General features: G+C 35.4%; 4 protein-coding genes across 6 annotated transcripts; 3 read left to right on the top strand and 1 right to left on the bottom strand.

Annotated features, from left to right (window-relative positions):
• Positions 1-21254: 21254 nt before the first annotated feature.
• LOC141679349 (uncharacterized) lies at positions 21255-21869 on the bottom strand. The gene has a single exon (XM_074485851.1). It carries the CDS (start codon positions 21867-21869, stop codon positions 21255-21257), a length of 615 nt encoding a protein of 204 aa, XP_074341952.1.
• An 11364-nt stretch (positions 21870-33233) lies between these two features.
• Positions 33234-33873, top strand: LOC141676639 (protein EARLY FLOWERING 4-like). The gene has a single exon (XM_074482331.1). It carries the CDS (start codon positions 33303-33305, stop codon positions 33699-33701), a length of 399 nt encoding a protein of 132 aa, XP_074338432.1. The 5' UTR covers positions 33234-33302; the 3' UTR covers positions 33702-33873.
• A 9173-nt stretch (positions 33874-43046) lies between these two features.
• Positions 43047-43931, top strand: LOC141679348 (uncharacterized). Its single transcript, XM_074485850.1, has one exon. The coding sequence runs from the start codon at positions 43047-43049 to the stop codon at positions 43929-43931; it is 885 nt and encodes a 294-aa protein (XP_074341951.1).
• Positions 43932-48366: 4435 nt separating this feature from the next.
• On the top strand, positions 48367-54165 carry LOC141676529 (phosphoinositide phospholipase C 6-like). Of its 3 annotated transcripts, none has more exons than XM_074482194.1 (13): positions 48367-49125; positions 50099-50295; positions 50823-50958; positions 51050-51319; positions 51399-51464; positions 51576-51677; positions 51769-52182; positions 52268-52360; positions 52440-52657; positions 52750-52867; positions 53127-53276; positions 53386-53472; positions 53650-54165. In XM_074482194.1, the coding sequence occupies exons 1-13, from the start codon at positions 48802-48804 to the stop codon at positions 53941-53943; spliced, it is 2469 nt and encodes an 822-aa protein (XP_074338295.1). In that variant the 5' UTR covers positions 48367-48801; the 3' UTR covers positions 53944-54165. The 3 variants fall into 3 exon arrangements, with proteins under 3 accessions (XP_074338295.1, XP_074338297.1, XP_074338296.1); XM_074482195.1 differs by having other exon boundaries at positions 48368-49125; positions 51399-51440; XM_074482196.1 differs by lacking the exon at positions 52268-52360.
• The last annotated feature ends 17924 nt before the right edge of the window (positions 54166-72089 follow it).

Below are 72089 nucleotides of genomic sequence, written 5' to 3'. Positions count from 1 at the left end.
TTATATAAATTCAGTTTTAACATTACCGATAAGTGAAATCATTTAGACTCTTTCAACTCGAAAGTCATTCTTAAGTCCAATTTAAGAATTTAAAGAAATTGAATAAATCGAGAATAAGCAGGGATCATAAGCTAAAGATATTGATCAAACGTTGAACAAGTGTATATGTTCTCAATAAGGATAGTTCCAAAGAATGATACGTAACGGGGAACAAAGGATATCAGGGGATCTCGGTTAACAAGATATAATATGTGAAAAGTTCAAAGGCTCTCTTTAAAATCAAAGGATCATAAGTTAACAGAATGTAAGGATAGGGTATACGTACTTGAAACAAAGGGTTTACTATTAGGGTTCATCACAAGGATTGATAATAGGTTTATCGCAAGGGACAGTAACAGGGTTTTTATAAGAATCAATAACAATTTTCACAAGAGTCCTTTACTCTATCATGGCATCAACAATAATCTTTCTGTAATCAATTCATAATAGAAGGCAGAGTTATTTGCCTAAAAAATCTTTTCTGCTAAATGGAACCTGAGCTACTGCCACATAAGATTTCCTTCCCTTTACTAGCCTGAATGTCTCTGCTATCCAAATCTACAATGCAAATCAGAACCCTAATGTAATAACTCAAATTTTTGAGACCTTGTAAAACATTTAAATGAATAGTAACCCTGACGGACGGGAAAAACATTTGAGCCCACACTATGTAGTGCATGAGAAAATGAGTTTCAGAGTTGATATTACGACTATACGTATCAAATGAGTGTATGTAAACGCTATTAGTTTTCGAAGAAAACGAACTTTGAAAAACGACAGTATTTACGACTCATCGAGGATTACGGGAATCACAATATAATTACGAGATTAAAACCCTACGGATTTATATTCAAGTAGGATAATTAAAAATATAAGGAATGAATATGAAAGGAATTACGTCGCGAACCATTTACGAGTAAGTATTACGAAAATGTTTAAGCAACCGAGCGAGCGCATAAACGATTAAATAAACGTAACACACTAACTAAACCATGGTAAGGAAGTAACCATGGTTACTTCATCAAATAGTGAGCTAACCATAGGATGACCAAGCTAGCTAGCAAAATAGTGTGCTTAGGAAGCTAAACCATGTAGTTAGCTTGTAAGCTAGAAAGCTACAAAGATTTGTCCCTAAGATTTGCAACCAAGAATCAACCTAGAATGCTATAATAGGAAGAATAAAATCAAGTGCAAGATATCAACCCATCTTCCTAGAAGCAACCTAGCAAATCAACGAAGCTAAGCAACCAAGAGGAGTATAAATACCCCCTTGATGCTTCCATTCGGCCCTAAAGAAAAAGGAGAAGAATTCAAATTCAAAATTCCAAGTTCTAGCTCTTGTAAAATCATCCAATTAATTCTCAAGCCTCCTAGAAATTAAACTAAGGTAATCAAATTCTTTCATCTCTTTTTATCAAGGTTTGATGGGTGAAATAAAATCAAGAAACTCACTAGTGAATAGTATGAATAGTAACCTCTCTTTGGTTTCTTGATTTCAATTGTGGTTTTAGGTTCTAAAAATCATACCAAGCACTTCCAAGCCTCCACCATCCTCAAGAACAATCTCAAGCTTTCAAGAAAGGTAAAAATATTTGGCCCAACTTTATTTAAGATTCATTTTTAAGATCCATTTAGTATGAGGTAGTGAACCTAGTGTAATGAGTGTTATTGATGAAATCTTGATGATTAAGTTAAGTAGATTTAAGGTTGGTTGTTGTTGCCTCAAGAACATGATGTTCTTGAGAGGAGTTTGTTTGTTGATGATAGAATGATGATTGTTGGTGGTTGTGTTAAGAGTTAGGGCGTAAACGAAACCCCGATCGTAAACGTAACTTCATTAAAACCAACAAATCGTAACTTTAAGTTTCTGCAGAAAGTCCCGAAGTTGTAAACTGTAGTTACTTGAAAACTAACCCTTGATTATGATATACAATATTATAAGGATCGTTTAGGCGCTTGAATCGCTTGATTCCGATTCACGGATCAAAAGTTATGACCGTTTTAGTAAAAGTGATTTACGCGACAAAAACTCTTACGAATTACGAACTTTGAAAATATAAAGGATCGACTTAAAAGTGTTCATAAATCATAAAATTTTTTACGTTCGATTGATTCAATATCGATGAATCTCGAAAAGTTGTGGAAAAAAAAGGATTTGCTGAGACGAAAATAAAGATATCAAGTTACAGAGAGTAACATAGAGAGTTTCCTAACTGCCATAAAAATTTCAAGTGAAAATAATGATTTCTCAATTTTATAAAAATATTGGAGCCGAGACCGCGCGAGTAGAAACCGTAAGAATCCATAAGCGGAGCCAACGGCGATAATAAGAACGAACCTAAGATAATTAGGAAAATGAAGCGACCATAATATGAATATGACTTAAAGGAATGATAAGGGTAGTATAAGTTGAGAGGGTGCATAATAAGTAGCGCATGAGTGCGAGTTGCCGTAAATTAGAATGGAACCTAACGAAATGAAATGTGTTTATGGTTATAGATTTCCGAGCGGAACCTAGAGCATCCTCCACCTCGAGATACCCAGGCAAGTTTACGAACCCAACTCCATTTTACTGTTGTGTTATGAAAGGATTGTTTTACTATTATTGCATAATTACAATGCTTGCCATGATACGTAGTTGTTGAAATTTCACATAATGTAGCGATGTTGTACGATAAAGTATATATCGTGAAATGTTATTTCGCTTTAAGCGTGACGTATTATATAAGACCGAGAGTCGGTCAGGATTTAAGATAAAACCCGGGAATCATTCTGGTGATATTATAGGACGGTTATAAGTCCATAGTAGTACGTTTTAAAGGGACTCAACGTCCACTTACGAAATATTTAAAATACCTCGAACTTTTATTAAAACGATTTCCCAACGATCATATTCCCTCAACTATATTTTATTGTTCGAATAATAAGTACTATATACTTATTCCTTTATTATTGGAGTAGTATAGTCCAATAATTATTTATTTCAAACCCGATTAATCATTATAGATTATTAATAATGTAAACACAAACTAGTTGAGGAATATTATTTGTAACACCCCCAAATCCGGGGTCGGGGATTCGGGTTGTCACGAGTTCCATTTCCCTTATCAATACTTAATCTTAACAGTCAACCAACTACTGAGTACTGTGACGCCACAATATACACACACACACACACCACAAGTTATAGTCTCAGAGATGAATACCAAAAATAACACAAGTCATTTTATTCCACAATTATAAACCGTTACACCTTAAAAGGGTTTCTGAATAAATTTAAATTTCCTTGCCATTATTACAATTCATAAATATACATAAGTCTGGTACATCAAAAGTTGAAAGCCTAGCCTATTGGTAGATCCTACCTCGGCTATAACGGCATCAACGCCTATAGGAAACTGCGGAACATTTCCTAATCGCTTGCGAATCGGGAGCTTGGTCCTGTTCATCTTTTCTATCTGTTGTTGTGTGATGAAAGAAGAAATCAAGGGTGATCAACAAGCCCACCGAAATAATATGTATAATAATTAACAATATATGAGCATTCTCATAGTACTCATGAAAGTCTTGGTCAAGAAGAAATGAACCAAGTTTGATATCTTAATGCGACGAAGTCGCAAAATATTCAGTATATATACTTATATACTTTTCAAAATCTTGGAAGTCCTCTTCCATGCCTAATATACAAAGAGTTCCAGTTTATAACTGTATAAAAATATCGTTGCAAGGTGATCTCATATATCTAACCTTGTCTCAACGTTTTTGTGAAAATCTTTGTCATGCATAAGATAATCATTAACCAGATATAAGTTTAAAAGATGAAGTTACAAGATACTCCAATATACTTATATCTTTTCCAAATACTACTTGAACTACCACCGTTCAAGTTATAATCAGTTTCAAAAGTTCATCACACTGATGAGACTACAAGACAAGATTTGAATAGATTCAATCTTTGAATATCATTATAAATAATGAAGTTACGAGGTACTTCATTAAGTCCCGATATATATATACACCTATATATATACATTTCATACACTCCTTGAAAACCTCTGTTATGAAAATTATAAATAGAGTTGCAATATCCAATAGATTTGGAAAGGAGAAAACCTAGGCATAAACCTGATATTTTGCTGATCAGGCAAAGATTCCGATAAGTAACCTTTTCTACTAGTAGATGGACGAATTCCCCACTGGTCATCACCCTGGCCGCAATAGGACCTTATGTTGGACTGCCACTCAGCCACTTACGCATTTGATGGACTCCCACTAAGCCACTTATACTTTCATGGACGCCCACTGAGCCCATATTGCTTATGCCGACTCAAATAGATGAACTTACTTCCCGAACGATGGGCAAGTAATCAAGATGTTTCTCAAAACAGCAACCTCGTTGCGAATGTAAAATACACCACTGAGCCGGATCCCTCAGGTTTTGAGCGAGTATTTAAATCCCCTTCGAAAGGAAGATCTTAAATATAAAAATGAGTTTTGGGATCCGCTCTAACTTTTAAAAATCATTTTGAAGACTCGAAACATTTTTAAGAATGTTTGGAGTACTGCTGATTTATTAAAATAAATCAGTCCCAATATATTAGAAAATATCTGAATATTATTATTTAAATAATATTCCCAAAAAGGATAATCTGTATAAAAATAATCGAAGTAGAAGTGTTAAAACTCATACTTGAAATGGGTATTAAATAACCAAAGATATACTTATACGAAAGTACTATCTTTATTTGAATAATCAAAAATAAGTTTGATTATCGAAATATTATTCTTTAATAAAATAAAGAATATTACTTAGTAAATAATCGGAGTCGTAAGTCCTCAAATGAATATTCAAAGTAATATTCATTAATAAAATAAACGGAGTCATATGTCCTCGAATGAATATTCAAAGTAATATTCATTAATAAAATAAACGGAGTCATATGTCCTCGAATGAATATTCAAACTAATATTCATTAAATAAAATAAAGTTATCGAATAAACCTTATTCGATTAATAGTTTTAAAAACTATATCAATATATATATATATAAATATATATATATATATAATATACTCGAGAACATCGACTCCCGGTTTTAGAAAATGTTCACCATTGGGTCCCCTATCATAAGGGTATACGCAACTACTGCTTATCTCTAGCATAGGTATTATGCAACTCATAAGCATTGAAATCAACAGAGAGATAACCAGATTACGAAACAAATATGCATATATATACCATCTCAGCATGCTTCAATATATCGCAAAATTTGCTAATTAACCAACATGCATCTATCACAAGATAATGCATATACATATATACATCACCACTACAGTATAACGGGTAGAAAACTTGCCTGAGTGCTCCTGGATAAACTTAAGCTTAGAGTGGGTCTGATAACCTATGAATAACCACATAAGTCGGAATTAAACCCCGGTCGCTTAAGAAACTAGACTTTAACCATTTAGAGTCCTAACGTTCGCTTTCGCGCTTAACGATTCACTTAAGTCGCTCGAGTACCCTCGGCTCCACCATTTTTAATAAATTAACCATTAAGAGTTTTAAGGCGATTCTTTCGCGAGTGCCTTACCAACTTCCTAATAAACTTTACATAATTGTTTCATATCCCAATTAGTCATTTAAAGTCTTTAACCAAGGTTTCAAAGTAAGGCCAGGGGTAATGGTCGTTCGCGAAACGCCGTTACTTAAAACGGTCGTTTCTCCTAAACCGTACATCGGATTCAAACGAACCACATATCAAAACGAAGCTCGTAACATGAACTATCTAATCATGGCAATGGTCAAAACCTAACAGGGAGTTCGCGGGTCCTGATGTTAAGAGCAAAAACAGCCTAAAGTAAATCGAACATTACGACGGCTATGTTTACGCGATTACCCAAATTTATACCACTCCAAATCAACCCACAACCAACCCACAATCAACATCCCAACCAAACTCCATCCATACTTCACCATAACAGCCCCAACAACTCAATATTATCAAATTATACTATTCTCAAACATGAATTTAAACTATACTTAAGTTCATTAATCAATAATCCAAGAATTACAACTCCAAAAACATCACAAAACCAACTAACCTCTACATACACAACAATCAAGCCTCTCATGAACTATAACAACAAAACTAAACCTAATACTCAAAGTAATTTTAGGGTTTGGAGGGGTTATACCTTCCTTGGAGAGTGGAGAATCAAGTAATAAGCTTGGAATCACCCTTAAAAGTCCTTATCCAAGCTTAATCTAAACAAAAACTCAAGAAAAAAAATTCTAGTTCTTGAAAAACACTATTCACCCTCTTATTCCATGATTTTTAGGAAGAGATTGTGAATGAATTAGAAGCTCAAACTTATAGGATAGTTATATCTATGCATAAGGAGTCTTAGATAATTACTTTGCTAATTAACAAAGCTTGGAGCTAGGATTTTGACTTTTTCTTTCTTTGAAGAAGAAGAAAACCGAGAGCTTTTGATGAAGAAAGAGAAATTACTTTGTGTTTTTGGTGAAGTGAATTGTTGGTTGGCTTGGTTGATTTGTTTTGTTTTGATTTATTACCTTTTACCATGGTAACTTTTGTGTGGTTCTTAATCAACCAACAACACACCTTTCTTTGGCATGCTTATGTCACCTTGTTATGTCACCCTCCCCCACTTGTCCTCCTCTTATCTGGTTTGATGATATCATCATCCCTAACCTTCTTGATTAACTCTTAATTGCTTGCCTAATGACCGCTGATCTGTTGTGCGGTTAGCTTAACTTTCGTTTTCGTTTATCGTTTGAGGGATCATACCCGGGATCTTATTACTTAGGTTTCCTTAACCTTTCTCAATACATTATATTCCTTTTATGATCCTCTCTTATAATCCTTGAATTTAAATCCTTTTTATTCTGTTACCTTATACTCAATTCTTTCTGTATCTGGTAGATTTCCGGGAAAAATCAAAGTGTTCGGATTTGGATTCTGACGATCTTTACTTACACTTATATACCACATAGAGTACTAATAATATCCTAGAAGATCAATAAAAGAACCCCTACATAGTGTGGCATGAAAAGTTTTCTTATTCAGCATAATCAGCAAAACACTATTCATAAGGGTTTCAAAAATTCCAAAAATTGGGGTTATTACAGTCTCCCCTCCTTAAAAGGATTCCGTTCCGGAATCAGATAGAAAATGAGTAGAGATACTTTCTTAGCATTGCACTTTCTAACTCTTACGTAATTTTCCCACATTGTGGTTCTACCATCAAACTCTGACTAGTTTGATAACTCTTCTCCTAAGCATTTGTCCATTTTTGATCTATAACCCTTCCTGGTTGCTCCATGTAGGTTACATCTGGTTGCATGTCTATGCGCTCATATGCCCCTATTTGTCTGGCATCCGAATTACACTTCCTTAACATTGATATGTGGAACACATTATGAACTTACTACATGTTTGGGGGTAGCGCTAGCTCATATGCTAACTTCCCAATACGTCTTAATACCTCAAAGGGTCCAACAATTCGTAGGCTTAGCTTTCCTTTCTTTTTGAACCTCAGTCAATCCTTTCCAAGGGATACCTTTAACATTACTAGGTCCCCTATTTCCTATTCTTTGCCCTTTCGTGTCAAATCAACATTTTTCTCATGTCCATCTTGGGCTACTACCAGCCGTCCTCTGATTAGATCTATCATATCCTTGGTCCTTTGGACCACTGCTGGTCCGAGCATCTTGCGCTCTACAACTTCATCCTAACATAAGGGAGATCGACATTTTCAGTCCCTCAAAGATCTCATAAGAAGATATCTCGATACCTGACATACGATCTATTATCGTGAGAAAACTCAATCCGCGTTAAGTGATCATTCCAAATTCTTTCAAATCTATTGCACAGACTCTCATTATAGCTTTTAGCATTAGAGCTTTTGCTTCTCAATACCCATTCTTTTCCAGTTCGTAATCGCTACTACCTTCCGTTCCTAATATTATACTGGTTATACTTTTGCTCGTTAGCGTTTTATAACCTTTTGATAACCACGTCAACCTTAGTATCACTAACGCGTTAGAATCGGAATACCATCGTACTGATACTACTTCCTTTAGCTGCTTCCATCTTCGAAAGCTTGATCCATCATATAGAAGTAAAGGAATTTGTTGAGAGATCACTATGATCATGAACACTTGTTCTATTGCATAGTTAGTACAGAAGATGGCCAGCCTTTAGTACTTGACAAGCAATTAAACAACATGTGGTATCCTACTAGGCTTCTATCACACAGATAGATAGTCATTCGGAAATACCTCCCCTTCTGGAAGGGTTGTTCTTCTCAGCTTATATGAAATGAAAAGAAGAGAAAAAAACGAATTGAAGAGAATTGTATATATGAAAAAAAAAATATACTGCCACAAAATATTTGGCTTGGAACCTACCTCTGAACTATAGAGGTTTGTCATAGGAGAACAAAACATATGTGTATATATATCAACATCAAGTATTATCGCATCGTATTTCGCATGCTTAAATATTTTTGCTATTCCGTCCATCATTCTATGGACCCATGCTCTTCGTCGAGCTTATACACAATCACCTTTGAAACTCCCTCGACATTGAAAATCAAATCTGGGATCTTATTCTAGACATTATCGTTACTAGAATTCTATGCTTGCACCGCAACCTTCCTCGTATAGTAATACGACTCTCTATGGATAAGAAGGAGTAAATATATCATAAGTAGATAATCGACTTAATTAGCCTATCAACGATAACTTGTACATTACCACGACCCGATTAGTGGTATATAATCTTAACATCCATTATAATACAACTCTCATGGTTGTTATCATCTCATTACTCGCAGAATCATTGCTGCATTACTATGGTCCACCCCTGACCCACTGTCGTCATTCATTTTCCATGAAATCTTAATATCTAACCATACAAAGTTCATACCTACCTTATCGAATTCTTCTAAGGTGTTAACATAATCACCATTCAAAATTTATGAAGAACATTGCAGATCCTGACATACATTCATGACATGAAGCAGATAAAATTGTAGAAGAGTTTCAATCAAAGCAATGATAGCAGGTTAATACCATTCTTAATCATATGCCTTCAATGGAAGACTTAACTCAAAGGTTCGTTTAGTCCTTTTTGAAACATGGTCCTGGCTTATTCTCAAGATAGTTCCTTCTAAGATAGATAGCCCGCTCATGGCGATTACACGAATTAAACCTTTACCAAACTACTATTACGGTTGGGTATTGCACAGTCATCAGAAGGAATGTCAATCTTCCAAACCATAGTACAACCTTCACGACTTCAACCATTATCACTGCATTCCTCTGGCACAAGCGCCTATAATTATCCTCTTACCTTTAAGGTGTCGGCCACCTCTTTGGCCTTTCCTGATAGTAAAATTTCCTTACAGTCAATGTCATTTTAACCACCTCCAAATAGATTTTCTACTTCATTTCAATCACTGCTTATGTGAAGATGTTTTCCTTAAAATCTGATGAGTAAAAAAAAATATCACCATTTTTCCATAAGTTATTACTTCAGTCTTTAGAGGTTAATCACTGTCACGACTGACTCTCAATCATACTTAGAACATCTTTTATCTTAGGCCATAATTGCCCTGAACAATTTCGGCCTTTACTGGTTCGATCCATACTTTCTCGTGGTTTAACACGTGCCCCACTTGGCATCATTATAATTACGTCATATTTCCTTTATCAACATTTTTATTCTTGAGAATTTTGAATATTACCTTTCTCCTTGTAAACCTCTAAGATTATCCTTGAATCGTTCCTCCTGTATTCCCTAGATACAGGGCATATCAAGATACCATTTATTAATACCAGAATCATTGTCAATATACTTCTGAAAAATTTCTCCACTGATTCTTAAAGGTTGTTGTTACCTTAATCCTTTCCAATTCATACTGCAAAAACTCATGATGTCCCTATTAAGGGCGAAATGCCAACCTTTATGCATTCCCCTAGGATTCATCTCAAGTTATCGAGGTTCTATCCTTAATTCAACCTTTAAAAAGGTACATGCATCCTTCCATGGATAAATCAAGTCATATATTCTTGATGAGGGTGTCTTTATTCAATCATTCCCACCTCGATAGTATATGCCTAATTTCATAATAATATCCTTATCCAAAATGAGATCAATCCATATGGCCTCCAAAAGACAATAACGGTTATCCACTTTTCTTGCCTGATTCGGTAATGATAACAAGGATGTTCTGGAAGATATTGGTCGTGTTCAACGTGAACTTCTTCTTAATAATTCCGTATTTACTTTTGTTGTTTATCTCAACAGTCATCTCAATGTTGGGATATCTCTCATTCCTGGCGTCCTCATTCCTGGCGTCTTCCTTCCTGGGTATCAAGCCACCGGTCTCACTCCACATTCTTGAAGGTCACTTCCTTCATCCAATTTTCCTAATTTCTTACTTTCTTGTCTCCTCAGTCTATCCGCGTCTCATTATTTATCCTTCGAACTATCTCAAGGTTTCCCGTATCCTTCTAACTTGAAGGGGGTACAACATATATGTATCTCTTATGCCTTCAACCATCAATTTAACTCATGGTGAATCACCCTCATCCTGAGGATTACTTACTTTTCTATTTCTATTGATACGAGTCTTTAGGGTTTCCTCATACCCAAATTCCTTATTATTCCTCAAACTCTATTGCCTTTATATATATTTCCACTTCAGTTTCTTTTTATTATCCTTTCTCTTATCATTATTTCCTGAACTAACACAACATAAGCTTTGATTTCAAACATCCCGTCATTCTGGATTCGTGTCCTCAGAACGAATCTTGACAGCTTTTACAACTTAGATTCATAATTCATCATACTCGTCCGCCTTGTTCTGGCTCTAATGCTTTTACACTATCTCCATAACCTTGGGAAGTACTTTCCTGAAAACAATTGACTGAACTGTAATCAGTTTATCATAACCTCTTGCTCCGTGCCTTTCTTGGTCTTTTACCAGTGGGTGGTCTCTCTCTTAGGAGGGTAAGTGACAAAAACACTCTTTTGTGATTCGTCAATCATTTAGAATCTCAAATGATTCCTGTATTTCCTTTAGCCAGGTTCTTGCCTCGGCTGGGTCAGCTATTCCCTTGGAACTCTGAGAGCTTAGCGACTTAAAGGTCCTGAAAGAATTTCACACCACATTGTTTCCTCAAGGTGGTGGTTAGGGTAAAAGTATAAGTTTTGTTTTAGGCAGGTCCATGGATTGCCGATTAGGAGTACCATCCTAGTTCTTCCTATCTTACTCCACTTCTGTTTTCTCAGTCTAAATATTTCTTCCTACTCCCCATTATTGTGGTCATCTTTTAATTTAAAATCTTCATTTTCCACTTCATTATATTCTGGGTTCCTTATATCTTAATTACGACCTCCCTGATTATCACATTCAAGGTTTACCCCTAATCTTATTCCTCATGGGGGCATAATGCTTGGAAAAATTTTGAGAATCTCTGGATATTTGTCTTACTTACTTTGCTTAAGTCTTTCCCTCGTTCTGTCCTTGCATGATTGCAAATTATGAATTCTCAAGTTCTATAAACTTCGTGACACTCTCTTAAGTGTTAATAGTGCAATTAACAATATGAACTTATCACAAACAACTGATCTGAACTGAAATTAACGAATATATACATAACCATTTGTTCGAGGGTACAACTACTGAACACATTAAAGAGAATTACATCATTTGATCTGATCGCTTCTATCCCAAAAGTACTACCATAGATCATCATCTCGTCATTAAAACTAATCATTCATAACTTAGGCTAATCCTCCAAAAGCGGTGCTACATGAAACCCTTGTCTGATCGCTCTAGCTCTACACACTACCATGGATGAAGAAATGCGGGCACGCACGACATCCCTAACCTGCTCCATCACAGAGGTGATGAGGTCTAAGATAGTGGCAAGTAGAGCTGGATCAATCTGACCCTCAAGATGGCCTCTAGCTGTAACACGGGTGGTAGCCTCAATCCTTTCCATGCTATACGCTAATCCTGCCGGAAGTACCCGGCCCTCAATCCTCGGTGCAGTAAGTCGACCTAACAGATCACTCCTACCATTACGGGCCTCAGACAGGCCACCCAAAGTCATATAATAATCGGCGATAAGAGAAGCCTGAGTGGTTGCATCTAGCAGTCCATGGGGTGCAGGTGGTGCAGACCCAGGAGATCCAAATGGATAACCTAGCACGGTATCAGGTGACAATGGTGCAGGAGATAAATGTGGCATTTCCTCAGTAGGTGTTGGGCTCTGTACAGGGGAGGGAACAGGAATTGGTGGAACCTCATGGATATCTTCAGGAACCTCGGGAAGAGGGTCTGATACTGGTATAATTGGTGCCATGGAAGGCCCCACTCCTTGTGCCCTCATTAACCTTTGTGCCCTTGGTAACTCTTCATCCTCTAGTGCCACCCTCGCGGCCATTCTTTCTCTGGTAGTCGCCCTGACTACGGTCATCAATTCCTCAGCGGTCCTCTCCTCATTCTCGTTAGGATCCTCCACGAGATCCTCCTCAGCAACAATCCCTTCTGGGATAACATCCTCAACCGCAACATTCTCAATATGAATCTCATCCGGTCCCTCGTTAGGGTACTCTATCGGATTCACAATTTGATCTCCAACATGTAATAAAACATCCTCATATTGATGCTCCTGAACCTCAGGGTTCGGTTCCCCGCTGCCCTATACGAGAACGAACTATGTTACTATCATAATATTTATAAGGGTTCCCGTAAGGGTTTTAACTGTCAGTACTATGTTAGGTAGCCCGACTATGAACTTGGCAAGAGTTCTTATTATCTTTGTGAACTTATTATTTTAACATCACATCATCTCTGAGGTTTATAACGCTTAGCTCTGATACCATTTCTGTAACACCCCCAAATCCGGGGTCGGGGATTCGGGTTGTCACGAGTTCCATTTCCCTTATCAATACTTAATCTTAACAGTCAACCAACTACTGAGTACTGTGACCCCACAATATACACACACACACACACACCACAAGTTATAGTCTCAGAGATGAATACCAAAAATAACACAAGTCATTTTATTCCACAATTATAAACCGTTACACCTTAAAAGGGTTTCTGAATAAATTTACATTTCCTTGCCATTATTACAATTCATAAATATACATAAGTCTGGTACATCAAAAGTTGAAAGCCTAGCCTATTGGTAGATCCTACCTCGGCTATAACGGCATCAACGCCTACAGGAAACTGCAGAACGTTTCCTAACCGCTTAAGAATCGGGAGCTTGGTCCTGTTCATCTTTTCTATCTGTTGTTGTGTGATGAAAGAAGAAAGTAAGGGTGAGTAACAAGCCCACCGAAATAATATGTATAATAATTAACAATATATGAGCATTCTCATAGTACTCATGAAAGTCTTGGTCAAGAAGAAATGAACCAAGTTTGATATCTTAATGCGACGAAGTCGCAAAATATTCAGTATATATACTTATATACTTTTCAAAATCTTGGAAGTCCTCTTCCATGCCTAATATACACAGAGTTCCAGTTTATAACTGTATAAAAATATCGTTGCAAGGTGATCTCATATATCTAACCTTGTCTCAACGTTTTTGTGAAAATCTTTGTCATGCATAAGATAATCATTAACCAGATATAAGTTTAAAAGATGAAGTTACAAGATACTCCAATATACTTATATCTTTTCCAAATACTACTTGAACTACCACCGTTCAAGTTATAATCAGTTTCAAAAGTTCATCACACTGATGAGACTACAAGACAAGATTTGAATAGATTTAATCTTTGAATATCATTATAAATAATGAAGTTACGAGGTACTTCATTAAGTCCCGATATATATATACACCTATATATATACATTTCATACACTCCTTGAAAACCTCTGTTATGAAAATTATAAACAGAGTTGCAATATCCAATGAATTTGGAAAGGAGAAAACCTTGGCATAAACCTGATATCTTCCTGATCAGGCAAAGATACCGATAAGTAACCTTTTCTACTAGTAGATGGACGAATTCCCCACTGGTCATCACCCTGGCTGCAATATGACCTTATGCTGGACTGCCACTAAGCCACTTACACTTTCGTGGACGCCCACTGAGCCCATGTTGCTTATGCCGACTCAAATAGATGAACTTACTTCCCGAACGATGGAAGAGTAATCAAGATGTTTCTCAAAACAGCAACCTCATTGCGAATGTAAAATACACCACTGAGCCGGATCTCTCAGGTTTTGAGCGAGTATTTAAATCCCCTTCGAAAGGAAGATCTTAAATATAAAAATGAGTTTTGGGATCCGCTCTAACTTTTAAAAATCATTTTGAAGACTCGAAACATTTTTAAGAATGTTTGGAGTATTGCTGATTTATTAAAATAAATCAGTCCCAATATATTAGAAAATATCTGAATATTATTATTTAAATAATATTCCCAAAAAGGATAATCTGTATAAAAATAATCGAAGTAGAAGTGTTAAAACTCATACTTGAAATGGGTATTAAATAACCAAAGATATACTTATACGAAAGTACTATCTTTATTTGAATAATCAAAAATAAGTTTGATTATCGAAATATTATTCTTTAATAAAATAAAGAATATTACTTAGTAAATAATCGGAGTCATAAGTCCTCAAATGAATATTCAAAGTAATATTCATTAATAAAATAAACGGAGTCATATGTTCTCGAATGAATATTCAAAGTAATATTCATTAATAAAATAAACGGAGTCATATGTCCTCGAATGAATATTCAAACTAATATTCATTAAATAAAATAAAGTTATCGAATAAACCTTATTCGATTAATAGTTTTAAAAACTATATCAATATATATATATATATAATATATATATATATAATATACTCGGGAACATCGACTCCTGGTTTTAGAAAATGTTCACCTTTGGGTCCTCCATCCTAAGGGTATACGCAACTACTGCTTATCTCTAGCATAGGTATTATGCAACTCATAAGCATTGAAATCAACAGATAGATAACCAGATTATGAAACAGACATGCATATATATACCATCTCAGTATGCTTCAGTATATCGCAAAATTTGCTAATTAACCAACATGCATCTATCACAAGATAATGCATATACATATATACATCACCACAACAGTATAACGGGTAGAAAACTTGCCTGAGTGCTCCTGGATAGACTTAAGCTTAGAGTGGGTCCGATAACCTATGAATAACAACATAAGTCGGAATTAAACCCTGGTCGCTTAAGAAATTAGACTTTAACCATTTAGAGTCCTAACGTTTGCTTTCGCGCTTAAGGATTCACTTAAGTCGCTCGAGTACCCTCAGCTCCACCATTTTTAATAAATTAACCATTAAGAGTTTTAAGGCGATTCTTTCGCGAGTGCCTTACCAACTGCCTAATACACTTTACATAATTGTTTCATATCCCAATTAGTCATTTAAAGTCCTTAACCAAGGTTTCAAAGTAAGTCGAGGGGTAATGGTTCGTTCGCGAAACGCCGTTACTTAAAACGGTCGTTTCTCCTAAACCGTACATCGGATTCAAACGAACCACATATCAAAACGAAGCTTGTAACATGAACTATCTAATCATGGCAATGTTCAAAACCTAACAAGGAGTTCTCGGGTCCTGATGTTAAGAGCAAAAACAGCCTAAAGTAAATCGGACATTACGACAGCTATGTTTACGCGATTACCCAAATTTATACCACTCCAAATCAACCCACAACCAACCCACAATCAACATCCCAACCAAACTCCATCCATACTTCACCATAACAGCCATAAAAACTCAATATTATCAATTTATACTATTGTCAAACATGAATTTAAACTATACTTAAGTTCATTAATCAATAATCCAAGAATTACAACTCCAAAAACATCACAAAACCAACTAACCTCTACATACACAACAATCAAGCCTCTCATGAACTATAACAACAAAACTAAACCTAATACTCAAAGTAATTTTAGGGTTTGGAGGGGTTATACCTTCCTTGGAGAGTGGAGAATCAAGTAATAAGCTTGGAATCACCCTTAAAAGTCCTTATCCAAGCTTAATCTAAACAAAAACTCAAGAACAAAAATTTTAGTTCTTGAAAAACACTATTCACCCTCTTTTTCCATGATTTTTAGGAAGAGATTGTGAATGAATTAGAAGCTCAAACTTATAGGATAGCTATATCTATGCATAAGGAGTCTTAGATAATTACCTTGCTAATTAACAAAGCTTAGAGCTAGGATTTTGACTTTTTCTTTCTTTGAAGAAGAAGAAAGCCGAGAGCTTTTGATGAAGAAAGAGAAATAACTTTGTGTTTTTGGTGAATTGAATTGTTGGTTGGCTTGGTTGATTTGTTTTGTTTTGATATATTACCTTTTACCATGGTAACTTTTGTGTGGTTCTTAATCAACCAACAACACACCTTTCTTTGTCATGCTTATGTCACCTTGTTATGTCACCCTCCCCCACTTGTCCTCTTATTTGGTTTGATGACATCATCATCCCTAACCTCCTTGATTAACTCTTAATTGCTTGCCTAATGACCGCTGATCTGTTGTGCGGTTAGCTTAACTTTCGTTTTCGTTTATCGTTTGAGGGATCATACCCGGGATCTTATTACTTAGGTTTTCTTAACCTTTCTCAATAAATTATATTCCTTTTATGATCCTCTCTTATAATCCTTGAAATTAAATCCTTTTTATTCTGTTACCTTATACTCAATTCTTTCTGTATCTGGTAGATTTCCGGGAAAAATCAAAGTGTTCGGATTTGGATTCTGACGATCTTTACATACACTTATATACCACATAGAGTACTAATAATATCCTAGAAGATCAATAAAAGAACCCCTACATAGTGTGGCATGAAAAGTTTTCTTATTCAGCATAATCAGCAAAACACTATTTATAAGGGTTTCAAAAATTCAAAAAATTGGGGTTATTACATTATTTTAAATATTCTTTTAGAGAATAAACCCATTCGAGGTTTAATTATTTATCGATTATCATTTAATTATTTATTATTTATTAAAGGGTTTATTATTGATTTAAAAATCATAGATCCTGATTTAAAACATACTTTCTGATTTCGGAAAATCATTCGAGTAATTTCAGATCGTCGGAGAATATTATCCCGACTTATTTAATATTTTGAATATAGTTTCAAGGAGAAACTTTTTCTCCTTATTAATTATCTGTTGACAACGGTCAACTCACATCCTTAGTACTTCCTCCGAAATTCTCGGAAGTTCGTATATACATATATATATACACTTATATCTTAGAGAGATAAGTTGTTTCTATCAGCAAGCAAAACGCTTGGGGAACTTCGATGTGGTTCGAGTTCTCGAGATTGATAGAATTCTTTTAAAGGACAAGGGAGGGGTAGGCTCTGGTACTATGTGTGCTAGATGGACTACCAAAGGTACCGCATGTGAAGGTACTCAGTGTACTTAGGAACTTGTGAAGTATGTGTATACCCGAAAATGGGACACGTAGCCCGAATGCGGCATGGGTGATAACCGGGATACGAAGGTGTCATCCTTCTACTAGTAGAAAAGGATACTATTATCGTATTACGACTGATCATCGTATACGGTGACTCCAACGAATGTCCTAATTCTTCTAATTGGAATTGAGATGCAATACTGTAACCCAAGCCTAGGTTTTGGGATTACTATTAAGGTATTCACGGGATATTAAAATTCCTTAAAGAATTGTTTTCATAAGAAGGTGTGTATCATCAAGGAAAACTATTTTTGAATAAAACATAATTATCATATATGATGTTATCATACAGTCATTTTCATACTGTACATTATTATGCTGAGCATTATAGCTCACACTTGTTTTCTTAAATTGACAAAACACAACAGTGAATCAAGATACCTGCCATGAGAACCACAACCAAGAAATGGGTAGGAAATGGCCAGCTGTTCCGTAGATTGTTTGGTGTTGTACCACAGGTAGTCAGAATAAGCTGGATTAGTTTTCAGTTGTTTATAGTTCGGCTTATTTATAAGTATGACTTATGTATGGTAAGAAACAAGAAACGTATATTTGGCCGGCGGACTAGCCTTACTTAAAGGTCACTCCCCGGTAAGATTAATTACTTTTGGGTTCTAATAAATATCACTTGATGGTTGACAATTACTCTAGTTATGATGGTTCCTTTCCAAGACAATAACCTGTAAGTGTGTGTGTGTATGATAAGTGTGGGGTCGTGAAGCGTGGGTATTTATATATTTTAGTGTGAGTTGTGTGGTTGTAAGAGTTTAGATGGCGTGGCTTCCGAGACTCCTGACACCGGGTTTTGGGATGCCACACCTAATTAGGTACTTGATCAATCCTCGACATTTCTCATAACGTCTAACTTCTACCCCAATCGTAATAAACACTTATCTTATATACACATGCATAACACGTAGCACATAATAAGATATACCTTTATACTCTTTATATCACCGACCATCTCAATACTTTACATATAGAAAGTAAACACATAATCTCATAATCTGACACCAAATCTTATTAGGTCCTATCAATTAGACCCTTTATACTTATCTATATACTTTTTTCTCGCTACTCGGGCATGGCGTAGTCGTACCACGCTTACCCTTATCATCTCAACCAATCAATCAATCTAGTATACTTAATCATTTTTAACACTTAACATGCATTTCAATCTATACAATTAACAACTAATGACTTAGCATAACGAGTCAAAGTTACAATACAAAACTCGAATACTTAGTTCTTTTAATACTCGAATACAAATCCTTTCGATTAACATAACATTTAGCACGTATCACTTTGCACGCAAATCAAACTTAGGATATTCAATCCAAATAACACATAATCTCCTTAACAAACTATCATGCATATTTTATTAATGATCCAAATCATGAGTTAATCCTTATCCTCCTTAAAACCATTTCTTTCACCATTGTTTTATAAAAATTCGAACCAAAAGGTTCCCTAATTCGACCCAACTCACAATTCTAACATGCAAAACTCCTTAGTTTTCATAAAATCTCAATCCAATTATTCTTATATCACTTAAACAACGATTACTCTTGATAAGAAAATCTTTCCCCCTTTTATTAATAAAAATTTGAACCAAAACATCATGACAAAATCAAACATAATCAACATGCAACCACTTAACACTTACATGCATACTTCTAAAATCAATTACCTTTAAAAATCATCCCCTTGCATTTTTATCAAAATTTCGAACCAAAAACATGTAGAAAAATAGAGTGAAACTTAGAAAATCAACATGCATCCAATTTTAATAACATGCATCAATATTTAGTGACTTGCCTTAACACTTTATTCAACTAATCACATAAACAACTACCAATAGTCATTATATCCAAAATTTTAAGCATAAAACTTGATTTGAAAACCAAGAACTCAAGCAACCTAAACAAGTAACATGCACTCTATATCTCATCCCATTTACACTAAATCAATTTAAAAATCAATTTTTTACAAACCCACCGGCTCCCATTTGGTCATGGCCGGTGGCGGTCGAACTCGAGGGTGCCCATGCACGGGTCTCCCTTCGAATTTTGAACCTCTAATATACATAATATATCTCGACTAATGGATTGCACACCCTTATGAACATACACCAAGAAATTGTACTTTTCTTGGATATAATCAAAGAGAGAGTTTTAAAAAACTTACTCGAGAACTTACATGCAAAGGTTATAGTGATAGAGGATTAGAAATGGTTAAGACTGGTGGTAAAATCTTTAAAAACTAACATGGTTTTGATCTTGCATGTAAGAGAGAGAGAGAGAGAGAGAGAGAGAGAGAGAGAGAGAGAGTATTCGGGAGAGAGAATGAGAGAGAGAGAGAGAGAGAGCCGAGAGAAGAAGAGAGGAAGAAGGTGGGGGATGAAGGAGGGGTATATATAAGTGACCGGAGGGGTAAAATGGTCATTTTCCATCCAATTTCTAGAAACTTATTTTCTTTCTCTCTTTTATTCTAAAATCTATAAATCTCTCTTTTGTAAAAAAAAATATAAAACATCCTTGTAAAATCAAAAAATGTACCAAATCTCATTTTTAAAATAAAGAACATAAAATTATCTATCCTCCCATATTTTAAAAATATCTTTTTGTGCGAATAGATTATTTAGAATGGATTTTACAAATAAATCCCAAATAGTGAAAATAAACTTCATAAAATAATTTTAAAATATTAGAACATCCACATAAATCCAACTATCATTTTTAAAAAGTCCCTTAGACTATTTTAGAGATAATAAAGCAAATCTCACACCTTGATCTCATTATTATAATTTTTATAAAAATATATAAGACCCAATAAAATCAATTAGATTCATTTAAAATCCCACAAATCACAGATTCGTATACAGAATCATCAGATATCATGCAGTTTCACAAGAACATCAAATATATTTCATATATTTACATAACACTAGACTCCACAATTTTGTTTCGATACACTTAAGCATAAAATTCTCTTTTAATCCATCTTTTGAATAACGGGTCTCGTTCTACTTGACGGCCCAAAAATCACAGCTTAAGCCCTTACTTGACTCATCAAACTGGAACGAGACTTTGCTCATTTCTTATTACTATTTTACAAAATGTATACATAAGCCACAAAATATTTTATCATTTTATTATATTCACATATATCCACGTAACAGCACAAGAACTATACTTTATTCATATAAATACATCACGAAAATCCCGGTCGCTACAATTATTATGAATTAGAGGGAGTATGGAAAAAGTATAGTCCAATAAATTTATGAAATAAACTAACAGACGTAGGAGGAACTTTCCTGGTCGGGCACTCGCACCAAGTATCCACTGTCGCTGGTGATTTTCGTAACAACTGACACTAAGTAGCTTAGTAGAACAATTTTTTCACGGTCTTCTAAGAAATCCTTGCTAGAGTTTACTTTATCTTTTTACTATAAGCATCTTCATGGTCTCATTTTATTTTAGTAAATTAATTATGTGCATGATACATCCATTGATAATGTGGATGATTTTGCAAGTTTGCAGTAGTTTATATGCCAACAATCTTGTTGTATCACTCATTTCATGGATATTTCTACTGATAGGTGGTCGTTTGGCGCTATACAGTATGAGACGCTTGTTGGTTTTCCTCCATTCTATACAGATGATCCAATTTCAACATCATAATTCATCTCCAATACAACAAAATCACACGGAATAACTAATTTATCCACCTTTACCAAAACATCTTCAAGTACACCTACTGGATACTTTATTGATCTATCCGCAAGTTGAAGTAAAATCCTTGTCTTCTGTAACTCTCCTAAGCCAAGTCTTTTGTACATAGAGTGCGGTATTAAACTTACACTAGCTCCAAGAGCACACAAGGTCTTTCTTATTCCTACTTCACCAATAGTGCACAACAAAGAAAAAATTCTAGGATCCTTGAGCTTAGGAGGAACTTTATATTGAATAACAGCACTGCACTCTTTGGTCAGAGTGATTATTTCCACCTCCTCTAACTTCTTCCTGTTAGACAACACCTCTTTCATAAATTTCACATAGGGGGATATTTGAGCCAATGCATTGGCAAATGGAATGCTAATATGAATCTCATGAAACATCTTCAAAAACATTTCATATTGCTTCTCTAATTTTCTATTTTTCAACCTCTGTGGAAAAGGAATTGGAGGGATATATGGTTTCATAGGAGCTTTATGTGTGAGCCTCTCCTTGTTGGGTTCGTTGTCTACACTATCAGAAATCTCCATATTAACTTGATGTATTTTCCTTTTTTTTAGGAGGAAGAATCTCATCTTTAAGTGTTTGAGCCACAAATTCTGGTAGTTCTCTTCCATTTCTCAAAGTGATAGCCTTGCACTACTCCTTGATATTCATATCGGGTTGACTAAGAAGTGTTATTTGTTCACGCATACCAATCTTATTTGTAATTTGGCCAATTTACGTTTCCAACATTTTTTCAGACGATGTAATTTGATCAAGCCTTGACTCGACCTTTACAAATTTGGTCCCTATATTGGTGAAGGCCCCAGTAGTTCCTTATATCATCTTGTTCAGTGCAACTTCCCAATCATCTGCTTCCTTCTTTTCTTTATGTGGAAGTTAATATTGTTGTTGCTGCTGAAAACCCGGAGGCGGATTCTATCTTGGTGCAACATATGTTGGATTTTGAGCATGGTTATTATTGTAAGAGACATTGTTATTCGGCCTCTGATCTGGATTGTAATAAGAATTATTTTGCATTGGCCATGATTGTCTCCCTTGAATAAAAGATGCTTTCTCAGAGAATTGAGGAGCATATGAATATTGATCAACACCATAATCATTGTACCCTCTCTTCGGAGCAGAGATAACATTAAAATTACCCATTTTCCACGTACCTCTTGAGTCAGAGCATCCAATTTAAGAGTGAGTGATAGGGATAAATAAATCCTGATTGTATAATTAAATATTGCAAGGTATGGGCTGCTGGGCCCAATAAGAAGATGTATGACATTCAGACCAGAAAGGTTAACATGCTGATCAGGCCTGATGGACCAGATCAGGCCTGATGAAACAAAGAAGGCCCAAAAACCCTGATTATTAATTAATTTCATAATTAATAATAAGGGAAAAATCAGGTATTGAGAAGAGTCCTGATAAGGATATAAATCCTTACAGATTAGCCTCAAGGGGACCTAAAAGGATAAGGAATCAGTTTCCTACTATCTAGGACTCCAAAGTCCAATCTATTTATGAGACTTACCCACCAAGTCTCCTATACCAAGTCCAATTCAAGGACTCTCAACATCTATATAAGGGGTATCGCCCCACAAATCAGAACTACGTTTTTTGGCTTGATTCTCTAATTCACAGAGATACGTAGGCATCTCGTAAAGGCAGAATTAAGCTACGAAATACGAGAGCAGCCATTAAAGGCCTTGAGCTCCCGAATCTTAGTAATAAACACAGCAAATAATAACCTTAATATTTTATCCATAACAATGAGCAATTTCATCATCTCAGTATCTTGTGCTGATTTTACTGAGTTTGCACCACTAGGTGCTCATTCATAGTTATTTCCTGCCAACTCCTCGAGAAGTGCTTTTGCCTTGGTGACCGGTGATGTTTTTAAAGTCTCCTCCAGCTGCCATATCCAAACTCAAACGAACTTCTTTATTCAAGGACCCATAAAAAGTACTCAGAAGCATCCATTTTGAATATCCATGATGTGGATATTTTCTTAACAATGACTTGTATCTCTCCCATGCATGATATAAGCCTTCACCTGGTTTAGTCTTGAAACTTATAATGATTTCCCTCATCTGTTGAGTCTTGTCCGAAGGATAGTATTTTGACAAAAACTCGGTCGATAGACTTTCCCAAGTAGCAGCTATAGTATCTGGAAGTTGTTGAAACCATTTCAAAGATCTTCCCTTTATAGATTAAGGGAACATGTGAAGACGAATTTGGTCTACAGTGACTCCAGTGATTTTGAATGAACCACACATCTGCACAAAGTGCTCTAGATGACGGTGTGGATCCTCTCGCTCAATATCTCCTTCAAAAGTAGAATTGCTCACCATTTGAACTAAACTTGGATTAATAGTAAATTGAGCTACACCAATCGTTGGAGTCTTGTAAATGCAGTTTGCAAGATTAGGAGTCTCATGATCCCGAATAGAAGGTTTATCCTGATTATCAATAACAAGTGCATATTCACCCATCTTGTCTCTTTCTTTTCTTTGCCTTACCTCTCTCCTTTAAGCTTGAAACGTGTGTTCAATTTCTGGATCGAACTTCAAATTTCCTGCACTTATAGAACGTCGCATATAAGAGTTATAGCACCTGAAAAGAGAAAATCAATAAGATAGATCTTGGAAACAAATCTGATAAAATCTAAACAATAAAAAATATTAACCTAAATTTAATATTATTGCCTTCCCCAGCAGCGGCGCCAATTTGTTGAAGTATAATTTAGTGTAGTTTGTCCTCAGGGAAGGACTAAATCAATACAAATTCAAGTATATGATCTCTTAATGTCCAGACGTGTGTAGAAATAATTGGTATATTGTGATTAACTAAATTAAACTAATAAGTGATTAAAACAAAGATTTATAAATAATGAAAAGCAACCCGAGAACTAGGGTTCTTCAATTGGTTCAATGAATGTTGATGTATTGTGATATCTACTCTTCGTACTTTGCTAAAAACAACTCTTTTAAGTTTACATTATTCTTTCCCAAGATACAAAATAATGCATACAACTATATCCCAAAGTCACTCCCATGATCAATTGAAATACAATCATAAACTATTAAGACCCAGGAATGATAAGTTTCATAACTCGCATATTAATCTCCCAATTAATAATTAAACTACGTCTATCATATCATGAACAAGAATTATGACTCATCTCTAAATTCATCACAACTCCTATAGATACAATTAAAGGTTCATGACTCTCTTAATTGGGTTAAGCCCTCAACGAAAGATTAGAAAAGTAGAGAATTCACACTACAATCAAACAAACATAAATTAAGAATGAATACTACCTAATTCTCGAATTAGAGAATTAGTTACTCATCATAAAGATAGAAAACAGACATATATTAATAAGCAACATCATGGGTATAAGAGTTTAGAGTAAAGAAAATACAACTTAAAGAATCTCTTGAGAATTGGATAGAATCCCTTAAATCCTTGCTCAAAATCTCACACCAAGCCTCTTTATCTCTCGTATACATATTATAACCTAAAACCCTCTTAATTATGTTTATATATATGAATGTGCTATAAAAAGCGTTTTAAAAGATGTAGGAAAGTGTTACAAACCCAATAATAAAAGCCTCAAAACTCAATTTCTCGTCAGACTTCAAGGCCTTGAAAATTGGATAAAGGTCTTGAGTTTTGCGTTTCTACCCTTGTAAAGGCCTTGAGCAGTGAAATAAAACTCTTTAGATGCCCGTTTTTTGTGTAAAGGCCTTGAGATGCAAGTCAAGGCCTTGAGCGGTGAAGTTTAATATTCTTTTATTCCAAGAATACACTATTTACCATAAAGTATGCACAAACAAAAAATGAGTGGCATACAAGACGTGGGTGAGTTTTTAAGTTCCTAGTTGATTCCCACCTGGACTTGTGATACTCTCCATGGCCATTGTAGTTGCATCTCACAATTGCTTATAATGCAGTACTCTGACACAGAAGCTTATTATATAAATTCATATATTTATATGTAATTGTAAGATCTCTAGTAATTTACCTTGGGGGGTCTTTTGAAACAAGTTGCTGCTTCATTTTAGGATGCTGCCACACAGCCTTCCTTGGTGATTGTCTATTTTGGTGGTAATGATTCAATGGGGTCTTGGCCCTCATGTACTATTAAGTGTAATTTTCTCTTTTACGATCTTCTCTTTAGTATACCAAAACGGAAGTTGCTATGTGATATGATGAAAAAGGTTTATCCCAACACTTGAAAGAAAATTGTAGGCCCGGCTGTCTGAACACATATACAAAACTCAGAAGCACATTTGCACCTCTATACTTGATTGCAGTAATTTACGTAACATTGAAAATAAATGATTTTTAATATAGATATGTACAACATGAGGATGGATAGTGATAAGCCTCGAATATTATTAATATATAAGACTAATCTTTTAGGAGATCTTTTCTTTACTCAATTAGCCAACCCCTTCAAATGAGGTTGTTCTTTTATATTTATAGGGAGTCCCAAATGGGCTTCCTGTTACAAAATGGGCCTCTTGGGCTTTCAAAAAAAAGTTACATAATTATTTCTCTAAGTATTCTTGGGCCTTTCTTCTTTATTTCAGGCCATTAGTCCCAGGTCCAACAGATAGAAAAATGCAAGGTAACGCCGTAAATACTGAACTGACCTTCTACTATTTCAATTAAAAAAAAATCAAAGTCTTCATGACAAATATTGCATGTGATTAAAATGTCGGGCTGTGAAAATATATGATTTAACAGATTTTATATAAAGACGGAAACTTATCCTGAAGCGAAAAGATCTTATATTAAATTGATATCTTATAATGATTTGTTTTCTAACATTACTTCTAACTAATCAGAATCTTTCAGATGCAACTCGCATAATTTTTATTCGACGGCAACGGAATCCAATATCGCCCTATATATATATTATGTGTGCCAGGGGGCTTAACTCTATTATTCGGCGGAATGAATGAATAGGTGAGTTTGCTCCATGGGTGTTCAATTGCACGGGGAGCTCCTGCAATATCATACTTATTATTCACCGATGATTGCTATTTCTTTTTTCGAGCTACTAAATCAAAGGCAAATGTTATGAAGAGAATTCTGCGTCGATATGAGAATATTTTGGGGAAAATGATAAACTATGCGAAGTCATCAATCACTTTCTCTACGAATACAAGGGAAGGGGATAAAAAAGAGGTATGTGAGCAGTTGGGAGTAACTCCAAGTCAGAACCCAGGTAATTATCTGGGTATGCCAATGTATATAGGGAGAAGGAAAGTTGCTACTTTTTCGTTTCTGTCTGAAAAAATTGAGCAGAAATTACAAGCATGGTAGAATCAAACATTGTCTAAGGCTGGGAAGGTGACATTGCTAAAAACAGCAGCTCAGGTGGTTCCAAACTTTTGGATGAGCATGTTGTTAATTTCGTTGGAGGTTTGTGATAAGATTGAGAAAAGGATGAATGCTTTTTGGTGGGGAAGTCGTGATTCAGGGTAAAGGAATAAAATTGATGTCATGGGAGAGACTTTGTTCAGTCAAGGAGAATGGTGGTTTGGGATTTAAGAGGTTGAGGGAATTCAATAATGCGCTGCTAAAAAAATAAGCTTGGCAGATTATTAATGAAATAAATACTTTGGTGACGAGTATTATTTATGTGTGCTCGGTATTTCCCAACCCCAAATTTTCTATATTCGAAGCTTGGGACAAATCCTAGTTATGTTTGGAGAAGTCTTATGTAGACACAAGATGTGTTAAGACAAGGCTATAGACGTCGTATTGAGAATGGTAAGAGTAAAAAATTTGGCAGGTGCCATGGCTTCCTTGTCCAGAAAATGGTTATCTCCCGAAGAATTAAAAGAAGCGAAGGTTGAGAGTTTGTTTGCTGAGAATCAAAGGGAATAGTATGAAGAAGTGTTGAAAGATGTATGCAATGATCGAGATTATGAGTTGATAAAGTAGATTCCAATTCCAAGGAGAAGTAAGGATGATTCGTGGTTCTGGCTTTTTAATGAAAAGGGGAAAATTTCAGTAAAAAATTGCTACAGATGTTTATGAGGGGAATCAGAATGCCCGGATAAAGCGTTCCAGAAGAAATTATGGAGTGTAAATCTTCCTAATAAGGTGATTAATTTTCTGTGACGCTCATGTCGTGGAATTTTGCCTACTGCTGATGCCTTGGGGAAAATATGTAAATATAAGTTTAATATGTTCATGGTGTCAGCTAAATATGGAGGATGATATGCACGTCATGTTTGTGCTATTTTGCAAATGAGGTGTGGTTAAGGACCGGTTTTAAAGAGGCAGTCCAAGTCTGTCCTAACGATGATGTTATGACTAGTAGCAGCAGAGAAAAAAGTGGCATGGTGGGTCTAGTGTGCTGGAATCTATGGCATAGGAGAAATAACTGGGTTTGGAATCGGGTAAACACTTCAAGATTTGGAATTCAGTCAAGATCGTATAGTATGCTGGAAGAATGAAACCGTGCTAAGGAGGAACTAGCTCAACAATCGAAAAGCATCAGGAATGTAGTAGATTATGGCGTAAGCCGCCTGATGGTTGGATAAAAATCAACACTGATGCTACATGCCAACAACGAACTAGTCAAATTGGGGTGGGATATGTTATTCGAGACGATCAGGGGCGGTTCATTCAAGCTCGTAGCAAAGTAGTTCAAGGTCGTGTGTAGTCCAGGAAAGTTGAGGCTTTGGGTCTGCTTGAAGTTTTATCATGGACTAAGGAATGGAGGAGGAACAAATGTATATTTGAGTGTGATGCAGAGGAGTAGTGGATACGGTTAATGCAGAGGAAGAGCACTCTTATTTTGATATAATTATTGATGATTGTAAGGAAATTCTTAACGTGTTAGTTGTGTTGGGTCCTAGGTCTGCGAATATGATAGCACATTTATTAGTAAAAGCTACATATTCTATGTCAGGCTCTCAGAAGTGGTTAGATACTAAGGCAGTCTTAAGTTAATTCAAGTTCGTTGTATTCAAAAAAAAAATTCCTAAATCTCGTAAGCCAAAATGGAACCTAGTTTGAGCTACTTGTATCGAGTTTAGTTCATCTGCTTCATTCTGCAAAGTCCAAACAAGCATTTTCAGATAAATGAACGTTATCCTGTACTAGACTTTTTTCACATATCGATCAAACATGGTGAATATAATTTATTTGCTAAATTTGTGAATATATTTTGCTTACATATATGTGAAGTTTTGCTTACGTTTTAGAACTCTGACATCAGTTTCATTTTATTTCTTGGTGTATTCATTAATAAACTACAGTCTTGTGAGATTTAGCCCCTCGTATAGGTTAGCAAAAAAAAAGAGTTTGATGGTTTGAATTTTAATTGGGCCAAAGTACATGGGTTGGGTTAGAGTTTAATTATTTAAATTCCTAAACCAATCCAACCTGAAAATAATTTCCTAGGCCCGACCCATTTATAATACAGTCACTGTCCTCTTAGTCTTACACCCTAATTTATTAGGGCCGCTTCTCAGTTCTTTCTTTCTTCCACTTTGCTATCTATTCTACAAGTTCGACTAAGATTCATCTGTATCTTTCATATTTTCCACCTATTTTGTTTATCATTTCTTGATAATTTAATTTCAAATTATTTAGAACTTTTCTTATTGATGTCCTGTGTTTAAACTATTACATGGACTAACTATTTCTTCATTCTGCACATCCTGCTTGTGTTGTAGAAATGAAAAAAAAATTGTCCTACAAAGTTTCCTTTGATTGGGCAATTTGAAGAACCACTACTCATTTGTTTTGATTAATTTTTTTAAACATGAACACTTGCTTTCTTACCTTTTGCATGTTTGTGTCATTTTTAAGATTTGCAGGGGTAATTAATATAGGTGAAGCATATCACAGTTGTGTAACTAAATCTTAGCTACAATTTACGAGTATCTTTTTCTTTATTTACAATTTATAATTTACTGTTTGTAAAAGTGTGTTTTTTACTTGATACCTTATTTAATAGCTAATGTACTTTAAATGTTAACATGAACCCTGTTAGGTCACACACACTGTAGAGGGGGTGAATACAGTGTATAGTACACTCAAATCGAACTTTAAGAAATTAAGTAACAGAAAACAAACTTTATTGAAACAATAAACTCTGTTACAGTATGGAACTGTTACCTCTCAGTGATGAACAATATCACGAGAGCTGCTAGGGTTACAATGAATAATCTTCTCGAATAATGATAACACTTATAGTGTAAACCCTATGTCTGTGTTTATATACTACACAGTTACAAGATAATCGCTAATTGATATGGAATATAATTCTGCTTCCTAAAATATATCAATCAGATATCTTTTCTTCCAAGTATTCCATTCTTTACAGAATTCCTTCTTCATGCATATCTCTTCTTATGTTTATCTTGATCTTCTTTCCTTTAATCAACTACTGTCCTTATCTGATCGTCCTTCAGCACTTAAGTTCTGATATCTATCTTCTGATGATTATCTCCTGATAACATAAGTACTGATATCCTTAAGTCCTGACTTCCAGTATAAGTACTGATCAACAGTTAAGTACTGATTTGTCCTGTTAAGTAAGATCTGAAATCTAAACATAAATTATATTATCCATGACATTATCAAATATATCTAACAAACCCAAACCGAACCAACCCATTATAATATTAATATGGTTGGGTTGCATAATTTAGCATGATTTAACGAGTTAAAATTTTTATAAGCCGGACTAATTGGGTTGAGTCGTAAAATGTTATAAATCGGCTCAACTCAACCCACGTGCAGCCCTAAAAAGAGTATGAACGCTCTTCATTGACTAGTTTTCACTCGTTCAGGGATGGGATTCACTTATCGGCTGAGGGCCTATTAAATGGTGTTTGATCTCGTTTTTCCCATTTACTTGGGCCTTGGTGTATAGTTTCATAATATTTTTTCTTAAATTTTTTTTAATAAAAGTTTAAACATGAAACTTTTTTCCAGAATTTTTTTTAAAAAAATATATTATGGAAGTATACTTTAAACGAGCATTGAAAAGCGTGCCGAAAAGAAGTTGATATTTGTTTGATTTTAGTTTCAAATATTTTCAAAAAAATATTAAAATGACAAACAAAGTTTTTTGATAATTTCAATTTGGACAATTACTAATTAGTCCCTCCGTCCCGCTGGATAGTTTACAAACACTGTTTGCACGTATTTCGAGGCTTCAATACAGTATAGTTTCATAATATTTTTTCTTAAATTTTTTTTTAATAAAAGTTTAAACATGAAATTTTTTTTCAGAATTTTTTTAAGAAAAAATATATTATGGAAGTATACTTTAAATGAGTATTGAAAAGCGTGCCGAAAAGTAACATAAACAATTCAGTGGGACGGAAAGAGTACTATTTACTCCTCGGAAAGCATACACACACCATTTTTTCACTCCATAACAGTGTATTGCTATAATTGTTGATCTGAGGGTGTACAAATGTGCTCAAAAGAGGGGAAATTGGTCCTCTCACCTAAAGTGTATTGCTTATTTTTTGCTTTTTAAAATGCATTTCCAAAGCTCTTTTGCATCTTCGTTAAGTATTGAGTAATGTGAACTGGCATGATGGCATCAGTTGTGAAGTGGGAAAGGTCAAGGAGTGTGGACTAGTTAAAGTACTAGATCACTTACAGAAACTTATTTTTATGACGTCCTATTGACATGCAATGGTATCAAGGTCGATGTCTGTTGTCTTGTTATAGTCCTTGCTGACTACCGTTTTGAGAACACACATCCTGTTGTCTTAAAGTGATTGCCTAAGGGACAATTTTTTTTATTGTGCTCAGGTGAATGGATACATTTATTAATATTGTAGGGCGTCCAAAGGGACATACATTCTAGCCTTTTAGGCGATGGAACATGTATTACTTGGTAATACATTGTGCCCAAACTGAAAATAAGTAACTTACAACTTAAAATGAATAAGTGAATTATAAATGATAAGTAAAAAAAATACTTATAAGTTAAATAAATGTTTGGATAATTTTACTTATAAGTCAAAAAAAAATTCTTAAATGTGTTAAATAAATAATTATTAAATATAATTATCTAAATTCTTGAATTTTAAGTTAGATTAATATTTAAAAATATATATTTTAAAACTGAGGTTAACAAAATAGCCAAAAATCAAAATACTTATGTACTGAGTACAACCACAATACAAGAACTTGCCCAGCTAGGGTAAGAGTGTCTAAATTTTAAATACTTATGCACTTAGTCATGACGTGGAGATTGATACTCATAATTATTCTTGCAGATGGCTGATAGAGCAAATGGCTGTGAAAAATAGTGCAAGATGAGGACTAATGCCCCAAAGAAGAAGACACTAACCGTTGGTGCCAATGAGAGTGCCATTGGTGCAGATTGTGCAACAAATGGAGGAGTTGATGTTGAAAAAACTAAAAGAAGGACCAGAGGATAATTCAAGGCTAGTGAAGGTGCCCCAAAAAGTACTACTGATGGAGGATCAGGAGGCAACAAATCAACAACCAATGAGAACAATCAGGCAAAAAGGAGGGATGCAAGCTGAGCTCAGGAAACATCCAATTTGGAAAATTTGAACTTGTGTACCATTTTATTAGAACTGTTATTGGTATGTTGTGACATCTAGACAAGAATTGTGTTTGGTATTTTATTTCTCCTTCAACAGGGTATTTTGTGTTTGGATGTCGTACAATTGTTAAGTTATTTTGTATGGCCTTCGAACTCGTTGATGTTATGGTAATGCTATAACAAGTATGCATCTTACAATGTCATATTTTTCCCTTTACACTGGGTTAAATTTAGTAATTAGATATATTTTATAATGTATGAACTTTAAACAAACGGTAGAACTAAACCAAATAAGTGACACAAATAAGTCGAATATTACATTACAAGCATTGCAAGCATTATCATAGTAATTAATCCAACATTGAATTACAAGCACCATCCAAATTGAAAATTACAACAAAAGGATAATAAATTAACCAACACCTAAATGACAACAAAGATACTAAACCAAACACTTCGAACAATAGACATAAACAAACACTTCATTGCTTCATTCTTCTTCAGAATCAGATTCAGCCACTGAAAACTCGGTGTTCTCACCCACAGCCTGGAGCACCATATTCATCATGCACGAGAATAACACAAACATTACAACCACTGTCATCTCTTGCTTCCTCTTCATTGCATTCATCTAGGTTTGATGCTTTTCAATCAAACGATCAATCCTTCGTCCGTACCTGTGGTACGACTCATCAATCCTATCCTGCAGCTCCTCGATGACTGCTACAGCCTGCGGACCAAGTGGTGGGTCAACCCACCTGTGATATCCACACTCTTTTTCTCCACACTCGCTTAGTCTCCTACCAGCATTCTTTCCATACCAACGGGTCTTCACCACGCTGAGCTGATTACAGTCGCACATAAGATCAAACAAATCATCAAAATGAAGCATTTTTTCACCGATTCTGAGTTGTGGTCAAGGATGAGCTGTGAAATTAGGGTTGGAAGTTAGAGATGACGAATAAACGGAGGTTACAACACTTTATAAACACATTACATATCCGTTAAAAAATGAAAAGACTAATTTACCCCTCAAAAAATTAACGAAATTAGGGATAACTCACGACGGTACACAAAATTTAAATAGTTATTAAATGCAATATAGCATATGCTAGATTATGAAATACAGTACCATAAGTGGTATGACACTTAAAGTTCACGTATATAAATTGTTTTTTACTCTATTTTCAAGTTGGACACCTACTAATTACTCCTCCGAAAGCATACAAACATACGGACACCATTTTTTCACTCCATAACAGTGGTAAATAGGACATAACCAAAGCAAGAGAGTAAAAATCAACAACCAAAGTGAAAAAAACACACACAAAAGTTACAAAACACAAACACATACCGTTTTAAACAAAAACGAAAACACAAGTCTGCACACGAATATATGACATCTCCTCGAAACTCACTATCCCCAGCTGAATCTAGCATGGATCATGCCTTCTCCACTCCTCAACCCCTTCCCACCACCTCCAACAAACGTCCCCGCCGCACCACCACCGCCGCCGCCGACCCAACTTCTGGCGAGGTCTGGCGAACCTTCACCGACAGCTTCCGTGAAGTCCAGTCAGTTCTTGATCGAAACCGTGTACTAATTCAGCAAGTTAATGAGAATCATCAGTCCAAGATTCATGATAATATGGTCAAGAACGTGGGTTTGATTCAGGAGATTAATGGGAATATTAGTAAAGTTAAGATGCTTTATTCTGAGCTTTCTTCGAGTTTTTCGAATGTGTTGAGGAGTGGACAGGATGGGGCTGATGGTGCAAATGATGGCGAAGAGTGAGGTGATTTTGATTAGTATGTGGATTAGATCATGTTGTGTGTGTGTGTTAGAATTTTTAATTTTGTTTTTGTGATAATGTGAATTTTTTGAGTTAATTTTGTTGTTGTTACTTTAAATGATGTTGTGGGAGAAGGGGTTTTATTGTGATATATTAGAAGTTTATTTAGTTGAATATTATGTTGTGCTGTTGTTTTTCTGATTGTTGTGATTGCTTATTTATGTTTAATGATTTAGGTGTAGGAAGACCGCATAGATAATAGATTGTGTAGTTTTAAGTTTCGGCTTTATATGCCTATTGCTTAAGTAGCAATCTGGATGTTTATCTTGTAGTGCTTTTTAGTTAGTAAGTAGTAATAGTAACCAATGCCATTGACATTCTTAACTGAAACTATTTCGTATAGATGTTAATGGTTCATCTTGATGCTCTTTTATATTGGTCACAATAGGAATTCTACATAGCATAATAAGGTAAGTATATAGTACTTATCTGGCATAATGTACAATCAAGCCATCATCCTCTTTAAAATCTAGTGTTGCACATCAGTGATTATATGAAGCAACAATCAATCAATAAGCTTAATAAAACCACCACTATTACTTGAAAGTAAGCACTGAGATTAGTGTAACTTGTTACAATATCTCAAGAAAGCTGCTATGTTATCTTGAATACCTAATCACGAGAACTGAAACCACTATTGAGTTGAGCCATTACTAGTCAGCTTCTTTACTCACTGGTGCCATTGCCTCCTTCAACTCACCAACAACCGATCGCGTCATAGATGTTTGTCTTTTACTCCTCAGTCGAGTCTTTTGCCTTGTTGCATCTTAGCTCAGACAGATCCCTATTTCGTGAATTACTATTTCAAGCAGCGCTTGAGATACGATTTATGGAGGAGGTTGAGGGTACACTTGAGGATCTTGTAGCAAAAGAATAATTAAGTACAAAAGAACTTAAGAGAAAATGATTAATCAGAAGTTGCAGCTGTAGATCTATGTGGGTGATTTTGTGAAGATTTAAGTTGCTGGTAGGTTCAAGAGGGCGATTTCTGCAACAATCAATCACTGATGGGTCAACTGGGTGAATTTGAGTACTGGTGGTTTTATTGAGGCGTGGTCTAGTTTTAGCTTTTCATGTTGAGTTGTGTATTAGTGGTTTTATAAGGCTTAGGGATGGATTATTGCTTTTGTTATCGTGGTGTAAACATTTCATAGAGTATGATGACTTGATTGTCTATGAGACACTGAAGAATAGTATCATTTACCTCATTGTGCTATATAAATTTTCTTGTGTGACCATAATTAATAAAAATAAGGTAAACCTTTAACATTATTATCTATACGAAATAATACTAATCAAAATGTTAGTATTAACTACCCAAAAAACATTTTTCTGCAAAATAAACATTAATATCAGTAATACGTATATAGGAAATGAAGTTAGTAGCTCCTTTAAAACCTTTGGATCAGGGCTTAAATGCTTAATTAATTTCTGGTTGAAGAGTACATCACCAGGAGCCCCATCTTTGAGGCTATAATCAGCATAGCTCTGACACTGTATTTAGTGGTAACCAAATCTTAAGGTGTAAGCCTGTCAGGAGGAGGGCTTGAATGGATCATATATTATCCGAACAATAAAAGGGTAAATATATGCGAGATGCGGATCTTCCAAGTCTTTTTAAAAGATGAGTATCATCTCCATTGAGTAATATAAAATCCCAATTGCATATCTTGCAGGATGTTGAGGCCCGAAACTTCGAATTGCAGTATCATAGGCTAAGTTTGATGTTTTTGTGGTAGAATAATCCTGCACCTCCTTTCATTTTAAGAGATGCATATTTTTTTATGATCAATTATATCCTCAAGTTGCTCTTTGATATCATGATTTTGTTCTTTTTGTGTCTGTGCCTAAGAGTCACCTGGCTGGTATCTGAGTCATCTCTGGCTATGAATCTATTATTTGCACTGGAAAAATTCTTCTATCAATGACTCCAGCTTCTTTTGTTAAAGTTCAAATTATTGAATCCAAATCCAATATTTTGGTTCTCAAACATATGTGGAGGAACCATAAGAATTAAGAAGTGTTGATTCGCTGATCCTAGCACAATATTAGATCTGTAATCTTAACTAGAGTTTGATCCTAATGTAGGGATGCATGATAGTTCCTACTCTCTACCCATTCCCTTTACAAACTGTGACGTATAAAATTTCCCTCTCAGTTTTCTTCCCTCTGCCCTCTTGCATGCTTCTTTTACACCTTTTCTTTTGTTTACATAATTTCCTATTTCTATCTGTAGAAATTGTATTTCCTTATCTCTCATTGATGTATAGTTTGTACAATATATAGCAGAGTACATGAATAATTACGGGCACTATTACAGGAGCTAGTATATGTGAAATAAACTGGTGTAATTACAGAATCAAAACAGACCCTAAACTAAAGCTATATTTGAATTCAAATAAGAACAGACTTAATTGTTGCTGTGATTTAAGTGATGTGCTGATTTTGTGGAATTGCCTTAACATCCCCCCGCAAACTGGACGATCCTTGACGGACAAGTTTGTGAGTAAGAAGAAAATGTCTGCGCTTGTGGAGAGGCTTGGTAAGTAGGTCAGCGGGTTGATCGATAGATGGAATATAGCACACACGATGACTACGAAGAGCAACTTTCTCGCGTACAAAATGGTAGTCTAGTTCAATGTGTTTGGTACGGGCATGAAATACCGGGTTAGAGGCCATGTATGTTGCACTTAAATTATCACAATGAAGAAGGATAGGAAATTGTGGCTTAACTCCAAGCTCATGCAGTAAGAAAGCTAACCACGTGGTTTCTGCACTAGCATGTGAAAGGGCTCTATATTCAGATTTGGCGCTTGACCGAGCAATTGTAGGCTGCTTTTTGGAACACCAGGAGACCAAATTAGTGCCAATATAATAAAGATATCCAGTGGTTGATCTGCGAGTTTCAGGACAGCCTGCCCAATCTGCGTCAGAATAGGCACTAATGTATGTGGGTTGGCATTGGGGACTAAAGAACATGCCATGCGCTTCGCAGCAAGTAAATGAGAGGTGCGTGGCTGACTCATGTACTGAGAAATTGAGTTAACGGCATAGGAAATATCAGGACAAGTTATCGTCAAGTATTGCAAGGAACCAACAAGTGCCCTAAAGGCAGTAGGATTGGCAAGTATGTTGCCATCATCAGAACTAAGAGTTCTTTTTGCCGACATGGGAGTAGTGACTGGTTTAGAGAAAAGCATGTCGTGCTTTACTAGAAGATCATGAGCATATTTAAGTTGGCCAATATGAACTCCGTCATCCTGAGAAGTTACTTGTAACCCAAGAAAATAATGCAAAGGTCCTAGATCTTTGATGTCAAAATCACGACTAAGTATATGAATGAACTGGTCTAGAAGTTTATCATCGCTGCCCGTGATCAGAATGTCATTAACATATAGCAGGAAGTAGATTGTATGGTTGTTATGACGAAAAATAAAAAGTGAGGGATCAGCTAAACTTTGAACAAAACCAGCTGCTTTGAGAAAAGATGTCATACAACGAAACCAGGCACGAGGAGACTGTTTGAGATCGTAGAGTGATTTGTGAAGTTTACAGACATAATGTGGTCTAGATGGATCGACAAATCCAGGGGGTTGTGCCATATAAACATCTTCTTTTAAAAATCCATGTAAGAATGCATTTTTGACATCTAGTTGTCGAAGCGCCCATTTCCGAGAAACAGCAAGACTGAGGACTGTCCTTATTGTGGTAGGTTTGATAACAGGACTGAACGTTTCTTCGTAATCAATGCCTTGTTGATGAAATCCTTTGGCAACAAGCCGAGCTTTATGTCTCTCGATTGTGCCGTCCGAATTTCGCTTGGTGCGGAATACCCATTTGCATCCGATTGTGTTGTGAGATGGTGATGGAGGCACAAGAGTCCAAGTTTGATTCTTCAATAGTGCATTGATTTCCTCTGTCATAGCATTGCGCCAAATTTTATGCTTAGAAGCCTCTGAATAGCATGTTGGTTTAGAATTTTCAATGGCACTTAAGAGAGCTTGAGGAAGAGGATGTTTTACTGTTGTTTCATGACGTTTATTCTGCGGAAGTGTGCCATCTTTGGAACGAGTTATCATCGGATGTTGAGCAGGTGGAATACGGGTTATTGAAGACGGGCTGTTGAAGCCTCTGTTGTTGGGTCAGGTTCAGTCGTCACTGATTCTGGAATTGAATCTGGATTAACTCTATTGCGACGCTGATAGGTGAGGACAGGTGGTGGATTTATGGAAGTTGGGGCCTGATTTGGTGTTGTTGAATTGGAAGATGGTAGTGATGATGTCTTATCAGAGGATTGAGACACTTCATTATTGTTGAAATGAGACTCTGTAGATGGATTAATGTGCCCAGGGTTTGCTGATCCTTCTGATAGCCTTAAAAAAGAGGATGGGCCTGGTAAAAGAGCAAATTCCAAAGGACGAGGTGCCTGTACCTGCATATTTTTGTAGGGAAAAGAAGTTTCGTTAAAAATAACATGCCTAGACACATAGACACGACCAGTTCTAGGGTCAAGGCATCTATAACCCTTATGTTGAGGACTGTATCCCAAGAAGACACATTCTATACTTCGACTAGAAAATTTATCAGAGACATAAGGACCAAGATACGGAAAACAAGAACACCCAAAGACTCGAAGGAAAGTATATGAAGGATGACTCCCGTATAGACGATGATGTGGAGAATCCCAATTTAAGATAGAGGTAAGAAGAAGATTAATAAGATAGACGGATGTAAGAAGAGCTTCCATCCAAAGCTTGTGTGGAGCACCAGAAGTAAGTAGAAGGTTACGGGCCATGGTTGCAATATGACGATGCTTTCTTTCTGCTAACCCATTTTGTTCAGGTTTGTGAGGACATGAGAATCGTTGTTGAATTCCCAAAGAGTTGCAATATTTGGTGAATTCATGATTAACATATTCATTTCCATTGTCACTTTGGAGAAATTTAATGTTGATGCCAAAGAGATTTTGAATTTTTGCAACTAATTTCTTAAAGTGAGAGAGTACTTCATTTTTCCGATGCATTGGATATATCCATGTATAGCGAGAAAATTCATCGGTGAAAAGAACATAATACTTAAATCCATGAGTGGAAGAGGTAGATGAATACCATACATCACTATGAACAACATAAAAAGGTGAATCAACATAAGATTTATTGTATTCAAAAGGTAATTTATGGGACTTGCTAAGAGCACATTCATGACAAAAACTACGAAAAGAAATTTTAGAACCAATACTTGGACTTAAACGTGACAAGACATCAGATGAGGGATGGCCAAGACGATTGTGCCAGATGGAAGAGTATATAGCAGCGAGGGCTTGTGGACTGGAAGATGTGTGAGATAACTTAAGCGGATATAACCCATCTTTACAAGGCCCTGAAATAAGAGACGGTCAGATTGTAAGCAATATATTTGATAAAAATCAGGGGCAAAAAGAAAGAAGACTTGATTATCTTTTGTAAAACGAGCAACAAATAACAAATTTTTACGAATAGAAGGAATGTGAAAGACATTTTGTAATGTAAAATGAGAAGATCCCAAGGATATTGGTAGGTTACCAGTATGGGAAACAAACATTGAGTTCCCATTACCCATATAAACATTATGAGGACCACTATACTCTTATGGATTGTTGACAGGCATGGCGGTCATATGATGGGTCGCTCCAGTATCCGGGTACCAATTTGGATCAGCAGCAAAATGAGCTCCTGCGAAGGGTGCAAAAGTGGTTGGGCCTGTGAACCTATGGGGGCATTGTTGTTGTCCGTGCTGGTTTGTGTGACAATTAGAACACCAAGTTGGAGCCGGACTGAGTATTCCACTGGATGGTTGAGGATGAGGAGCCCAACTCGGAGAAGCGTAGGGTCTAAATGTAGAAAATTGTTGCTGATGGAATTGCGGTGATTGAGAAATTGCCCTTTTGTTGTATTCCGAAGTTGAGCCCTGAATAATATCGCTTGGACCTGTTGAAATTTCGACCATTTGAATTATTATTGCGGCTATTCTGAGCTTGATTTTCGCGACGGGCATTAGTTCCATGAAACAAAGCAGTTGCTATCCCTTGATCTTGGTGACGTTGTTGGGCATCAAAGGCTAATATTCGAGCGCGTAGCTCAGTAAAATTGGGAAGAGAAGAGTGTTGCGAGAGGGTCGTTCGAAGCATGAGGTAGTCTAGTCCAAGTCCATGTAGTGTTGCAAGTACTAAATCTTCATCAGAGACTGGCTTTTTAATAGCTGCTAACTGGTCAGCAAGTGACTTAGCATGGCGAAGATAGTCATCAATTGATTGTGAGCCTTTGTTGAGCTCAAGTAATTGAAGCTTGAGGCTAGATGCACTAGCGGCAGAACGCTGAGAGAAGTGGCTGGCTAGGCAGTCCCAAATTTCTTTTGAGGTATCAAAGCCAATTGTGAGCTGGGAGACACTTTCAGACAAAGAAGTAGTGATGAGACTGACTATTTGCTGATCTACAATGAACCATTCCTCATATTTTGGGTTGGGAATTTCTTTTGCGGGTGCAGTGTCGGTAGCAGCAGTCATTATGGTGCGAGAAGGTTCTGGTATAGAGCCATCAACATATCCCCAAAATTTGGCACCATGAAGGTAGGGCTAGATTTGTCTCGGCCAAATTAAGTAATTTGTTTCAGTTAGTTTGGTGAACTGAGCTGTGTTTTGAGAAGGGAAAGAAACATGTGAAGAAAATGCAGAAGCCATGATAGAAAAGTAAAGAGATGATGGGAGAGGGAGGGAGGTAGAGAGAGAAAGAGAGAGAGAGAGAGAGAGAGATGATCCTAGACCTAGGCTGATACCATGTAGAAATTGTATTTCCTTATCTCTCATTGATGTATAGTTTGTACAATATATAGCAGAGTACATGAATAATTACGGGCACTATTACATGAGCTAGTATATGTGAAATAAACTGGTGTAATTACAGAATCAAAATAGACCCTAAACTAAAGCTATATTTGAATTCAAATAAGAACAGACTTAATTGTTGCTGTGATTTAAGTGATGTGCTGATTTTGTGGAATTGCCTATCCCATTCTGTTTCTTTAAGCAATTAGAGGATTATAGTACTGAAATGGATTGAAATACAAATATTTACTTTTGTACCATTCCGTTACTTTCATTTCTTATGCTATAATTGTTGATCTGAGGATGTACCAATGTGCTCAAAAGAGGGGAAATTGGTCCTCTCACCTGAAGTGTATTTTTTTTTGAAAATCCATTCCCAAAGCTCTTTTGCATCTTCGTTAACTATTGAGTAATGTGAACTGGCATCAGTTGTGAAGTGGGAAAGCTTAAAAAGTACTAGATCACTTACAAAAACTTGTTTTTATGACATCCCTATTGACATGCAATGATATCAAGGTCGATGCCTGTTGTTTTTATTATAGTCCTTGCTGACTGCCGTTTTGTGTGTGTGTGTGTGTTCTGTTGTCTTAAAGTGATTGCTTAAGGGACAATTTTTTTTGTTGTGCTCAGGTGAATCGATACATTGATTAATATTGTAGGGCATCCAAAGGGACATACATTCTAGCTTTTTAGGAGATGGAACATAAATCCTGTATTACTTGGTAATACATTAATGTGATAAAGATAATGATTTATATCCTCTTTAATATGCTTTTCTGGTAAATTTATGGAATAGCAATTTACTGTCGTTAGTGATATCAATGAATGACTGTAATGTGGGATTATGAAAGTATAGAGTTTTTTTTTTCTTTTTTAGTGCCGGTACAGGCATAGACTTATCTTGCGATTAGAGGTTGTTTTCCTTTTCATATTACTAACATTACTTTTGCATATAAGTAAATTGCCTAATTATCATAGATGGGCTTGCTTTCAGTTAAATTAAGGAGCCTTAAGCAGAAAGATGTTTTACATGGTAGTTGACGCACACAACGTAGATTTATATGATTGATTACCACTCTGGCTGGCCGTGTGATTGGGTTGGTATTCTTCTGTATTATTATTGCAATACCCGTAGTTATTTTTCGTACAGCTTTCTGCAGTCATAATCCTCCATTATGATAGCTTTGGTGTTGAGATCAAATTATTTTTACTTCTACTAGTAAACTACTGGAAATGTTATATTCCTCTGTCTGTAAACTCTGTAACTTGCAGTAACAACAGACCTCCGGTTGGCTAATCAAATTGCATCATGGTTCCAGTATTTGACTTGTTGGGATGCCTAGTTGCCTACCATGTAATACTGATTCCGAGAAACTTCTGCAAAAGTTTTATCAATATCAGTAATTCTTCAATTCTTCTTGTAAAATATTTGCATCTATCTTCTAAAACATCAACTGCTTTCTTTATGGTGCTGGGTCACAACTTCTGTTATCAAAAGATTGTCATATTTTTTAAGATTGTGTTAACAGCTGTTGGATATATATATAGTAGTATTGTTTGGTGGCCTCTGCCGGAGACCATTATCTTTCATGGTAATACGTAGAAGGGACTGTTGGCCCCGGAGATTCGTCATGCTTGTAATTCAAAGCATATTTTACCAGAATTGCAGTTGCGCTATTTGTATTATAATGAACTTGATGAATGAGAGTGCGGGATGAATATTTTTGCGGAATAGTTTTCTGTTGTTTGTTTAAGTGATGCAAGGAACATGAAGTCTAATACCAAAACCAGGTCAAAGACAGTATAACAGATCAGATTGACGACGCCGTCGATCGAAGTAAAACACAGTGGCCAGATATGTTGTCTTCTTTAATGAAAAGTGAAATGAAACTTTGCTTCTTCCTTTTTATTCATTCGTGTGTGTGTGTGTGTGTTATGGTTAGTTTCAGAAGTATTGAAGGACCACAGTCTAAATCACCTAGCCACCTGTGCCTGTGTTCTTCTTTTGTCTGATAGTTAGTAAATTGGCTCCCTTTTGTCTGCTAATTAGTCATTCGGCTAGGATGTGATTTCTTAACGTGGTCACTATCTGGACCGTTAGTTCTTTCCCATTTGGTACTCAGTACTATATAACAACATTAGATATGATTGTAAAGGCAAGCAGATCAATGATTAATCAAGAACTTCTTTTCTCTCTCAACTATCTTGATTAAACTGCATACATAAATCAGCAAATTCACCATTGTTATCATGGTATCAGAGCAGTCTTTCCTGCCTGTCTACGCTCTCTCTCTTTTCTGATATTCCCTTCTCAATCTCTCCATATTTAAAAGTTTTTTGAACTTTATTCTTCTCATCTCTCAGATCTACTTTTCTCTCTCCTGTTAAAACCTTAAACCCTATCTCTTTCACCAGATCTACTAGCTTAATGGGGACACCTGCTAGACTATCTTATCAGGACATGCTCAACCCTCTTTTCCTTCACCCTTCTGATAACGCAAATTCAATACAGGTTGAGAAGCTGCAAGGCTCATCAGACTACAGATCTTGGAGTCGTTCCATGGAGATAAACCTGGCCTCAAAAAGAAAGCTGGGCTTTGTTAATGGGACAGTAACAAAACCCACAGACGACAATACAAAAGCAGAGATGTGGGAAGCGTGTAATAACATGGTCATAGCCTTGATAACAGGTAATGTCTCTCCCACTGTACGTCAATCCATTATGTTCATGACAAATGCTTTTGAAATGTGGAAAAATTTAGAAAAACGATTTATGCTGACAAATGGGTCTCGTAAATACAAACTCTGTAAAGACCTCTATGAGGTTCGACAACATACAGCTTCAGTTAATGAGTATTATACAACAATGAAAATATTGTGGGAAGAGCTTGACTCTATGAACCTTCTCCCGCCCATACTCTGCCTTACTGATGAAATCAAGACTTTTTTAAGTAAGGTAGAACTACAGAAAGAGGAAGCAAGACTCTTCCAGTTCTTGAATGGCCTGAATGAAGCTTATGGACCTCAACGTAGTCAACTTCTAATGATTACGCCTCTGCCCACTGTTGAACAAGTTGTTGCTGTTATCCAGCAAGAGGAAGCACAACGCTCTCTGCTCTCAGCTATAACACCTGATGTTGAACTATCTGCACTCTATAGCAAGTCTCCTCAGTCTCCCTCACCACAATATGTTAACAAACCAGTAACATGTACTGCTTGCAATGTTAAAGGCCATACACGTGAGAAGTGTTGGACCGTTATTGGTTTTCCAAAATGGCACCCAAAGTATAGAGCAAGTCTGAATTTGTCTTGAGAACGACCTTCAAATTCTCAGCCACGATGGCCTACAAAGCCTCATCAACCAAGAATGGTTGCTAATGCCACAACTTCTACGAGTCCAGGGCTTCTTTTCACTCCACAACAGCTTGAGCAGCTAGCTCAGCTTGTTCCCCAACTACAGCTAAACACACCTAAACCATCTGAGCCTATAGAAGAATTGGAATATCATTTTTCTGGTATGATATCTTGCAACAACTCTGCTTTTCTAACAGATGAATGGATTATAGATATCGGTGCCTCGGACCATATGACACCCTCTTTAAGTATGCTGAAAATGGTTGTTCCTACAATCAACTCACCTCAAATAAACCTACCAAATGGAGACACAACAGTCATAACTCATACAGGTACCGTTCTTCTGCCTAATAATCTGAATCTTGCTGGAGTGTTGTGTGTTCCCAACTTCAAATATAATTTATTATCTGTTCAGAAGTTGATAAAAGATAATAATTGCCAAGTTCAATTCTTTCCCCATCATTGTTGTATTGTTGACACTCTCTCAAATAAAGTGTTGGGCATGGGAACTGCTAAAAATGGTTTATACTATTATAGTCCACACACTCAATCTGATTCCTCATTCTCTCATCACACACCTACTCTAAACAGTATTGTACCCACATCCCTATTGACTTCGAATGGTGCCACTCTAGAACTTTGGCATCATAGATTTGGCCATGCCCCTATTGATAAGATTAAACAAATCTCTGCTCTCCCTATACTACCCAAACAATGCTCCAATGTGTGTCTTACATGCCCCCTTGCTCGCTTTACTAGACTTCCTTTTCAATACAGTGAATCATATGCCAGCAAACCTTTTGACTTGGTCCACATTGATTTATGGGGACCTTATAAAGTTAACACAAAGGGTACTTGTAGGTATTTCTTAACCTTGGTAGATGACCATACAAGATACACTTGGCTTTACCTTCTGTCCAACAAGTCAGATGTTCTATCGACTTTAAAAGTATTTCACCCATACGTTCAAAACCATTTCAATTTCTCAATTAAGACCATACGTTCTGATAATGGTTTGGAGTTTAACAATGCTATGTGCAAGCAGTTTTTAGCCAGCAATGGAATTATCCATCAGACAACTTGCCCATACCGGCCACAATAAAACGCTAGGGTAGAGCGAAAACATCGTTTCATACTGGAGGTTGCTCGTGCTCTCAAGTTTCAGGCTACTATTCCAGCTAAGTTGTGGGGAGACTGCGTTTTGACAGCAGTCCACCTAATTAACAGGCTGTCAACTACATTGTTAAAGGGAAAGTCCCCTTATGAAGTGTTGCACAAAGAGGAACCCACCTACGATCATCTGCGTGTATTTGGTTGTCTTGCTGTAAGCTACAATAACACACCTTCTACTGATAAATTCGCAGCTCGAGGAATCACTTGTGTTTTTGTGGGATACCCACCACATAAGAAAGGCTATCGTCTTATTAACCTTAGTATCATGACTGAGTTTATTTCACGAGATGTGAAATTTTTTGAGGACATATTTCCTTTCTCTTCAGAAGCGAACTCCAGATATATGCAGCCTGTTACTGATACAATACCACCTCTTGATAATTCTTCTTACTCAGATCTGTTTGATGACTTACTTCTTATAGATGCGCCGCAACCAGCATCACCTAGCACTGATCAGACTGAAAGTAATGATATGCAAGGTGATGGAGTTCCCCAAGAAACTAGTATTCCTCTACGAAGATCAACTAGACATCATCGTCCTCCACAATGGCAACAGGACTACCTCACAACCAATACTTCTCAACCTGTTGCAAATCTGGCAAATACATCAGTCCATGCCAACTTCAATTGCTTACTGGCCACACTTACAGCAACACATGACCCAATTTCTTTCAAAGAGGCAGTCCAATACCCTCATTGGGTCTCAGCAATGAATGCTGAACTGGAGGCATTAGAACGAAATGGCACTTGGTCTGTAACTGAGCTACCATCGAGAAAAACAGCCATTGGCTGTAAATGGCTATTTAAAACTAAATTCAACCCGGATGGAAGCATTGAAAGATACAAATCACGATTGGTTATCTTGGGGTGCAGGCAAAAGTTTGGTGAGGACTATCAAGAAACCTTTGCTCCGGTCGCGAAAATGACCACAGTACGCACACTGTTAGCAGTGGCTGCAGTAGAGGAGTGGCACACATTGCAAATGGATGTGTCCAATGCATTCTTGCACGGCGAACTTCTGGAAGATGTTTATATGAAAATGCCTACCGGGTACACTCACCTTGGCTGTCGAATCCAACTGACTACTGCTGCTCCAGTAACAGGTACTACTAAACCAACTCTAGTTTGCAAGCTACATAAAGCACTCTACGGTTTAAAACAGGCCCCACGCCTATGGTTCTCAAAACTCTCTTTGACTCTTCTGAGTTTGGACTTTAAACAATCAAAGTCTGACTATAGCCTATTTTTAAAGCAAACTACACACTCAATGCTAGTTGTCCTTGTGTATGTCGATGACCTTTTGCTGTGTGGGTCTGATATGTCACTCATCAATGATCTCAAACACATGTTATCCACAAAATTTCTTATGAAGGACCTTGGTCTAATACATTACTTTCTGTGTCTCGAAGTGGATAGATCTGCATCTGGGTTTTTTATATCTCAGAAAAGGTACACAATGGATCTTCCCACAGAGCATGGTCTACTTAATTGCAAGCCTTTATCTCTTCCCATGGACTCTCACATTAAGCTTACTCCAACAGCTGGTGATGCTCTCCCCAACCCCACACCCTACCAACGACTACTTGGCCAACTAATATACCTCACCATCACCCGTCCAGACATAGCCTTTACGGTGCACACCCTCAGCCAATATATGAATGCTCCAACTACGGTTCACCTACAAGCTGCCAAGCGTCTTCTTCGTTACTTAGCTGGTTCTCCATCTCAAGGTATTCTACTCGCTTCCTCCAGTGCTGCTCACCTTACTGCATATTGCGACAACGATTGGGCTAGTTGTCTTGCAACTAGGAAGTCTACCACGGGCTACTGTATATTCCTCGGTGACTCACCTATCTCTTGGAAGTCTAAAAAACAGAGCGTGGTTGCTCGATCATCTGCCGAGGCAGAATATCGTGCCATGGCAATGACAACGTGTGAAGTCACCTGGCTTTCTGCTTTGCTTAAAGACTTGGGATTCAAAGCACTGCTACCTACTCAACTCAAATGTGACAACAAAGCAGCATTAGCAATTGCTGCTAACCCAGTTCAGCACGAGCGCACAAAGCACGTGGAGATCGACTGCCACTTTGTGCGAGATCAAATCAATAATGGCCATATCCAGACCTCACATATCTCCTCCTCTGAACAAGTGGCCGATCTCCTTACTAAAGTCCTACCGGTTCAACAGCACAACTATCTTCTCTGCAAGCTAGGAGCTTCCGCTGCGCCTCCTTCTCCTGCTTGAGGGGGAGTATTGAAGGACCACAGTCTAAATCACCTAGCCACCTGTGCCTGTGTTCTTCTTTTGTCTGATAGTTAGTAAATTGGCTCCCTTTTGTCTGCTAATTAGTCATTCGGCTAGGATGTGATTTCTTAACGTGGTCACTATCTGGACCGTTAGTTCTTTCCCATTTGGTACTCAGTACTATATAACAACATTAGATGTGATTGTAAAGGCAGGCAGATCAATGATTAATCAAGAACTTCTTTTCTCTCTCAACTATCTTGATTAAACTGCATACATAAATCAGCAAATTCACCATTGTTATCAAGAAGTTTAAATTCAAATCGCAAATGCAAGCTCAACGCATCGAAACAATAACTGGGTATTGACTGTCGAGTGGCTTGTTGAACAGAATGAATCAACTTGTCGGCACTCACAGCTCTTAATATTGTTGGTTCGAACGGAGGGAGTACTTGCGAAGTGTGCGTAGTTTTCATTTTCAATTACAACTCCAGGTATAATCAACCTCCGTGAGCCCCAAGTCCCAGTTGGACCAAGGGAAGATGAGCCAGTTGAATTTGGAAGAATTAACGTGCCACAAAAAATTTTACACAATTTTCAGACAGGCTAGATCCTTAGTATTCTGTTACCACTATATATATGTTTTTCTTTTGAATAATTAGTTTTATATGTCTTTCAAATGACTATATACAAATTTTGATTTGAGCGATAATCGATGAAACCTTGATTGTGCTCTTTGAATTTAAGCATAGGATAAATATATATACAAAAATATTAGAATTGTTTCCTTTCACAAGATCACCGTAATAGAAAAAAAAATCATAAACCAAGCGATATTGGCGGGAAATAGTAAGCAGAGACATTAGAAACCAGAACGTCAATATTTTATTGTTTCAGTATAGAGAAAACATAAAACATAAAACAGATACACCCACGTATGTGTTGTACAGAATGTAATGATCCAGCATAAACGGAGTATCCTCCTCCTCCTCCTCCTCTCTCTCTCTCTCTCTCTCTCTCTCTCTCTCCATCTCTCCAGTTCCCAGAGTCCGATTCATACAAAATCTTTTATGTTCTGCAATTTCTGTTCTTAACAAATCATCATCCAATGAATATTCAAATGTCAATCCAGACATGAAATTAGGGACAAGTTATGGATCTTTCATATATTTTTGAAAGATCATATATTCCCTGAGAAGTTCAAAAACAAAAAAAAAAAATCTATTTTCAAAGGATCATATATTCCCTGACAAAAGAATTAGACTGGGGAATCATTCATCCTATATACATAATTTTACATATTATCATCCCTTTAAAAAGTAGATTATTCAACAGTCTATACCCTTAAAAGTAGATTTTACATATGTAGAGAAAGCTAGGAAGTTTAAAGGGTTAGGGATCATCCGACAAGATGGGTAGCTACAATTACTACAAGATGTTTGGATGCTTTAACCGCAAGTTTAAAATGAATGAAGATGGTCCACCTCCTGACGTTGTCGAAGCTTTCTCTGTTTACACCCAAGATGACTCCCAAATGTCTGCAGATCAGCTTCTGCGTTTTCTTGTCGATTTCCAGGGTGAAGCGGGGTATACATTGTCCATGACAGAGGATTTATTGCACCAGGTTCTAGCTAGGAGGCATCACTTGACTAAGTACACTCGAAATAATTTAACGTTAGACGATTTCTACTTTTTTCTCTTCCAGGATGATCTTAATCCCCCGATAAATTTACAGGTTCTACACTTCTTCTCGCTGTTTGTAGCTATGTACACTTTTATTGATTTTGTTTACACATGAATGACTAGCTTAGATGAGTAATTTGTTAATCTGCTTTGCCAATGTTTAGTATCTGCTGTGTCTTCCTCTAATTGGTAATAAGAGGTCATGTGTGTGAATATTTAGTTTTTTCGCCAAGGACAATTAAAAAAGTTGGAAATTATGTAAATTATATTGAATATTTCTTTTACTCCTTAGGAACACTGAATTCGGAACTCAATATAATTGGGATAAGATACACTACATGTAAAATTTGTTTACTACAAAGCAGTAATTGTTATTATAATTCTTGCAAGTCCTTTGTGTGTGTTTGCAAATTGCAAATGTGAATTCTGCTAAATTAGTACACCTTTGCGCGTGGTTTCTGTCTTCACTACTCCATGTCCGTGGCATGAAAATTTAGTGGACAAACTCCATTGTGAATGGTTTTTCTTTGTTAGTATTGCAGCACTTAATAGGTTTATCTAAATGCTTCTTTTGTGCTTGCGGGTATGTTTTGTAGCTGGTATTTTCACATGTCATCCCACATGCAATGCAGAAGTTGCATTTCGATTAAAGTATATATTTTAGAACTTATAGACTTAATGTAAATTATGATATCTGCTTTAAACTCTCATTACAAACACAGAGTATGTTTCAATCAATTTCAATGCTCTTTACTTGATTTTTTCTCTGTTTGATGCTTCAATAACTATAAAATAATAATGATCACTGCAGTTCAAGGACTTCTGCTTAAGAAAATAAAATTCGCATGCCCCGTAAATAAGGGCCTGAGTTCTTTCTCTTTTTTCTCCCCCTTTAGTTTATATTTATCAGTATATTTTACGTCTATTTAACTGCTGCTTCATGAGTATGGAATAAAAGCATTTTAACTCTGGTATACCTTTAAAACAATTCACTGCCTTCCTTATAACAGGTTGATTGGTTTCAGGTACACCATGACATGACTGCCCCGTTGCAACATTATTTCATATATACAGGTCACAACTCTTACCTAACAGGGAACCAGTTGAGCAGTGATTGTAGTGATATCCCAATTATCAATGCTCTGGAAAGAGGTGTTAGGGGAATAGAACTTGATGTATGGCCAAATTCAGCAAAGGATGAAATTCATGTTCTTCATGGAAGGTAAGATCTCGTCCTTCGGGATAAAGTTTTCCTTTGTGACAAACAAACCCTTTAGGAAGATAATTGGTTTTAAGCTTTACCAAGGTGGTATAGCTGAAAAATATTACAAAAAAAAATGCATATAAAAGTTTTTAGAGTCAAAATAATTCTTTAAGAAATTGGTGGCCAGTACTTTTTCACTCTGCATTTGACCTAATGTGTAATATTTGCCCTGTTTTCAAACACATTCTACTTGCAAGACACCACCAAGAGGATTTTTGGTTGCTAACATTTTTTAGTGGTCTGCTTGTTTTTACATGTTGACGCAGCCTGGTTAACTTTTTTTGTACATGTAAAGAGGTTCTCCTAGCTTGTCTTTTCTGCTGACCGTAGCTTTCTTAATAATTTTCTTTTTCTGCATTTTTCTGGTACTAAAGTTTCATCTTAATGGAGTTTGTAAACAATCTGTAGAATGCTTGGTATCTCCAGTTCATAATTGTCTATGTATGGCTTGTGTATGATTTAACTGAAAATCTTATGAACTCCAGGACTCTGACTACTCCTGTGAGGCTCGACAAATGCTTTAAGTCCATCAAGCAGCATGCATTTGTTAAATCTTCTTACCCTGTCATAGTAACTTTAGAGGACCACCTAACACCAAGCCTTCGGGAAAAGGTTGCAGAGGTTAGCTTTCTTTATTTAAGTCGATATACCTTCTTGAGCACTTGTTTTGATTCTAATTCTTTGCTTTTCCCTAATATATATCGGCTGTCAGATGGCAATTGAAATTTTCGGAGAACTTCTATATTACCCTGAACCAGGGTGCTTTGATGTATTTCCTTCACCTCAATCACTAAAACATCAGATTGTTCTTTCAACCAAACCACCTAAAGAATACCTTGATTCAATAAAACCAGCCAAAGAATCCCTTGAATTAAAAACTGTGAAGGTAAAGAACGCGCTGAAAACGAAAAAGACATCTGGAGAGGATTTGTCGGAAAAGGGGTCACCAGGGCTCACAGATGAAGCAGAAACTGATCAGGGGGTATTATAACTTTACAGTTGTATCTTTGCCACTTAATTTTAAGAGACTTGTTAATCTCAGTCTTGCTTGTTGATTGTAGAAACTTGAGCACAACACCGATCAGGATGGAGATGATGATGAGGTAAACAATAACACAAGAGACCAGGTTGGAGAGTTATAATTAAGCAGATGGCCGCAATTCATGCATACATATACAAAGATTTTCTCACTGTTAATATTCCAAGGACTGACGATCTTTGAATATTCTTATGTTTAGGTAATGGATGATGAAGAGCGTGGTTCAGAAAGCCACAAATCTTCCAAAGAACTTGGACCAGGATTTAAGCGCTTGTTTGCTATGCAATCAGCTGATCTTAAGGTAATCTACTAGTATTCTTCAAATCCACTTGGAATGTATACACATATGATGGAAGTTTCAGTATCTGCTATAATATACATGCTATTGCTAGGTTGAACCACCTAATGACCTTGCTGAAGGCTGCAGTACAGACACTGATTTGTCTAGCCATCTTGGGGAAACTAATGAACATGCTGGACTCTCCGGTACAGACAGTCACTTACGTAGCCAACTTGAAGACTCTGATGAACATGCTGTACCCTCTTGTATGAACAGCCACTTATCCACCCATCTTAGGAAAACTGATGAACATGCTGGACTTACAAGTATAGACAACCGGAATTACAATCAGTTTAGTCCACTTGATGGATTTGAAAAAGACCCCAGTTTAGATATCCAAAATTCTGCTCAGGTTAAGGAATCTGATGAATGCGCTAAAGATCGCAATTTAGAAAATAGCAAATCTAGTCCGCTTGGAACACCAGAATACAAACGTCTGTTGGCAGTTCAAGCTACCGATTTTAAGGTGAGTTAAACATGTCGTTTGCTTCATCCCTCATATGCATGTCAAGACTTGGTTTACTTTTAACTTACTCATGGATATTGATAAGGATGCTGAAGATCTTGATGTCTCCACCAATAGATCTAAGACTGGAACTACTGAACACAAGCGTCTTGGGTCACTTCTTGATGCTTGTGAATGGGTGAGGTGAAAATTTAGAGTATCCCAGCTTCAGTTTTTGTGGTGAGATCTCACTCGGTTTCAACTTTGCTTTGGCATAGGGGGACGATGAGGAAGAAGCTGTTGAAGATGATGAGGATGTCAACAAGACTCAAACCAAACCATCAGTATATAAGAGGTTGATTGCAATTCATGCTGAGAAACCAAAGGATGGATTGAGAAAGACATTTATAGCTGAAGCTGAAAAAGTTAAGCGGCTTAGTTTGAGTGAACATGAACTTGCAAGGGCAGCTGAATCTTACGCAACAGATATTGTAAGGTAATTGCTGAAGTTTATAACAGATTCTTAAATTAGACAAACAGATATAATTTATTTTTATATATCGATGCTTCATCTAACCATCTCTTTAGGTTCACGCAGAAGAATATAGTGAGAGTATATCCAAAAGGAACACGGGTAACCTCCTCAAATTTTGAACCACTTCAGGGATGGATGGTTGGAGCGCAGATGGTTGCCTTTAATATGCAGGTTAGCTCTGGTGTCACTCATTTGTTTTGGTCATAATTTACCAAAATGTTTTTACCTAAATGCTTTCTATAGCCTTGGTCAGATTTTAATTTAAAATGTTTTTCTTGCTAAATAGAATTTGTGTTGTGTAAATATTTTTGGTTGGATCTGCCACTGCTAAATACGATTTGAAAGTACAAATAAACTTTAACATATCTAGAATGAGAACCTGTGTGTCAATTATCTATCTTAAACAATCACTCTGGTTTCTGTCTTACAGGGTTATGGAAAATCACTCTGGTTGATGCATGGAATGTTTAGAGGCAATGGCGGTTGTGGCTATGTTAAGAAACCTGAGATCCTCATGAAGAGAGCTCCGCATGAAGTATTTGATCCCAGAGCAACATTGCCTGAGAAGACAACATTAAAGGCGAGTGGAGTTTTTAAGTTTTAACTGATTGGGAAGAAATTATTGCATTGTTACAGATACTTTCAATCTCTTTTATGACATTATATTGGAATAAATGTTCAATTGACAGGTGAAAGTATACCTGGGGGATGGATGGCGTTTAGATTTTAGCCACACACATTTTGATACTTACTCGCCGCCAGATTTTTACACAAAGGTTAGTTGGAGTAAATTACATGAACCAGTTTTCTTAACTGATGAAACACGACGTTCCCTTGTTCTGTCTTTGCTGTTAAGACGAGTTTATGAGTACCTCACTGGTAGGCTATCAAAGTAGTCCTTCTAATTTAATAAAAGACATAATGAAACCTCGCTGTCATATTATAAATGTCAGATGTATATTGTTGGAGCACCGGCAGACTTTGCAAAGACCAAGACTAAGATTATTGTGGATGATTGGACACCTAGTTGGGATGAAGAGTTTGTGTTTCCATTGAGAGTCCCGGAGCTGGCATTGCTTCGGATTGAAGTAAGTGAACATGATATTTCCGATAAGGATGATTTTGGTGGGCAGACATGTTTGCCTGTCTCAGAGTTGAAACCTGGAATTCGAGCAGTCCCTCTCTATGACAGGAAGGGTGAAAAATATAAATCTGTAAGGCTTCTTATGCGGTTTCAGTTTGTATAACACCATAGTTTTCTCTCTTTATAGAATATGATCACAGCATCTTCATAGACATTTTTAGGATTTTCTATGCTGCTTCTTTCTGTATAGCTAGCTCTTAGTGTTAATTGACAGTCGATTGAAAGTAGATATTGCAGTTCTCAGGTTTCTTTCCTTGCTAAGAAACAATATTCACTGTTTGAAATTTGTGTGGGTTGTGAATGTTAGTCATACAGTTTTATCCTTTATGCTTGCAAACAAATATGAACAAATTTGTCAGTTCATTTCGATTTAAATTTGGGCCGAATGATTCAGACAAACAAGAAAATTGGGCCTAACGATAATTTTCTCTGCGAGTCACACCTCCTTGCCTCTTCTAGGTTTAACCGTTCACCCCAAACTGTATCTCTTTCACTTCTTCTGGCATTTTTAATTAGGCTTACACGCCTCTTTATAAGTGAGTATATGTTCTCAGAAATCTCGTATTGAGATTATGCGAGAGTCGAAATCACGACTTTGGACAACAAGAGATAATACTTGCTATACAACTCATACCAGAAAACCACAAACAACACGCACACCACTACCCAAACCCCCTCCCCCACCCTCACCCTACCTTCCACACACATGTAACTGTATGTGCATGTCTATATAAATGAACAAACATGATAAGAAATGAAATGATACATGATTTGATTTTTTGGTGAATTATTATTACTGCTTGTGGGTGTATAGTGTACTTTTAGTGGGATACAAACAACCATAGGGGGTACCAAATATGGAAAAAGAAGATCCTATTTCAAGATTCTTCTCCAAGTTGTGTCAATTGGTCATTGGTGGATACCACCTTCCTGCCTAAAATTGAACTTTGATAACTCTATTCGTTACCTAATTGCATAGTTCAGGTGGTAAAGATATATTGTTAATTCAGATTTCGTGCTCGGTTTTCGCCCAATCGTGAAAATTACCTTTAAAATAAAGTCTAAAATATATATACAATCGTTCAAAAAAGGTTGAACACAAGATGGGCCACAGCATTTCTCTCTCTATATATATGCATGCATGATCAATCGCGAAAAAATTAATAGTTTGATATGAAACCTCTCAACTGTTAGGAGTGTTGAGAATCTCACTAACAAAGTATAGCAACATAGAGGCAAGTGTATAAAGAATTTAACAAGTTTAGGCCAAGACCACAGTTAACAAAACAAAACATGCAGGTAAACAAAATCAGTAACTGAAATAACGTAGAGAGAAAGAAAGATGTACCCGAAACCATAGCTTTCAACAGTGACTGAAATAAAGGTTTACAAATACAAAACGCCAAGAAAATGATTACAGCTGAGTCACCAGGCCTTGCTTGAAGTCCTGGCTGCTCTTGAAGAGATTATTGCCCCCTACCTGCTGCGTTTGGGATGTGCGCAATATCTCCACCAGGATAAAACAGTTCGGAGTTTATGTTAACAGCAGCAACAAAACCTCCACTTCGACCAGCACCTCAGTCGCCGGAAAATATCAGCACTTCAGTTCTTGTGGGAGAGAAATGCAGAGAGGTTGAAGAGAAGAGATGAGAATGTAGTGTGTTATATTATTTATTCATTCAGTTTAGCCTCTATTTATAGGAGAGGAAAAATGAAACTGTCAACACACTTAATGTCTGAATTAAACTGCTTCATTAATAAAAAATAAAACTGATCAGATTTTGAATTCATTAATGAAAAAATCAAAACTGATCAGCTTTTGAATTTAAATTATTTGTAACAGCTTTTCACATTAACACCCACACTATTATCAGAACTTAAGTTAAGTTCTGATTTAACTCATCAGTACTTAAGTTCTGATTCGACTCATCAGTACTTAAGTTCTGATTCTGATATCAGAACTTGTTAAGTTCTGATTTTATTCATCAGTTCTTAAGTTCTGATTCTAATATCAGAACTTGTTACAGATCAGATTATTTGCAGGTTCAATATATTTAGACTACTTAGCCTATCTCAGAACCCAGCCCAATAATCCAATCACCGATAAATAAATTCGAATTAAAATAATTCTCAAATAAATAAAATCCTCGCCCAGGTCGCCTCACGTACACCGAGACATTCGCCCAAATCGCCCTTCGACCTGACCCGACCCGGGGCGGGCGCGCGCGTGTGTGTGCGCGCGAAGCACACAACAACACAATGGACCATCACACACCTTAGTAGTTGTATACTACTCATGTGGGTAATACCATATAAAGCACACAACCCCCTTTATTTATTTCAATGTGGGACAAATATTCTCAAATTTTCCAAGTTTTTCCAAGCTACTTTCAACTCTCATTTCATATGGATTTCATTAAGAAAATTCTTAAAACCATACATGAAAATTTAAGTTCAAATATCATTGAACAATTTCCAATCATTAGATTTTAGGATTAACATCAAAAATATAATTAAATTAAGCTCTAAAATCCTAATTTTCTAACAAGGAGTTGTTGCAAATCGTTTATGTGAGAAACAACTAGAATATAAGTAGTCCAATAACTCTATTAATATGATGAGGCATTTCGGGATGTGTTCAAAAATAAAATTGTGAGGGCTGAGCCCAGAACAGACAATATTATACACTAACGTGGAGTTAGGCGTGCTTAGCAAGCCAACATCGAATATATAAACCTAGTTTCTTTATTACATGTAAGGGCAGAATCAGGGTAATTAGCATAAAATGAAACTCAGTCTCACCTGGAAATTTTAGTAGAAATTCTTTCTCAAGACCCGACTGTTACTTAAAAATCAATTTTTTTCAGAACTCGGTACCTTAACAATAAAATATTAGCGATAATTTATTGGCACTGGGCTATTTTCAAAATCCTAAGTTAGGTTAACACTGACCTAAAAAGGTCTGCAGAAGTATTTGTTCTGCAAGATTTTGGTAATCTGCAGTAAAATGGAAAAGACCTAGTGAAGTCATATCGGATCACCCATTATGCCCACAAAGCCAGGATCCTCACTTATCTATGTGCCCTAAACCAACTTTCAATATAGATTTGATAGCCAATTTGAATATATTCACTTGTCCACTAGCTATACAAATATAATTAATATATCTCACCTGTAAAATTCAGTGATGGACAAATCTATAGAGATCATGTCTTGTTGAATTTGTTGGTTCACTAATGTTGCCAAATATGCATCTCAATTCACTAGATACGTATGCATATCTCTCCCTTCTTAAGATGTTACTAATTAGGTCAAAACCATCAACCTTTTACAACTTCCATGGTTCTAATTAATCTGAGAAGAAATTGTAATTTGACCTTTTCATATATATTCACTATTTTTCTAAAAATATTTATTTTTTTATTTTATGCAAAATTTAGGGTAACGTGTGTTATAAAGGATAAGATCTTGCTTCCCGTAACACATTCATATTTTGTAGAGACTCGTTAATTAACAATTGACAGAGTATCACAGCTTAATTTAGGGAGTGATCTCATATTCGAGTCCTTTCGGTATAAATTATACGATTGATGATGCGGAGTGTTAAAAAATATAAAATTTTGTTGTGCCTTTGTTGAAGTCTTTTTAAGACGTACCTTAAGATTTTAGAATGATCCGTATAAGATCACGTTATGGTTTTGTTGGAACTTTTCTCCGATATTTTAAGATTTTAGAGCGATCAGTATAAAAGCGGTGGTTACTTGACAATGTCATAGGTCGATTTATCCTTTGTCAGGTGCTTGTAAATTTTAACCACAAAAGAACTCTATCCAACAAACATAACCGGATTCAATATTTATATACTTGGAGATTCTGAAAACGCAAGTTTGACATAATTAAATAAGAAAGTTAAATCATAATAAGTTATATAAGTTAACCATGCCTAATCGACTTTTAGGAAACATGAGAGTGAGTTGATTGAAATTAAGAGATGCGCATAAAGAAAGTTGAAAGATATATGGAAGATCATGGCGCCAGATACTGAACGATAATGAAGTCAAATCGCATTACACTTTGTATGAAAAGAGTGTGTGTAAGTATTCATAGTAGCCTAGTTAGCTAGTATATTATTTGAGTGATGCAAATCAGTTTTCAACTTCAAAGTGAAAGCATTCTTGAATTTATGCTGCACTATTATACATAATAATATTCCTCCTGGTATTTTTTTAGTGGGAATCATTCAAACAGCAAGTCAGCATTTTTTTTGGTCCCCCAACACCCCAACTTCTCTTTTCATGTTTTTATCTTTTTCTTCTTGCAGTTCCATTTTTTACCTCAATGATTTGTACATTGAAGGCCATAAATGATCTCTCTCTCTCTTTCTCTCTCTCTCTCTCCCTCCCTCCCTCCCTCCCTCCCTGGTCTCTCTCTCTCTCTCTGCTCTGCCCTCCCTCCCTCCTACTCTCTCCCTCCATCTCTCTCTCACACACACACTCACAGACACAAGTTCTAGCAATGTGCATCTTTTGTTTTACAACTCAATAATGCACTGAACCTTCTTTTTCTTTCAAATGGAAAGTGTCTTTCCGCGTAAAAAGTGTTTGAGAATTCAAAGGAGTTGCACACAGAATCACCACCTCATGTTAGTTATCCCTACATTGGTTTATGCCCTTAAAATAGACAGAGATAATTTTATCATGAAACTAATATGATCATCAAAGAGAAGTTTTTACTATGCATCAACCCTAGTTTTTGAATTAAAATTAACTTCACAATGTTGTCAGACTCCATAAACTAGATTTTGAAAAGATCGACGCTATAGTCAAAATAAATCACCGCCCCCTCACTCAAAAGGCCATTTTAACAATGACTCAAAAACGAAATTTGAAAATCAAAAGATGTTGACCACCATTGTGCACCAGCAGCCCCTGGTGACTTAATCTTGAAGAGATTGTCATTGCAAAAGGGTCACTGGATCCTCCACTTAAAGATTCCTCCTTTTCCTAATCAGTGTCTTTGGGGCCACATGTGTGCTCATCCTTGGGAATTTCAGTACACACACGACAGTTTATGTGAAAACGACTGTGATTTTTTCTTTTTGCTCTTAACTTAAGAAAATGGCTAAGATTTAATTAAATACATTAAATCATTTTTTTACCTAATATATCTTACAATCTTAAAATTAAGTATTTATTCTAATAAATTTTCGAATAATACACAATAAAACTCAGGATAATATAACTTAACCACTCGAGTTATCCAGGAGTACTCAAATACATAAAGTCTTAGTTTTAAGAGAAGAATTAATCTTCATCACATATTTAGTTTTAGGTTGATTCCATGCACCAACATAAGTATCAAAGTACTAAGAAGGGGGGATCTAACTTTGTACTAAACAATTATTAACCATTGCTTTTAGAAGGGAAAAAGCTTGACTTGGTACCCCAGTAACAGAATAGCATTCGTTCTTCTCAATTATTATAGCAGTATCAACATAATTGAAGACTCCACTCCGATTCTTAACTTTCTGTCTTTGTAAAGTTGGATTTGAATTAAACCTTTCTTCTTTGTCAAAGTGAATTTAAAATTAAGATACTTATAATGTAATTGTGTTAGATACTTTTATAAATTCCGAATATCAACAAATTTAAAAAAAGAAACATAAAGAAGAAAGCGAGTTGATACGGTGATGAAGTCATTGATCATAGTAGATTAATCTATAATTTACCATCTCTTATGTGCTAACTGATAAAGTCTGGTGTTTCGTTCGATATTTGCTCACTCTGAAATTTTATTTACCATCTCTTAAGGATTAAGTGTTAAAGTCTTATGTTTGATACTCACTCATCCCGAAATTTATTAGAATTTGTATAACTTATCAATCTTTAAAAGGCAAGGATTCAGAAGCCTGGTGATGATATAAGTTTGAAGTATGTATTTCTAGTTACATGTGTGTATATATTTTAAAAGGGTTTAAATTCCTAACAATCATGTGTTAAATAAGTCTTATTTAACACTCCACAATTTTTAGATTTTTATTTTAAGAGCTCAGATTAAGAAAAAAAAAATTATCTTCCGCTATAAATATTCGCGGAAAAGACTTTTTCTTTTCCGCGGATATTTATAACGGAAGGGAAAAAATTGTTTATGAGAATATTCATAGTGAAAAGTTAAAAAAAAATTGAACTTAAAATATAAATCTGACACCGATATAACAATATATTATTTATAATTTAAAAATACTTGACACATGATTGTTAGGGAACATGATTCATTTTATAATAAAACATACTGCATCATGCGAATTAAGGTTAAAGGCGATGGGGGCATAGTCCTATAAGGTTGGAAAGATGTTTGGGTTAGGAAAAGAGGTGTCTGGTTTGTGGAGAAGAAAAGAGATCGAGAAAGGCATGAAAAGGTCAAGAAAGAAGCTTAAAAACAAACAAAGGGGCATATCAAAATCACACATTTTTCTGCGTGTGATGGTTTTGGCCTTTGAATGTAGGGGAGGGCCTAGAACATGCAGCTTTTGGTGTAAAGGAACCAAAAGGAAATAAGAAAAGAAAGGGAAAGGGACTCCATTATATGAGTGAGATGACACTGATCATAAGAAAACGTGCATGCTTTCATTCTACTGCGATTACAAATTTTACAAATTCAACGGTTCTTATGAAATAGGCTGTCAACTATGCAGCAGGACTGCGAACGACCGAATGAATCGTGAACAAAATTTGGGATTAACTTGTTTAAGGGAGTTTGTTTTGGTTTCTTAAACATGTTCATCTTGAATATGAAAATGAAATAGATGAACATGAAAATAAAATTGAATAAGTAAATCAGTCTCGATTCGACCTTTTTCTCTGATCGGCTCCGACTCGACTCGTAAAAAATTTATATATATTAGAAATAATAAATTATTACTAATCAATTCAATATTTTTATTAGTATATTTTTCTCGTCATTATTTTAGACGATTAGTGGATAACCCAATTTTGTTCAAACTCGACTCTAATTCGGTTCAGCTCAACTTAATTATTAGTGAGTAAACTTGTGTTCGGCTTAGATTTAATTTGTTAATTAACGAGTCGATTCGATATTGAACATCACTTTTTTATCATTTACTAAACTCAATTCGACTCGGCTCATTTAAAAAAATTAAGCTCGACTGATTTGGACATAACTCGGCTCAACTTTTTTAGTTTGTGGCTCTACTACGTATAGTAACTTAAAAATTATAGTATAATTTATAAAACATGCATTTAACACTTTCAACTAGTATAATAACCCGTGCGAGGCACAAGTCACTTTCTAGAATATTTTCGAATAACATATAATTATATCGTTTTTGATTATCGATTTGTTAATAAAATTGTATAATATCTCAAGTATATAGCTAATATAAGTTGATAAACTATCAGTAATAACTCCGGTGTGCGGCCCGGTCCTTCAAATGTCGTGCCTAAATCCTTCTTGCAGTTGTGGTGTAGCTGTCGTTGGGTGTCTGCAAAATAACACCGGAGGGGGGTTGAGTCCCTACAGCGCCTCCGGAGTGAAAATAAGAACTCGCTTTGGGAAGATGAATATAGATAGAAATGCAAGATGGATGTGTGTGTATATCAGTGTGTAAGATAGCGTAACCCCTAAATCCCTTCCTCTTGGGGTATATATAGCCCAATGATAGGATTTAAGGGTTGGTACCTTTAGATCAGGATAATTCGTTGCTGGGGGTGGAGGACGCCTGACTCAGATGGATTTTATACACGAGTCTAGGTAAGGACTGCCTCAGAATGCATTAAAGGTGTACTGATGCGTGTCATGCTTGTTTCAATTGTTGGTTGTTGATAGCTGTCATTGTCACGCACACAGGTTTGCACCTCACGTGCTCATCCTTGGTGGGCTGTGAGGTTGGCTCGTGTTTGGCTTGGGTAGGACCCGATACTTTCCTCAGCCCGGCTCATCCTATGGCATGGTTGGTGTAATGTCCCGTAATTTTTAGAATTAGATTAATAATATAATAAGAGAATAAGAAGGATTAAAATTAGATAAAGACTAGGATTTAAAATTGGGTTAGACTAATGGGCTTAAAATTTGGATCCAATTCTAATATGGATAACTTATAGGTTAAGATATAGGGTTTGGTATCGTTATAAATACACCTTATTAGAATTGGATCCAAATTTTAAACCCATTAGTCTAACCCAATTTTAAATCATAGTCTTTATCTAATTTTAATCCTTTTTATTCTCTTATTATATTATTAATCTAATTCTAAAAATTAAGGGATATTACAGTTGGACTCTAGCTGGGAGGTCACCTCGCTCATAAATTGGGCTTGAACCCCGCTATTCATGTGAGCCTGGCTCATCCTATTAGCTTGCTTCTAGATTGAGGGGGTCCCGGCTCTCATTGGGCTCGGTCCACCCTAGTACAGGATTGAAGCCTAACCGGGATGCTTATACCCCATCAATCAATACATATAATTTATTTGTAAAATATTATCAATCCACATAATGCTGCTAATTTAACTCATTGAATAAATGATACATTTCTTGTATTTAGGATGTAACTAAAAAGGTACAAGTAGTGTCATTTATATTAGTTTATATACAAAAGACTATCTTAATATTGCATATAAAGTAAAAATTAATATCACCGTCAATTTAGGACTTTAGGTTGACTCGTAGAAACATAATGTTAGTTTTTTAGATATTTGTGTCGAGATAGATGTCATATCATTGTCGAGATCATAATTCATTAACTAAAATTGATCTAATTGACCTGATTTCTAACCAAATGAAAAAAACTTCAAATTTAAGTAATCATTTTTAGTTTCATAATATATTTTTTTCTTATTACACCAGACCAATACATCATATACAAAGGTGTTCAACTTCAACCATCCTGCCTTGATATAATGTATCAATAAAAGTGTACACAATTTCGAATTTCTAGATAAATCACATAAATTATCTAGTATGATAATGAAGATAATGAACTTAGGCCAATCTAGGTGTAACTTTGTCATGTACAAAAATATTGAGTGTTTTTCGTCTGCCCAATATATGTTCTTGGTCTCAAGTACGTATCTTAAATTACGCTCACATACAATTACGACATTATTATGTCTTATAGATATTGATATACAATTTCACGAGAGATAATATCATTAAACACTGTGTGAAAGTCTTCACAACATTATTTATATTTTTACATGAGACAAATGAGATGAATTGCTTCGATTGTTAACCTTTAGGGCATGAAATTAAATTGATCTCAAACACATTTTCTTATCCACAAACTCAACATTCATTTTTTTTTCAGGGTTTAAAGGAATGACTTCGTAATTTTGTAACAGATATTAATTTTTTAAATACTCTAAAATATATATTATTTTTTAAAATAATCGTTCTAAATTCAATAGACATGTAATAAATAATTAAGTAATCAATTTTTATATAATATTTGATCTTATATTTTATATTTTTTTTAAAATTAACTTTGTAAATAATAATAACTATGTAAATGTATCACATATAGTTCTTTTTTTGATAAATTCATAATTTTATACTTAAATTCAAATTAATTCTTAAATAAATAATTTAAGATGCAATATTTTTAACTTAATAACTTTTAATCTAGATATTTTTAAAGTCATAACTCGACTAATCAATCATTGTATACAAATACAATCCAATAACATATTTAAACCAAATATTTTTGTAATAGATTTATTATCAATTTTATAATATTCTATTTTATAATATATAATATTAAAATGAATTAATAAATGTAAAAAACAACATGACAAACAAATGTTAATTTACAAATCATAATAGAAAAAATATTAAATTTACTCTATTCACGCAGTATACATACATGCACATATTAAGTTCATGATTTAAAACTAATACAGGTAAATTGCATGGTAATATGAAGGTGTGTATGTTAATTTCTACACTCGATATCAATTCCCCTATTAATATATTTTTAAAAGTTTAATAAACACAAGAGTATATTTATCATTTCAGATTAAGTGAATGGCTCTCTGCATTATTTTAGATGAGGTGGGTATGAAAATGTCTAGACCCATATTAAACTTTTACAAATAACATATTTTTTTAAAAATATAATAAACATGCAAGTAAATTTGTCATTTTATATTTATATGTAAGATATTATAAATAAAGAAATATTTATGTACCTAGTTAATGAATTTAACTATAAAATTAAATGCTCTCATAGCTTAGTTGGTTATCACGGTGAATTGAATTTCATATGGCATGTGTTTGAATCCCTGTGTCGGAATGAATTCTGTTTAATTTAAATATTTTTGATTCATTGATTCAATCAAATTTTTATATCTTGCATATGTCAAATTTAAGTCATTATACAACTTTTAAAAAAATTATTTAGGTGTCTGAAAAATTTAAAGTTTAAAATATTTAAAACAAATAAAATATTACTAATTAGTATTAAATAAAAAAGGCACAACTTATTAAAGATTAAATATGGTGATATTTAAGATATATGTTTTAAGATTATATTTAACTTTATAAATAAAAATGAAATAACGAAATTTAATTTGATACTTCATACCCCTCTCTCGAACTTACCTACAGAGGTTTAAAAAGAATGTGTATCAGATTTTAAAAATCGTCAACCAAACACCAAATATGGGTTTATAATGAACGAAACTCATATTTGATATCAGAATAAGTCGAACCAAACGACCCTTAAGAGATTTGTAAAGAAATATCTCATATTCTCGTAAGAATCGGTGTATACGAATATATGGGGTTTTCAAACAATTATATCAGGGTTAAAACATACCGTGTTAATTAAAAAATAATCATTTTGTTATAAACACAAATATAAATTTCAATAATACTATATCTTTTAATTAGTAAATTTTTTTTTTACAAACTTAAATAACTCTAAATAAAAATATATTATATCTATGTGTGTATAATTCTTATCAAATTCTATCATTTAAAAATTTTGAATGAACAAGTTCGGCATCTTAAAAATTTCAACTGAATTTATATTTAAAAAATTATATAATGTTATAAAAAAAATCGTGCCTCACACGAGCGTGATGCGCTTTCAATACTCTGTGCATTTTAATTGATCTTCTAATCATAAATATTGATGGACCTTGTGCATTCAAAATAACTCTCCCAGTAAAAATTATATCATATATATAATTGGAGTAATAGGAATTTTGGTGGTACTAGTTTGGTCGTCACGCGGGTGGTATGCACATACTTTTAGGTATAATATAGACTATATTTATTTCATTTATTCCAGAGTATGTAATTAATTAAGAAATTAAACTATAATTATATATTCTTAAGTTATATAAAATAATATTAAAATTATTATATTATATCTAATAGAATCAATAATTATTTTAATAAAAATAAATATAAGTAACAATTAACAAATCATTTATAATCGGTGTAAAATGGTATCATTTTTTTAAAAACATTGAAATGGGTAAGTTTGATTTAAAATATTTTTGAATATATAATTTTTATTTGTATATTATAAAATAATAAAAATATTTAGATTATATTTAGGTATAAATATTATATTTTTTGTTTCATTTTATAAAAAAGAAAAATTACGAATTGTCTTTTAAAAGATTTAGAGCATATGAATCTTATAAAATATATAAACAAGGAATAAATAATAATAATAAATCTATTACAATTCAAAATTGAAATACAAATCTAATAAAATACACTATATATTATATCTATTTCATTTATTCTATTATAACATTTATTAATCTGCATAAAAAATACAACAGATAATTAATTAAGAAATTAAACTATAATTATATATTCTTAAATTATATAAAATAATGTTAAAAGTGTTATATATATAATACAAGCAATAATTATTATTAGTAGCAATTGATGATATCAAGCAGAAACTATCAAAAGTTTACATCAGAACTCATATCAACGGATGATGATGATATCAACGGATGATGATATCAACGGATGATGTAATCAGTATTTGTCACATTAGTTGATTTTCGATAAGGAAAAGGAAACATGAATTCAAGACGGTGAAAGACTTTATCTCAAAAGCATTGTATAGGTTTCCTTGTTATTAATAGAGTAGGATTCCTTATACATTGTGTAGTTGTGCCCTATATAAAGCACATATTAGGTTCATGCTATATGTATTGCAACATTCTTATATATTTCGCATAACCTAGCAGCTCTCAAGGATAATTGTTCATCCTTTCGAGAGAGTACGTTTGTAACAAGTTTTTATCAGATAATATAAAAACTATTGATTCTGTTAAAGCTTTATCGAATTGATTGTATTAATTGTATTCACCCCCTTCTACAGTTGATTAAGGGCCTAACAATTGGTATCAGAGCTTACTAGTTAACGTACAAACAATTTAAGATCTGAAAATCAATCTACAATGGGAGACAAAGAAGAAGAAATATAGAATCCGAAACCACCAACCCCAGCCACATCACAGATAAGCAGCAACATGAGTAGGTATGAAGCAATCAAGGTGCCTATCCTAAAGATACATGAATATCCAATCTGGAAAGTCGGGATGGCCATGTGTTTGGAAGCCACGGATCCTGAATATCTAAACAGGATCTATGACGGTCTTCATAGACCAATGAAGGTAGCTGTTTCATTTGCAAGAGAACCAGAGAAGATGATAGACAAAGACATGAAGGACTACTCTCCTGAAGATCTCTCATCTATCATGAAGGATGATAAGGTCAGACACATCCTGCACAGCAGTCTTGATAGTGTTATGTCCAATAGAATCACTGGATGTAAGACAACAAAAGAGATATGAGATGCTTTAGAAGTAAAGTGTCAAGGTACAACTGCTATCAAGAAGAACAAGAGGACAACACTTACTCAAGAATATGAGCACTTTGACTCAAGGGACAATGAGTCCTTAACTGATATCTATGATAGATTTCAGAAGTTGTTGAATGACTTATCCCTTGTCAACAAAGAATATGATTTGGAGGACTCAAACTTGAAGTTCCTACTTGCTCTCCTTGAAAAGTGGGACTTTAAAGTCACATCAATAAAGGATAACTATCAACTTGATAACACACCTCTAGATGATATCTATGGAGTTTTGTAAACTCATGAACTAGAGATGGAGCAAAGAAGTAAGAGGAAAAGATCTAAATCTAGACCAGTTGCTCTCAAGGTTGAAGAGAAGCCAAAAGAGAAACTTAGGATAAAAAGCTACTCCAAAGGGAAAACCATGATTGCAAAGTCAGATACTTAATCATCAAATTCTGATAATGACTCAAATACTGATTGGAAGGAATCAAGATCTGAAAAACCTTACAAGTCAAAAGAGAGATGTTACAACTGTGATGGAATTGGACACTTTGCAATTGACTGCAGAAAACCCAGAGTTGAGAAGAAACAAGCTTTGATCTCAATGAAGAGAAACTGGGATGATTCATCAGATTCAGATGATGGGATCAATTATGCTCTCATGGAAAATGTTGATGCTGAGGCTGACAATGCTGAATTAAAGGTATCCTCAGACTACTCTTGCTTTTGATACTGATGATATCTATGAATTAAGATTATTTCTTAAGTCTCTACATGTTAGTTATATGGATCAAACCTTAAAGAATAATATAATCAAGAGTGAAAACTCTGAGTTAAAGAAAAGGAATGATCACCTAGAAATTGAGTTGCTTTCCATGCTAGAAATTCAAAAAGAAAGAGATAATGTTGTTTATGTTAAAGAAAATTTGTTAGAAAAACATGCTTATCTAGAGAAGGAGCTAGCAAAAGAAAGAGAAGTTATTAAACTTTGACTAACTCAGGAAAATCAACTCAGGAGATTTTAGAGAATGACTGTTGGGGATCAGGATTAGAATATTCAGCTAGATCTAATTCCGATAAGAAAAGTGGAAAAGAAACTGAGAGAACAGAACCAATAAAAACTGATAGCAAGGTCAAACTGAAAAAGGTTCAAATAAAGACCATTAAGTTTAATCCTAGTGCTAATACTGTTAAGTCAATCCATGAGGAAGGTACAACCTCAGCACCTAGATCAAACTTAATTACTGATAAGAGTGAACAAGTTCACACAAAATGAGTAAATATTGGTTCAATGACTCAGAAACAGCTTAAGCAAAAGCTAAAGGATCTGCACATGAAAGACAAGAGGAAAAGGTATAGGAAAAATAGGAATGGTAAGGTAGGTGTTAATAGGAATGGAAATTATGTAACTCCTCCTAATGCACCTAGAAAGACCTGTTCAAACTGTGGTAGCACTAATCATCTTTCTAATTCTTGCAAGAAGAATAAAAAGATAAATAATGTTTGTTAGGTCACACACACACTGTAGAGGGGGTGAATACAGTGTATAGTACACTCAAATCGAACTTTAAGAACTTAAGTAACAGAAAACAAACTTTATTGAAACAATAAACTCTGTTACAGTATGGAACTGTTACCTCTCAGTGATGAACAAATATCACGAGAGCTGCTAGGGTTACAATGAATAATCTTTTCTAATAATGATAACACTTATAGTGTAAACCCTATGTCTGTGTTTATATACTACACAGTTACAAGATAATCGCTAATTGATATGAAATATAATTCTGCTTCCTAAAATATATCAATCAGATATCTTTTCTTCCAAGTATTCCATTCTTCACGGAATTCCTTCTTCATGCATATCTCTTCTTATGTTTATCTCGATCTTCTTTCCTTTAATCAGCTACTGTCCTTATCTGATTGTCCTTCAGCACTTAAGTTCTGATATCTATCTTCTGATGATTATCTCCTGATAATATAAGTACTGATATCCTTAAGTCCTAACTTCCAGTATAAGTACTGATCAACAGTTAAGTACTGATTTATCCTGTTCACATAAGATCTAAAAGCTAAACATAAAACATATTAGCCATGACATTATCAAATATATCTAACAATCTCCCCCAACTTGTAAATTAACAAAATATACAAGTTTAACAGATATTTGATGATGTCAAAAACATTAAGTACAAATGCATGAGAAATAGACTAGATAACTACAACTTACAGTCCTTAAAGTTTTTACCAATTTCAACTTCTGATAACAACTTCAATCTGTATAAATATCAGAATTTAAGCAGTTGTAGATCTTCAACTTGGCTTCTTCATTTTCTGATCTCTCTGATGTCAGGAGTTGTTCTGAGATAGTTCTTCAACAAACATTTCTCAGCATATCTTAGTTCATCAATCATTCTCCTTTTAACACCTTTAAGCTCTGCAGTATCTTCACCAGTTTGAAAGATTGCAGCTCTGAGATCATTAATCTTTGCTTTTCTCAACTCCTGATCTAGTCTTATGACATAAGCTTTGTCAGACTCAAGATTGAATTCAAGTCCCTTAATACCAAGATACGTTCTGATCTGTGCAGTATTAGGCTTCATATCAACAATATCACCATTGTGATCTCTGTACTTTGGAACATATCTGCTGTCAGACTTAACAGAATAAAGCCTTTTCTGTCTCTGAATCTGTTCTTTTAAGTAGTTTGCAGCAGTCTCTGTTATTCTGTCATCCACTTGAAGTAAGAAAAGTACATGCTCCAATTCTTCAAAATACTTCAGAGGAATGGCATTTTGTCTTATATGATAAACCCTACCATCTGTCATGAAATACAACATGATGTATTCTTTCAAGTAGGTATGGTAAACCATCTATACAGATTCCAGTTGATTCAATCTCTCAGGAGTTGCTCCAATACCTGGTTCACTCAAGGAAGTTGGATCATTGGTAGTGTTGTGTACTCTTCTTTCATCAGCACTTCCCAATCCAGTTTTATCTCTAGCTTCCTTTCCAGTAACTACTCTTGCTTCAAAACCACTTGCAGTAGTCTTCAAAGATTGAGTCTATTTTGCTTTAGTGAATCCTGGTAGGAGTGTCTTTGATCTATTTTCTGATATCAAGTTAACTTGAGCACTGTCAGAGGTTACTTGCTTCTTCTGAATATCAGAACTTACAATTTCTTGACTCTGAACAACTTGAGCCATGTCAGAGGTTGTTTTAAGAACTTTTCTTGTAGTCAGAGCAAGATCATCTTTTCCATCAGTAATTTCTTCTTCCTCAGGAGGTACATAAGGCTTGATAGGTTCACCAACCTTTTCTTTACCCTTGGATCTTGGATCTATCTGTGGTTGTGATCTAGCCAAAGTTGCTTCAGTATGTGTCCTTTCTTTGATCACAATGCCTTTAGGTTTTGGAAGTAACTTTTTACCAGAAGCTTCAGATTTAGATGTGACTTTCTCTGATTTAAGTCTGGCTTCTTCTTCCTTTAAACTTTCCAAGTCCATCCCTGGATTTTCTTGAAGAAATAACTGTCTTGACATCTCCTCATCAAGATCTAGAAGTTCATCAGAACTTATCCTTTTACCAGCAGCAGAACTTATTCTTTTCCCAGTATCAGAACTTGTTCTGTGACTAGCTTGTCTTGATGTAAACCTTCTACCTTGACTATGACCACTACCCATTCCAGAGTTTCCTTGGTCATCTTTTCCATCATCCTTTCCTTGCAGTGTCTTGTTGGTTTTGCATTTGGACTTAATTACCTTCTCCCCCTTTTTGGCATCAGCAGGTAATAAAAGAGAGATAAGTAGTTCCACTGAGGTCTGGATTTCAGTAAGTTGCGATTGTTGAGAAGCTTGATTTGTCAGAATTTGATCAATCTGAGCTTGTTGTTTCTCTTGAGTTTTCTCAATATAAGCAATCCTGTCAATGGTAGGTTGGAAGAACTTTTTCTTATCAATTTTCAAAACTTGTTCCTGTTTGATAAAGTTCTCCTGAATCTTGTGTAGCTCTGCATGAGTATTGGAATGAAGACCTTGTAGATGTTTAGTACTCAATGCAGTGACTCTAAGCTGGGTTTTAAAATCATCAGAATTTAACATTTCATCAGCTTTAGTCAAGTGCTCAGCAAGATGTAAAGCATTTGGAACACATGAAACTGAGTTCCATTCCTTAGTCCACTCCTGACCTGCAGGAGTTTCACTCCAAGGCACTGGTGCATCTCTGATAACAAACTCCTTTACCAGTTCAGACTTAGGAAGAGTCGGTGGAGGAGTATGTCCTGAAGGACCTGCTTCATCAGCATCTACAGTTGTAGCAGCTTCACCAGTATCTCCAACATTTGCAGCATCAGAACTTAAAGAATCAGTATCTTCTGATAAGACAACAGTGTGAGTAGCAATGGAAGCTTCAGCATCCTCTAATTGCTGATCTGATACTAAGTTCTGATCAACAGCCATATCCTGATGCTCACCTAAAATCTGATCATCAGCATCTTGATGCAGAGAAGGTGTTGTTGATAACTCTGGAGTTTGAACAGCATCAGTAACAGGTGTTGTGGAAGGATTATTTGCTGTTGGAGCTTCTAAGAAAAAAATTGCAGGCACAACCAAGTTCTGAATATCAATTTCAGCACTGGTGCCTGGATCAACAAGAGACACAGATGGTGAGTTAGCCTTGTCAGATACAGCTTCCTGAGATGGAGTTGATGGAGAAGAAGTGACTGGAGCAAATTCCTTATCTTGTGAGATCAGAGATTCCTGATCCCCTTCCTTAGCTGCTTCCTCCTCATCATCTGAAACTGGCCTTTGTGCCCTCTGTTTCTTGTACTTCCTTGTTGATTTGGATTCCTTGGGAGTTTCAGGAACTATCATACGTCTAAGCCTCTTGAGAAGCCTAGAACCCCCAATTTCAGAATCCTTCTGAGAAGTTGCTTTCTCAGCTTCAACCACCACAGGTTCTGAAGAAGGAATTTGTTCCTCAGAATCTGATTCATCTCTCAAAGTAAATCTCCTCCTCTTTTGAGGTGTTTGAGGAACAGTCTTTGTTCTCTTTGGCTTAGAGGATGTAGGGTTCACAGTAGGTGCTGAAGAAGAAGGTTGAGCAGTCTGTGAAGTGGAGAGATAGGATTTGAGATAAGTTCTGAGGGTAGGTTGAGTAGAATGAGAGGTAGGTACTGAAGTTGATGGATTTTGGTTATGGTGAGTTGGTTGAACATTTGAGTAAACAGATTTGTAAGTAGCAGGATCAGCATTTACCAGAATCTGTTTCACAGACTGAGGAATCTGTAATGGTCTCACCATTGATTTCTTTGTGTCAGCATTTATCAGGTCGTTAAATTACCTTTTTGCAACCTTAAAAGGTGGGGTTTGAGTGCTGACTAAATGAGGTTCATCAGTACAGTAA

This window comes from Apium graveolens, chromosome 8 (assembly GCF_009905375.1).
Source record: "Apium graveolens cultivar Ventura chromosome 8, ASM990537v1, whole genome shotgun sequence".
NCBI classification, from domain to species: domain Eukaryota; kingdom Viridiplantae; phylum Streptophyta; class Magnoliopsida; order Apiales; family Apiaceae; genus Apium; species Apium graveolens.
The sequence above is the reverse complement of the archived record's forward strand: the minus strand, read 5'-3'. Positions and strand labels throughout refer to the sequence as shown.

What these genes read in the sequence shown, in the direction of transcription:
- LOC141679349 (XM_074485851.1), bottom strand. Translation starts at nt 21,869, where the DNA reads ATGGAGATTTCTGATAGTGTAGACAACGAACCCAACAAGGAGAGGCTC.
- LOC141676639 (XM_074482331.1), top strand. Translation starts at nt 33,303, where the DNA reads ATGACATCTCCTCGAAACTCACTATCCCCAGCTGAATCTAGCATGGAT.
- LOC141679348 (XM_074485850.1), top strand. Translation starts at nt 43,047, where the DNA reads ATGGGGACACCTGCTAGACTATCTTATCAGGACATGCTCAACCCTCTT.
- LOC141676529 (XM_074482194.1), top strand. Translation starts at nt 48,802, where the DNA reads ATGGGTAGCTACAATTACTACAAGATGTTTGGATGCTTTAACCGCAAG. An exon ending in AAGCAGAAACTGATCAGGGG is followed by an intron (nt 51,320 to 51,398) that starts GTATTATAACTT and finishes TGTTGATTGTAG; the next exon opens with AAACTTGAGCACAACACCGA. An exon ending in TGCAATCAGCTGATCTTAAG is followed by an intron (nt 51,678 to 51,768) that starts GTAATCTACTAG and finishes TGCTATTGCTAG; the next exon opens with GTTGAACCACCTAATGACCT.